We start from the raw sequence: 72089 nt of genomic DNA, 5'->3' as shown, positions 1-72089 counted from the left end.
CATTGACACCTGGTCAGGGAGGTTCAGGACATTTTTAGGACAACTGAGATTTTGAGGACCATAACTATTTAAGGAGGAGTCAGTTATTTGTTTTCTAATGGTGATGATCTTTTCATCAAAGTAGTTCATGTATTCATTACAACTAAAGTGAAGACCCACTTCACTTGCTAAGCTTTGCTTTTTTGTTAACTTTGCAACTGTATCAAAGAGAAATTTTGGATTGTTTTTGTTCACCTCAATCAGGTTGGAGAAATAAGCTGATCGAGCAGACGTGAGTGATTTTCGGTATTGTAGTGTACTGTCTATCCAGGCTAGTCTAAATATTTCCAACTTGGTGGAGCGCCACTTTCACTCCAATTTTCTGGAGGCTTGCTTAAGTGCTCTAGTATAGTCTGTGTACCAGGGAGTATTGTCTCTAGTATTGTCTGTGTATATTGATCAAATAAATATTTTGTATGAATATATGTATGAATGTATGAATATCTGGATGATTTGTCCTGCTTGTTGTTTTCATGTTATATCCAGGAATAGTAAAAATATCTAGCATAGAGGAACAACAAAAATACAAAACAAAATGTAAAACGTCCATATGAATATTCACATCAGAGGTTTAAAAGTGAAGTTGTTTTTATCCCAGTCTTCTATGGTAGAGATGGGCTTGTGGTTAGAGTTCTGATCCAGTGACATGAAGGTGCCGATGTTGTCTGGATGTGAATTTAGTGTAATTGTTCTTCTACCACAGCTAATGGATTCAGATGCTGCGAGATCCTGAGTTTGTTGGAGGTGGTGCACAGTAGATTTTTTCGTGTGAAAAGACAACTTTACAGAGAAGGAATAAAACTGGACAACTGATAAAAAAAATTACATAAATATGAAGATAAACTTTAACTTGCCTATTACATATTCACAAGACCAAAGTAATTAATTAATTGCCTTACCAAATAAATGATTGTATGAATAAACCAACAGATGGTTGTCACATTGTTAACCAATATATATATACCAATATACAACAAATATTCTAATTCACTTATACAACTTGGATACACATTCATATATAAATGAATAAGTAAATAGATTGTTCTATATGTTTCCTCAGAAATTAATTGATGAAGGCATAACTTAATTGCTATTTACAAATATGTAAATAATTTGTGTAGCTTTTTACCGATGTTGAGATTGCTGGATACGCACAGAGGGTGGTCCAGAGATTTCCTACCTTTCTGTCCCCACCCGTCCATATGAGGACAGAAACTACATCCACGCCAATATTATTACTTTGCAAATTTAATTCATTTAAATAATAATGGCATCATGAAACCTGTAGTATGTATGCACCACTTCAACACTGACATAATAACAATTTTTACATATACATGATCAAGATCAAGGACATGTGCAGTGTGTGGTGCCATTGGTGTACCAAAATTTCACTTTTTTACACTCATTTCTTCTGACCACAAACAGATAACCAGGCCTAAAAGACCAATCACAACACTTTGGCCAGTTGCCATGGCGCCTCTATGGTAGCCTAATTGCTCTACGAATTTAATAGTTTTAATAGATTTAAGTATTCTTATGTGCAATTTTCTTGAATAACTTTTTATTTATGAGTTGCTAATCACGTTCTGATCAGTTTTTCTTTCAACCTTAAAAATTGTATTGTAAGTGTTCTTTTCTGCAATCAGTTCAATTAAAGTTTCACCTTATCTGCAGCTCTACAATGGAAATGAAGGACAATGAGATCTATTCAAGATAATTTCTTCTTTGTTTTAAAAGGATTAACAATCCATTAGTAAGGAGCTTTTAAAAGGAATTCTGCAACTTGGAATCTTTTACAAAAAGCCAAACATTGTGGAAGACTGTGGTAGGACAATAATTCACGAAACATCATTGTCCACAAAGTTCTGTACATTGCCCTTTTTTTGTACTCTAACCAACTCTACGCAATGTAGAATGTGACTGTCTTGAGCAAGTTAAACACATGCATGTTCAATATCTAAATCAGGCCCCTTTTTAAGACTGGCACTGTTTAACATGATCAGAAAAAGTTGCCATGGTGACCTTGTCCTGCTGCACTGCTTCGCCTAGTTCATTGGCCAATGCCTCTAGCCTACAGGCCAAAGTTGTGATTTTCAAGTGTTCATAACATTTGCCCCCGATTGTCCTAGAGACATAAAACTGAGACATTTTGAAAAACCTACTTTTGAGATCTTGTCCTAGGCCGATCGTCCCATTTCTACGAAACTTCATATATAGCATCTGTTGATACTGCCAATCAATAATTATTAAACATTTTGATATTTCAAAACACAGCTTATTACATTATGTCAACAAATTCCTGCATCCTACAATTTCTCAGGAAGTGAAAGCATATCTGTACAACCGTATGTTATTCTCACCAAATTTGGTGTGCCTCATTGGTATGAAGAGGTAACAACATGTGTAGTGTGTGGCGCCAATTGGCCATTTGGGGGTGCTATTCCAGAAAATTAAACATTCATTCATTCTGAACACAAACAGGCCTATACAACCTGGCCTATTCTCGTAAGGCATTCTTATAGCTTGGAGCCCTTAATTGCTGCATGGAACTATATTTTATTTTGTTTCTTCAACCATAGTTTATAGTGAATTAACATCTAAATATGTTCTGTTTTAAAATGCAAGTTTTCTGAATAATTTCAAGACAGATTTAGCAATTATTCACCTCTGAATAAAGTAATTAAACATTAATGGATTATGCACATTACTGCAAATAGATTTCAAACTGCAGTTTTCTTTTTGAAAAGATTTGATTGTAAGTGTACCAGGCTACAGATGTCGCTCATGTAATTCAAGCTCCAAGGGGGAAGTCCGCGAAGGTGCATGCCTCATTATACTGCGGTATACCGTGGCACGTTACAATGCCATGCGTCATGGACTAAAAAATAAGAATGGCCACCAGGGGGCACCTGTGAGAATGTTGACCCCGCCTGAAACTGCTGTTATTGAAGTATTTAGTGCTTTTAAATCAAGCCTGTGTCTTTTTTTATATGGCCTCAATAAAAACATTTAATTAGGCAGAATATTGTCTACTATAATCCTATTTATGGATTGCTATGTCGCTCTGTTTGATTCCATAAATTCCCAATTGTCACACAACCTCTGACATTACTGAATTGCAATTTACAGGTTTTATTTTTTATAAAGTAGTTTAATACAATGCTTTTTCCCACCACAGTTCTTTTATGAAGTACAATATGCCACAGCAGACCCTAACAAAAACATAGTTCAAGTATATAACATAGCGCATTTACAAGAAGAACGTTTTGGTTGTTAAACGGCCAATAGGCTACACGTTCAATCCATCACTGTTTCATTAATATTTTCTATATATTAAGTTTCTAATAAAATTGTGTTTGAACAGAACATGTCATTTGTTTATTTACAATGGACTAAAGTCAATGAATTACTGTTAATTACTTTAAGGCCGGGTGTTTCTGTAAAGCACTTTGTGACAACTGCTGTTGTAAAAAGGGCTTTATAAATAAATTTGATTGATTGATTGATTGAATTACTCCACATTAACCGAAGAAGAGAGCCAGGTGAGATAAAGCGCATGTTACTAGATTTTTCACATGCCTAATCAGTTATTAACACCAGAACCGCCAGGGCTTTTAGATAAATTAAATGAAGAATTTAATTGTTTTTATCGGAGGTCCTATGAAAAAAAATGACTATTTCAAAGAACAACAGGTATTTTCATTTGTTTAATACAGCTCTAAACATCTATAGACATCTGAACTTCTATATAATAAATCCATTAAAATGATTTATTACCAGGCCCATGCAGGTAAAACGATTTGCATAAAGCTAACCTAATATAATTTTTATTTCACTAATACTTACTGTGATACCTTTGATGAATTGCATAGGAAGCTGCATCATCTTCAAGGTTCCATAAAATAATCAGCAAAATTTCATATGTGACTCTTCAGACAGATTCTTTGTTTCATATTTTGTTTCTCTCCTAATAACAAAAGGATTTCATGAATAAGATTGCAATACTAAGTTTAGAGGTAAAACGGATTTGTTCCCTCTGCATGTGATCAACATTGATCAATTATGTCATCAACATTACACTTAATTCTCTTTGTTAAGTTAATCCGCATTCAACCACAAGAAGCACAATTCTTTATCTGGGGGTATCGCCCATTAAGAGTGATTTGTATCTGCCTGGGGCCAGCATTTTTGGTGTACTTTAAGATGTGTGTGCTTCTACCATAATTAAAAACAGATGGTAAATACAGTAGTCAGATTTGTATATTTTTCTGTTAATGTGAAACAATTTAATTTCAAAAACACATCTTGGCAAACTAATCTCGTAGAACCCCCCCTATTATCGGCATATCCAACAGTACAGAGTAATCATTCGATCAAGTCATCAATGTTTATGATGATTATTAGCAGAGATGTTGCTAGGATCACAATACATTTGGGCCCCCCCACGTGAGACTTTCTCCTCCCTATGGGGCTGTCTCATGCGTTGAAATAAGTTTATTGTGATGCCGCATGTTGTTCTAACCATTACGCGTTTGTAATATTAGGCATACATTAGTTTGTGACATCTCTCTGAAACCTGTAATATCCCCTAAATAACATAATATTATTTTCCACCTTGAAATCATCCTTAGTCTTTATCTCATTGTCCTCTGGGTTCATTTTCTTAATCAGTCCCCTCCCTCTCCCTAACAGCAAGCCCAGCTCCACACTATTCTTTTGCAATGCACTCTACGCAGCATCTTCAATGTTTCTGACTGGTTAGAATTTGCTGTTCAGAGTGCCTGCACAGCTAATATTGTTTCCCCGATCCGCATGTGTTGTTACATTGGGTTGTGGCTATGGTTTTCGTTAGTTACAAAGCCAACATGGAATTGGGATATTTTAAGAATGCTCATTTTAACTCACTTTTAATACATTTGGACGAGTGAGTGGCATGATCAGAACAATGTATTGTATGGTTTGACTGAATGATTTGAGACAAACAGCTGGACATTTGAATTGTAAAGTTTTATTGTCTTGAATTATTTTTTAGAAATATCGATATCAATTATTTGATATCCGGGGCTATTCATAAAAGATCTGGGGCTTTAGCCCCGGACGCATAGGCCTAACGATACCCATGATTATTAGTGACATAAAAATGTTAGCTAGTATGTCATTAATGATTTTTGTGAAATTTCTGAGGAAATATTAATATTTTATGAACCCCTAATATCGGCCACCATCCCCAATAATTGGCCACCTTACTATTTTGTTGGATTACAATATAATTGCTTTTAATTTGTATTACAAATGACAGATCTTAGTCTTCTAAGAAGTGTCTACTAGAAAGTTGTAGATAGCTTTATTTTTTATTTTACCAATTGCAACTTGTTTAAAACAATTTTTGACATTTTCAAATTAAGCTTAATGGAGGTAAGCAAGCTGAAAGGGTATATTGATTAGCAAAAATATCCCGTTCCTTTCCAGTGCATTTACATTTTGAACTTGAAAGCATTTACTTCTTCGACCACTAGAAATGGACGATAATGGGGGTGGCTGATAGTAGGGAGATGTTAGCTACTATTTACAGAGGTATTTTCACTTGACAAAAGTGTGTTATCGTCACCTATATTGATAGATACTCAATGTAATTCATGAATGGCTAATTAGCTGTTGAAACAGCCAGTGGTAAAGGAGGATTTGTTCAGAATAGACAAAGACTTCGCTGGCTACAACCTTCTGTAGCTACCGGAAGCCTAAAATGAAACTGTTTACTGTAGCGATGGCCAAACGAGGCTTCATTAGCGTTATTTTTGCAGCAGGATATTATGCTGGCAGCACTCAGATTTTCATTATTGCAATAAAAGCCATTATTGAAATGTATGAGGCCATATAGTTCACAATCTAAAACAACAGACAAGTACAACATTGGAACGGACATTAAACATAAAATGACAGACTAGATTGTTAACTATATCGCCTTATATAATTAAATTATGGCTTTTATTTTTAAAAAGGAAATCTGAGTTAGCGCTGCTGGCATAATATCCTGCTGCTAGAAGAACGGCTATCACTAGTTTACTGTTATATTTAGACTATTTCTGGTGGATTTTCAAATAATGTATTAGGATTTCTTCAGGATAGTCTAACACTTTGCTGGCTACATGATTCTATCGTCTTTTCATTTGACGGAAAAGTCAGTTATCGTCACCTAGTAGTAGTTATTGTATCAATGTAATTCACAAATGGCTAATAAGCTGTTAAAACGGTGGCAAAAGACACAGTTAATAGATGCTATTTGTGGTGGTGGTAAAATGTATAAGAAATGTTACTCAGTTTAACACAATGGTTAATGGTGTCTAACGAAATATTCAAATCTGACGTGACAATATTATATAATGTCAATATGCTATACTGACACCTGGGAAATGGTTGGCTCTGTGGTGTAATGGTTATAGACACAGCATCTCATGTGGGTGTCTTGGGTTAGAATCTTGAGAGAGCATCCACAATCAATCATTACTATTGCAGGACGGCTGAACTATGCTTGCCTGGTTTCCTTTCTTGTTAATGGAAGACAGGTTTGCTCTTCAAAATGTTTGCGCCCACCTAAGGAACAGTAATGCTGCATTTCCACTGGTGCTTTACCCCGGTACCAGGGCTACACCAGTGATTTATGCTAATATTGGCTCTAGACTTTCCTGTTTCAACAATACATTTGGTACCAAGGACATAGGGAGGGGCTCAGATGGAGAGGGAGGAGTAAACTCTCAATGCAATTTGGTTTTCTGGTTACGAAAAATCAAAGGCGATATGTTTCTGGTAGTAAAATAAACATTACCGCCATACTACTTCTCAACCTACACTCATGACACTGCAACTGTAAGATGGTGTGTTCATTATTAAGTTTAAAACTGTCTACATTTAATACAAGGATTTGGAAGAATTTTGTGTTGTAATAGGTTCTGCAGGCTAGGTCTCGGCCTCAGCACTGTTTTTCTATTGAGTCATCGTACCATTTTCGGTCATTCCAAATCTTTCCGTTGTGAGTCACTTCCCTGTACTGTTGCTTTATTTTATTTATTTTATCAGGGATCTGTTTGTTAGATTTGATCCATTACGAGAAGCGTAAAGACTCAGCAAATGATAGGCTCCACATAGCTATTCGAATAGCACCACATGCGGTGTTCCCTTAATTATTTTGAGGAGTGTTAGGGTTATATACACCGTTAAGCCATAACATTATGACCACTGACAGGTGAAGTGAATAACACTGATAATCTCATTATCATGGCAACTGTCAGTGGGTGGGACATATTAGGCAGCAAGTGACCATTAGTTCCTCAAAATGGATCTGTTAGAAGCAGGAAAAGTGTAAAGATCTGAGCGACTTTGACAAAGGCGAAATTGTTATGGCTAGATGACTAGACCACGTTTCAGAGCATCTCCAAAACTGCAGCCCTTGTGGGGTGTTCCCAGTCTGCAGTGGTCAGTACCTATGAAAAGTGGTCAAAGGAAGGAAAATCAGTGAACCCAGCGACAGGGTCATGGGTGGCCAAGGGTCATTGATGCACGTGGGGAGTGAAGGCTGGCCCGTGTGGTTCGATCCAATAGATGAGCTACTGTAGCTCAAATTGCTGAAAAAGGTTAACGCTGGTACAGATGTCAGAACACTGTGCATCACAGTTTGTTGTATATAGGGCTGGCCAGGCAGGGTGCCGATGCTGACCCGTGTCCACTGCCGAAATTGTACAGTGGGCACGTGAGCATCAGAACGGGACCACGGAGCAATGGAAGAAGGTTTCTGTTTGGGTGCGTGTGCGTTGCTTACCTGGAGAACACATGGCACCAGGATCAATCAATCAATCAATCAAATTTATTTATAAAGCCCTTTTTACAACAGCAGTTGTCACAAAGTGCTTTACAGAGACACCCGGCCTTAAACCCCAAGGAGCAAACAACAGTTGTGTTGAATTTCAGTGGCTAGGAAAAACTCCCTAAGAAGGTCGAATTTTAGGAAGAAACCTAGAGAGGACCCAGGCTCAGAGGGGTGACCAGTCCTCTTCTGGCTGTGCCGGATTCCAATTGGAATAATAAATAAATTTCTCTGGGCTAAATCCAGAGTCTATTTGATTTTAGACTAGGTCAGAAGTATGATCAGGTGGACAAGGACAGGGACAGCAACGGGCCCCCCAAACCAGGTAATCCGCAGGTGTGGACCAGGACGTCATCTCCTTCTAAAATTTAAAACTGGAGGAAACTGAGAAAAGTTAGTAGTACATCCCTCATATCCCCCAGCACAATAATATAGCAGCGTAACACCTTGGAACTGAGACGGGGGGGTCCGGTGACACTGTGGCCCTACCCGGGGGAGGCACTATGCACTATGGGAAGGAGTCAAGCCGGCAGAGGCAGTGTGATGCCATTCATGTGGATGTTACTTTGACACGTACCACCTACCTAAGCATTGTTTCAGACCAATTTCATGGCAATGGAATTCCTTGACAGCATTGGTCTCTTTCAGCAGGATAGAAGTCCAAAGTCAGACTTATTTAAGGCAGGTAAGGTAGAGATCAAAATACTCTTTAACACAAATGCAGTTTATTAATATTTGCAAATAGAGACAGAAAGATACTAACACAAGATTAATGCCAGTCTGTCTGCCGTACAGTTCAGAAATACCTCCTTTTGTATGAGCAAGAAGGTAGGAGAACATCTCACAAAATAACTGACCTTTGAGCATCACATGACTATTGTCTCAAACAGCCAAGTCTTGTTGCTTTGATTAGTTCAGCCCTGTATTAACAGATTTTGCATTTTCCTACTGTCTAAATACATGGACTCAGTACTTTAAGGGGTATGCAGACTTTTGAACAGAGGTCAGTTCATTTGTTTCTTTGTTGCCATGTTTTGTTTTATAATTGTCTCATGCTGTTATGACCTACAATTGAATGTGAATCCCATAAGAAATAAAATACGTATTTTGCCTGCTCACTTATGTTTTCTTTGCAAATGGTATTTACATCTCTGGAAAAAATTAAGAGACAACTACAGAATGATCAGTTTATCTGGTTTTACTATTCATATGTATGTGATTGAGTAAAATAAACAATTTTGTTTTATTCTATAAACTACTGAGAACATTACTCCCAAATTCCAAATGAAAATATTGTTATTTAGAGTATTTATTAGTAGAAGATAACTGGAAAACCAAATAAGGCAAAGAAAACAAATTAATATAAATTTTTCGACAACAAAATGCTGATGTTTTAACTTAGGTTAGTTCAGATATCAACATTTGGTGGAATAACCCTCATTTTTATGCGTCTTGGCATGCTCTCCACCAGTCTGTCACATTGCTGTTGGGTGACTTTATGCCACTCCTGGCACAAAAATTCAAGTAGCTTGGCTTTGTTTAATGGCTTGTGACCATCCATCTTCCTCTTGATCAAATTCCAGAGGTTTTCAATGGGGTTCAGGTCTGGAGATTGGGCTGGCCATGACAAGGTCTTGATCTGGTGGTCCTCCATCCACACCTTGATTGACCTGGCTGTGTGGCATGGAGCATTGTCCTGCCAGAAAAAACTATTCTCAGAGTTGGGGAACATTGTCAGAGCAGAAGGAAGCAGGTGTTCTTCCAGGACAACCTTGTACTTGGCTTGATTCATGCGTGTGACATTTGAATGAGTTGACATAATCTCGGTCAGTGGACAGTCATTTTCGCCCTCTGCCAGTCTGTAGCTTTATTGTCCCCAATGTCTGTTGCTGTCTGTTCTTATGAACCGACGTAGTTGAAATTTTCAGGATGGAAGCAACCTGACACTCACTGTATCCCTCTGCCAGTAAACCCTTCTTGTCCTCACTCAAAGCTTTTCTTTTCAACTCTTTTGTCATGCTGAATAGTTATTTTTTTATTCTAATTACCTTTGCTTGCACTTGCATTGTTTCTGCCATCCAGCTGGTCCTATTGCAAGAGGATATTGATTATCACAGCTGTGTTTTTTATACTTTTCCTCGTTAAATTAGATTTGGTTCAGATAATCACCTAATCAGGACCTCATTGAGTAAAATGAGGTGTGCCTGTGTTGGAACTTAACAGGAATGGAATGGCTGCCATACATATGTACATATGTACACTCACCAAAAGGATTATTAGGAACACCAATACTAATACTGTGTTTGACCCCCTTTCGCCTTCAGAACTGCCTTAATTCTACGTGGCATTGATTCAACAAGGTTTTGAAAGCATTCTTTAGAAATGTTGGCCCATATTGATAGGATAGCATCTTGCAGTTGATGGAGATTTGTGGGATGCACATCCAGGGCACGAAGCTCCCGTTCCACCACATCCCAAAGATGCTCTATTGGGTTGAGATCTGGTGACTGTGGGGGCCATTTCAGTACAGTGAACTCATTGTCATGTTCAAGAAAACAGTTTGAAATGATTCGAGCTTTGTGACATGGTGCATTATCCTGCTGGAAGTAGCCATCAGAGGATGGGTACATGGTGGTCATAAAGGGATAGACATGGTCAGAAACAATGCTCAGGTAGGCTGTGGCATTTAAACAATGCCCAATTGGCACTAAGGGGCCTAAAGTGTGCCAAGAAAACATCCCCCACACCATTACACCACCACCACCAGCCTGCACAGTGGTAACAAGGCATGATGGATCCATGTTCTCATTCTGTTTATGTCAAATTCTGACTCTACCATCTAAATGTCTCAAAAGAAATCAAGACTCATCAGACCAGGCAACATTCTTCCAGTCTTCAACTGTCCAATTTTGGTGAGCTCGTGCAAATTGTAGGCTCTTTTTCCTATTTGTAGTGGAGATGAGTGGTACCCGGTGGGGTCTTCTGCTGTTGTAGCCCATCCGCCTCAAGGTTGTGGCTTCACAAATGCTTTGCTGCATACCTCGGTTGTAACAAGTGGTTATTTCAGTCAAAGTTGCTCTTCTATCAGCTTGAATCAGTTGGCCCATTCTCCTCTGACCTCTAGCATCAACAAGGCATTTTTGCCCACAGGACTGCCGCATACTGGATGTTTTTCCCTTTTTACACCATTCTTTGTAAACCCTAGAAATGGTTGTGCATGAAAATCCCAGTAACTGAGCAGATTGTGAAATACTCAGACCGGCCCGTCTGGCACCAACCACCATGCCACGCTCAAAATTGCTTAAATCACCTTTCTTTCCCATTCTGACATTCAGTTTGGAGTTCAGGAGATTGTCTTGACCAGGACCACACCCCTAAATGCATTGAAGCAACTGCCATGTGATTGGTTGATTAGATAATTGCATTAATGAGAAATTTAACAGGTGTTCCTAATAATCCTTTAGGTGAGTGTACATACAGTGGGGAGAACAAATATTTGGTACACTGCCGATTTTGCAGGTTTTCCCACTTACAAAACATGTAGAGGTCTGTAATTTTTAACATAGGTACTCTACAACTGTGAGTGACGGAATCTAAAACAAAAATCTAGAAAATTACATTGTATGATATTTAAGTAATTAATTTGCATTTTATTGCATGACGTAAGTATTTTATACATCAGAAAAGCAGAATTTAATATTTGGTACAGAAACCTTTGTTTGCAATTACAGAGATCATACGTTTCCTGTAGTTCTTGACCAGGTTTGCACACACTGCAGCAGGGATTTTGGCCCACTCCTCCATACAGACCTTCTCCAGATCCTTCAGGTTTCTGGCTGTCGCTGGGCAATATGGACTTTCAGCTCCCTCCAAAGATCTTCTATTGGGTTCAGGTCTGGAGACTGGCTAGGCCACTCCAGGACCTTGAGATGCTTCTTACGGAGCCACTCCTTAGTTGCCCTGGCTATTTGTTTTTTGGTCGTTGTCATGCTTGAAGACGCAGCCACGACCCATCTTCAGTGCTCTTACTGAGGGAAGGTGGTTGTTGGCCAAGATCTCGCGATACATGGCCCCATCCATCCTCCCCTCAATACGGTGCAGTCGTCCTGTCCCCTTTGCAGAAAAGCATCCCCAAAGAATGATGTTTCCACCTCCATGCTTCACGGTTGGGATGGTGTTCTTGGGGTTGTACTCATCCTTCTTCTTCCTCCAAAAACGCATAGTGGAACTATATTTTTGTCTCATCAGACCACATGACTTTCTCCCATTCCTCCTCTGGATCATTCAGATGGTCATTGGCAAACTTCAGACGAGCCTGGACTTGCGCTGGCTTGAGCAGGGGGACCATGCGTGCGCTGCAGGATTTTAATCCATGACGGCAAAGTGTGTTACTAATGGTTTTCTTTGAGACTGTGGTCCCAGCTCTCTTCAGGTCATTGACCAGGTCCTGCCGTGTAGTTCTGGGCTGATCCCTCACCTTCCTCATGATCATTGATGCCCCACAAGGTGAGATCTTGCATGGAGCCCCAGACCGAGGGAGATTGACCGTCATCTTGAACTTCTTCCATTTTCTAATAATTGCGCCAACAGTTGTTGTTTTCTCATCAAGCTGCTAGCCTATTGTCCTGTAGCCCAGCCCAGCCCTGTGCAGGTCTACAATTCTATCCCTGATGTCCTTACACAGCTCTCTGGTCTTGGCCATTGTGGAGAGGTTGGAGTCTGTATGATTGAGTGTGTGGACAGGTGTCTTTTATACAGGAAACAAGTTCAAACAGGTGCAGTTAATACAGGTGTCACGGTCGTGGGATGAAAAGGACACAGGCGCAGAGTAAAGGTAGGGAAGGTAATCCATATTTAATGAAAAAATAAAGAAGGACTCCAATAAAACAAAAGGCAGCAACCAGTGACATGGGTATTCCTTACACAGGATAAACAAAACCAAAATGAACCACGCCTTGGGGCCTACAAACTAAACTTAAATAGGGTCCCCAATTGGAGGCAATAACTAACACCTGCCTCCAATTGGGGAAACCAAAAAAAGGAGTAGAGGTGGCTAAAGGCCACCTCCTGTCCTGTCCTGGCTATGCCCCGAGCCCAGCGCAGAGATGGCTAGGGGCACAGCCAGGACGGGACAGGAGGTGGCCTTTAGCCACCTCTACTCCTTTTTTTTGTTTTAGATTCCGTCTCTCACAGTTGAAGTGTACCTATGATCAAAATTTCAGACCTCTACATGCTTTTTAAGTAGGAAAACCTGCAAAATCGGCAGTGTATCAAATACTTGTTCTCCCCACTACACTATACTGTTTTTATATGTCAGATTGAATATAATTATCATACATGATCATGTATTTTAAAATATATGTTAAGTATTTTAATGTATATGGCCATATTTTTAAACAACAAAACTAAATGGAGTGTCATTCTCTGTACACACTCAATAGATGTCTACAACAGAGCATAATAGACTCTGTACACCAGCGTGTGAGGAACTTCCGCTTTTGTCTAGAAGTCGGTATTGCAGTTTCCGGTTTACTTACTAATACTCATCCGCATTAGTAAACACCTTAACTCACAACAAGATGAGTGATGCTGTTGTACAGGGAAAAAAAAGAAAATAATGTACGTGACTCATTTAAGTTTCAAGGTACAAGTGGGGCAACATTTTGATCAGGAGAACGTCCTCTTTTTAAAAAAATATGGCTTGCGCCATTAAATGACTTTAAATGATAGACTAGAAATAGTCAGAAAAGGCGATTTTTTTATATACTTATATACTTGCGCCATTCAATGACTTCAAACGCTAGACTAGAAATAGTCAGAAAAGGCGTTTTTATCCACGTAACGCAGGTTTAAGCGCAATTAATACCATATAGGACCAGATGTTTACTTCCTATGCCAGTTGTTATTTTTCTGTTTCGTTGTGAAATGAGGTTACAGTAGTAAAATAAAAGAGGAGACCTGTTTTGGTGCTTTTTTGTGGCTATGGAATTTTAAGCTTCATTCAGGTTGAAGAGGCTGTTAGAAGGTTCGTTTCAGTTCACTTGCTATGGGGACGCGCTAGCGTTCCAGCTCAGCCAGTGTTCTTTTGCCGTTTTTGAATTTTTATGCGTTCTATTGTCCTGCCTAATACTACACTAAAAAGGAACACGTCGCTAACTAGCTTAGCCGATAGCCGGCCGGCACACCACAGTAAACTACTTACCCTCGTATTTGTGCAGATAACTCGATACGTAGAGTTTGAATCCCTTGTTCCGCTTGCTTGTTGGAGCAGGGGACCAGGCATCAACAATTCGATGGACATGACCCATCCTAATGTTAAAGCTAGCAAAAAACCCTACCCTGTTACACTAGTTAGCGTATCACTGTGTTGATAAGTCTGATTACAGCTAACAAGTCAAATAGAAAGCGTCAGAAACTGGGCTGGTCATACCCAGCTAATTACTAACAACTGTTAGCTTGCTATGCATCATTGGCTGGTGTGCTAGTTAACGTCTCACCATATGGAGAAATACGATTATAGTACATATGATAACTAGACCATTTCTGGTAGGGTAGCAACAGCTAATATTCAGCTCTGGAAAAAATCTAGAGAACACTGCACCTTTTTCTTTACTTTCCAAAAAAGTCGAAAAGAAAGGATTTGAGTGAGGAACAGAATGGTTAAAATTAAGAGACCACTGCAAATTGAATGCTTCTGTTCCTCACTCAAAACTTTTTTGGTAAGGAAAGAAAAAGGTTCTGTGGTCTATTTTTTCCGGAGCTGTATAGCAAACAGTAGCTATAGTGGTATGTATTATTTTCCCATAGTGCTAGTTAACTAACCACGTGGAGAAATCCAATTAAAAACAGAAACATTCCTGCAGAGACAAAATAATGTTTTTGTTTATTAATGTTAAACTTATACAAATACCAGGCGTACAGCCTTGTAACTTACCAATACCAAATTGTATTGTCTGCTCTTTAAACTATATCATCAGATCATGGCAAAACTTGTTATTTTGTTGTATGTGTTTTACCATTATTACAGGCCATTATTACCATTTTTGTATGCTAGTTAGTAATTTTTTAACTTTTGTCTTTCAGCCTTAACTGCACATCCTTTCCAGTAGCTATATTATCTGTGCCTCAATTCACAGACTTACACCCCATCTAGTGCCTAGAATGTATTGTAACACTCCTGGCCGGGATGCTAAATCAGGAATCGGAGTCAGAGGTAAAGAACATTTATTATCCCTAACAAAGACAGCTTTTTGGCCACTGTCTGCACCCAACAATATCTGTTAACACTATAGACTCTTGACAAACTCTCTCCTAGATCTGTAGCTAGCTCAAACAAGTATTACATGGTTCTCTGTCACACACAGGAGTGGAACCACAAGAGAGAGAGAGACCGCCGAATCTCCACCTTATATAAGCTATGGTCAGAGACCCCTGGACACACCCCTGCTGTCCCCGAGCTCCCAGAGACAACCTCTTCGCTGCGGGATGTCCCACCCGGTAAAGCAGCCCCACCTAACTGTCAGGCCCTGCCCCCTAATGAAACATAACTGTACAACTTAGAACAGCACTTTAAATGAACACAGGGTCGCCACAGTATTAATATTTACTACATTCATTTGATAAGTTATTGTTCATGTTTATTTCTGTTGAAGTAAACATCTATACATACATTTAATAATGACAGTATTTTACCTAGCTTTTTTCGGACTAATCTTACTTGTTCATCCTCCAGTGTCACATCTTCCTCATGTTGAGAACAGAGGACAAACTCGTTGTCTACTCAGCTTTGAGGTACTACTATACCTTATAACGTTAATTCAGCCATGCATTCAAGATGAACTATTTCTCAATAAAAAATTTAACTCCATGAATGCAAATTATAATTAATGACACATTAGTATTGCATTAACCTGCCAAGTGTTGAAGTCTAACACTTCCCTGAGTTGGTTTGATGGAAAGGAGAATAACACACCAGGAGTCAGGTCAATACCAATTCCGTATCATCCATTTATTACAGAAGCTTCTGGAGACAGAGTGTCGCCGCACAATGTCTCAAGAGCAATCAGTCATATCAGCATTATTTATACCTCAAACACGCCTAAAAGTTTATGTTCTATACCTTATATGTGTAAATGCAGTACAAGCGTCATCTTTGCACTTTGTGGTTTCTGTCTTGTGTCTATTCTTAATGCAGCCCTGTCCAGAATATGTGTGTGCGTTATTAATCCTGTTCTTCTGAGACACACAAGCTAAATCGGCTCTCTCCCCAGCAACAGCCTAAATAAGATTTCCTGTTCTTCTACTTGCAACTTTCAGTTTGAGCATATGCTACAGACATTTAATATTTCGCTTCATTGCTCACAACAGTTTGACAGCTCATACACTAAATGTATCCACACATGCTAAGCACTATTCATCTTCTGTCGGCTACAAAGCGATTTCTCTTTAAATGGTGATACATTACAGTCCATGAGAGTTCTGCACGGCAAATTTGTCCTGCGTTTGCAACAAACTGTTTTCGTTGAATTCTTAAACATAAAGTGGTACGATAGTTTTTGGTCTTCCCTCCGATGTAGCCTCATTAAGGTCTGGAGCCTTTCTTTAGTAGATTTTCTTGAATGTTGTCTTGTTGGAAAACCTATTTTTGTCCCAGCTTTAGCTTCTTGACTGATGGCCTGACATAATGTTCAAGAATCTCCTGGTATACCTCAGAATTAATGGTTCCCTTGATGAGCAATCAACCATGTCTAGAGGAAAAGCAGCCTGTTAACCACAACCTTGCTTGACGGTTGGGATAAGGTTCTTTTGATGGTAGGCAATGTTGTGTTTTGCCAAACAGTTGTTTTGACCGTGGCTAAAGCGGTCAATTTTGGACTCATCACTAACCATACCCAACCTTTGTACTACTGGAATCTGTCACTGCCTTACAAAGTCTGATAAGGAAGTTTTCAGTTGTCTTCAGGTATGTGTAATTGCTGCTGTTCATGTATTTCATTTGCACATGCAGACTTGCACCTTAAAGCACATTCAGAACTGCCACTGTACTAGCATTTTCAATTGTTACATAAACATGTTTACATCGGGAACCTCATTGCTGCTATCCCTGCATTTCAGTTGCACATGCTACCCTACTCCTTCAATTTACCTTGAGTTTTGTCCAGGTGGCCTCTAGCAAAGGTTGGTATTTTTTTGACAACAGAGGTTTTCTCTGAACCCTGCAATAAATGTAATTTTGATTCAGTGTTACCTGAGATGCAGCAATTTAGGTTTGCGTTTACCTGATTTATACGTTTTCTTGTGGGTCTTGGGGATATTTTGGAAGGGCATCCACTTCTAGGCTGAGTTGCTGTCATGTTAAATGTCTTCTACTTTTGTAAATGATTGGCCTCACAGTGGACGGATGGACCTCAAATAATTTTGAGATGGTTGAATAGCCTTCCCCAGACTGATGTCCTCTGAGATCTCCTTTCCTCTCGGCATGGTGTGTTTTGTAAGGGACAATACATTTACCAGGTTTCTTGTCTCTATTTATCAGTCCCAAACTCTTTCCTAAAGTTCCCTCATTTGATTGGTTCATTTGGTACCCAGTTATTTTCCCAAAAAGTGCCTTAAATACCTTATTTAAATTCGGCCTCACTTATTTTTGCACCTACAATAATTCCTTTTTAATTTTGTTTTAGAAAAACTGACATAAGGAGCTGGTACCTATAAAGCTGTTATGTCTAATAAAAAATCTGGTTCGGAATAAATTTCATGCTGAACACTTTGATGGTGAACATTTTCAGGGTGATATATATATATATAATTGCAAAAAGGGGTTCACAAACTTAGTCACCCATTTGTTTGAACAGGAGTGTGACTTCCCTGAAGACACAACTGTTCCTCCAAAACACAGGATGCTATTCTACCTGACACAGAGAAACTGATGAGTTAACCCAAAAGCCTGGATAGAGGGGCTCAGTGAAGGTCGAGTGGAATGTGTATATGTGGGTAACTGTGTCAGAGGAGATGTTGTAGAAGGACAGAGTGCCGGCAGGCCAGTCCAGATATACTCCCACTTTGTTGGACCAGGAGAGGACAGGTATCATTGTGAAATTAACATTGTGCCTGGCAGTATAACTGTTACTACAGTAGTCTAGACACCAGGACTTGTTATTATATCCAAACCTACTCCCCTCCCCATTTTCTTTCCTGTTGATTCCCTTATAGGTCACTGCTATACCAGCCTCTCCAGTCCTCATTACCTCCCAGTAACAGCGTCCTGTCAGACCCTCTCTACACAACACCTGGTAACAATACTCAAATCTCTCTGGGTGATCAGGATATGGCTTCTTTTCTCCCTCTGTCACGGTCCTGTTCCCCTCAGACAAAGAGAGGTTTCTGTGTGCTGTGTTTGGATCCAGTTTGAGAACACAGGCATCTAATGAGAAAGATTAGGACAAAGTATTAAAAAATATAGAATCTCTGCCCTCCCCCTGACTCCCTCATCTATAGTGCCTTGTGAAATTATTCACGCCCCTTGGCATTTTTCTTATTTTGGAACCTGGATTTTTTATTTTTTTTGGAGAATGTTTGTATAATTTTATTTACACAACTTGCCTACCACTTTAAAGATGGTTTTATTTTAAACCAAACAAGAAATAAGGCAAAAAAACTGAAAACGTGAGTGCGCGTTACTATGCGCCAGACAACCTTTTCCTTGATGGCTAAAAAGCTAAATTTTAGTCTCATCTGACCAGAGTACCTTCTTCCATATGTTTGGGGAGTCTCCCACATGCCTTATGGCAAACACCAAATGTGTTTGCATATTCTTTTTTCTTTAAGCAATTGCTTTTTCTGTCTACTCTTCCGTAAAGTCCAGCAGTGTGGAGTGTACAGCTTAAAATGGTCCTACGGACAGTGTTGTGGAAATTCTTGAACTGATGTATTCTTGGTCCTATGCATGTATGAATGAGTTACTAGTTAAAGTACTGAGTACCCATGTTTAGATAGGTAGAGGAGAGAGGGGTTCTGGTATTTGTCCTAGAGGGGCATCCTTGACCGGCACCAGTAGATTATAGGGTTAATCGTAAATCTGCCTATCATGTTGTTTGTCCAGATGCTGTGAGTCTTCTCTTACAGTTGAAAAGGTTACCCATGTGGGGGAGGATAGCTTGCCCCTTTAGGTAAACACAACAGTAAACATTATGGCAGGAAGGATAAAGTGGGGGGACAGCCCGCCCTTTGGGTAAAACCTATGTGACACAAGACAGATGGCTAACAACTTACCACACCCCTTATTGTATGTGATATATACCGTTGAATGAGCTATGTTGAGTTAGAGACTCCTCGGACGATTATGTTGGTAAGCGTTTGACGCGTCTCTCTCATTTGCAAATGATTAATAAACTGTTAATTTGTGCCGAGAGTATTTCGTCTCTGTACTTCCTTCTTAAAGAGTTCTGATCGATAAAATTACCATCACAACAGATACTCCAATTTCCGCTGTGGAGCTTCACAGCTCTTCATTGCCTCTCTGATTAATGCCCTCCTTGCCTGGTCCGTGAGTTTTGGTAGGTCGTTACTCTCTTGGCAGGTATGTTGTGGTGCCATATTCTTTCCATTTGTTAATAATGTATTTAATGATACTTCATGGGATGTTCAATATTTTGGATATTTTTCTATAACTCAACCCAACCCTGATTTGTACTTTGTACTCCATAACTTTGTCCCTGACCTGTTTGGAGAGCTTCTTGTTCTTCATGGTGCAGCTTTCTTGGTGGTGCCCCTTGCTTAGATATATATACAGAGAAAATGTCACACTTAAATAAAGTCCACATGTGTGCAATTTAACTAATTATGTGTCTTCTGAAGGTAAATGTTTGCACCAGATCTTATTTAGGGGATTCATAGCAAAGGGGGGAGGGATTCATATGCATGCACCCCTTTTCCATTTCTGTTTTTTAGAAATAAGTAATATTTTTCATTTCACTTCACCAATTTGGACAATTTGTGTATGTCCATTACATGAAATCCAAATAATAATCAATTTAAATTACAAATTGTACAGCAACAAAATAGGAAAAATGCCAAGAGGAAGAAATATATTTGCAAGGCATTGTATCTCACACAGTATAAACATTAAAATTTATTTAAAAGAAACTCACATTTTCTCAGCCCTGATTTCAACCTGAACTCTCCACCATGATCTGTACTGTAGAAAAAGCAGGAAGATGTAATAAGCATACTGTATACAGTAGTGGATATAGAAAGTCACCACCCCCTTTCACAATGTCTTACAACATTATGTTGCGTTACAGCCTGAAATGAAAACACATACAATCTGACTTTTCCTGGCTTAATTTACATGAGCTATCCACAACATCCAAATGAAAAAGAAAATCTAAACATCTTCAAAGAGACTAACTTCTTGCAGAATTTTTCAGACTCAGTGACCACTTATGGACTGCACTCTTCAAGTCATTCCACGTATTCTCAGTGGGATTAAGGTCGGGGCACTGACTAGGCCTCTGAAGGACATTCACCTTCCTGTCCTCCAAGCCACTGTATGGTTGCTTTGGCAGTGTACTTTGAGTCATTTTCCACTTCCTGGCAGAGGGCTGAGGGTTCTCCTCAAGAATTTGACGTATCTTGTACTTTCCATTTTCCCTTCTATCCTGTTCTCCAGTCCCTGCTGAAGAGAAATACCCCCACAACAGGATTCTGCCACTCTGTGCTTTACCGTGGGCATGGTGTTGCATGGTGTTCTTTGAGTGGAAAGATGTATTGTGTTTTTCCAGACATATCATTTTGTGGTCAGGCCACAACATTTTGTTGTGTGTTTTTTCTTGCCATCCTACCATAGAAGCCAGATTTGTGGAGCGCTTGTGATATGGTGGTCACATGCACACATTGACCAGTCTTTGCCATAGAAGCCTGAAACCACTTCCAATTTGCTATTGGCTCCTTGGTAGCCTCTTTGATCAGTCTCCCGGGCATCCAGTTTTGAGGGACAACCTGATCTATGCAAGTTCTGGATTGTACCATACGCCTTCCACTTAATAATGGTCTTGTCTGTGCTCCAAGGGATAGACAAAGCATTTGAAATATTTTTATACCCATTCCCTGACTTGTGGCTTTCCACAACTTTATCTTGTAGATCTGGTGTACACATTCTCTCTTGTTCATACAGACAAACTAACCAATGTTTAAAAAAACAGAGTGCATAGTATGTCGAAAAGAAAGACCAAGGACATAATTTGTAGTAGAGACAGGTTACTCGCTTTAGACTCTTACTCGCTTTAAGTCTCTAACCCTGAACTAGCTAGTACTATACCGGTCTAGTTCAGTAAGTGAAGACAAGGGGGAGACAATTCAGGTTATTGTTTGGAGGTAGGATTTTACACAGTGCCCCTTAAAGTTTCTGTCTAAAAAGATTGACCTATTGCTTGTAAAAATAGGACTTGCTTGTAAAAAAAGAAACATCTCTCACTGTTGCTATGTGCTGTATTCTTCCATCTGTCTGTGTTCCGACTGCCCCTTACCTCTCCACCTTGTGTTTGTAAATCTTTACATTTCCAGATGCACACCCAAACTATCAGTACAGTCTCCCACCCATTTCAACCACAAGCACTTGGATAATGCTCATCTCCTATCATTGTAATCAATATACCTGACAAAATAAACTTGCAGTTTTCTGGCAAAACCTTCCTTCACAACCTGTTGGTCCTGTCTGGGGTGCCTCTTGGCACCTCTGTAATCATTGCTGTTTAATAATCCCCAATCAGAGGCAATAGGGAGCAGCTATAGGGATCCTATTTAAGTTCCCCTTTGTGTCCCTTAGATGTCCAATATTGTTTTGAGTTTGCGGTTTGTGTTGCTGCTCTTCAGTTCCGGTTTGTTCTCCCTTTTCTTGGGTTTCAGTTTGTGTTCTTTGGAATAAGAAACATTAAAAGGATGTACCTCAGCTCTGTGCCTCCTGTCCTACCTCTTAACCGTGACACCCGTCAGCTTTACCCTGGCCCAGACTCAGTTTGTTCCCATCAGTTGAGGATTCCTGGTCCTACTTTCAGAAAAGTACATTCCAAAAACTGCTACAAAGGACATCTGGCCTGGTTTAACACTAGAATCGCCAAACCGTTTAGACCAAGAGTATCCACCAGAGCCAACGCTATTTGGCTTCATTAGCAGTGGAGCTGCACCAACCCAACAGGAGGAATGTCTAGATGAACTCTGCCAGCTACTCCGTCAAGCTTCTCCTACGCCTCCCGTTCCAAGCCCTGGAGGAGCAAGTGCTCACTCCTTTGTCTGCCTGCCTAATAAATAGGATGGCACCCCCGGGAGGAGCATAGGATTCTTAATGCAATGCAACAACGACATCGACCACCCCCCTGGGAGTTTCACCTCGGATAAGGACAGGGTGGACTTTATAATTTCCCTGAACATGTAAAGCACTGGACTGGGCCACTGCGTTAAAAGCAGCCCAAAGCCACAGGCTCTCCTCGGTGACTCTGTTTAACACTGTGTTCAAAGAGGTCTTTGATCACTCGCCCAGTGGACGTCATACGACCAACTGAGCCGCTGCCCTGTTCAGCCTCCTCTGAGAGACGATAACCACCCCGATGCTTCATATCAGTTAAGCGTCTCAGTTATTAAACCTTACGCAAAGACAACTTGTTCTTCCTATTTTGCTGTCTGTGAATGGGATGAACAAATTGGTTGAAGGGCTCAGACTCTGGCACGGCTGGTAATTTTATTGACTAACATTTAACCAAAGAACTCAACCTTGAATTGATTCCTGTTGCTCCGCGCCAACGAGTCAATGCCCTCAACGGACAACCCCTCGACAGGCTTCATCACACAACTGACCCTGAAAATCTACCTCCAGGTGGGTGTTTTGCACAGTAAATCTATATCACTATTAGTAATTGCTTCTCCCAAAGAACCCCTCATATCCTAGGCCACTCTTGGCTGTGTTTACATGACCCGACAATCTTGTGGAGAGAGGATGAGCTCCGTTGCTGGTCCCCCACCTGTTTCCAATATTGTATCAACACCCCATGTAGAGCCACCCTGGTCGAGGACCCCACCTCGGCCATCCTAACAGAGTATGTCGAATTGTGTTGGTAAGTAACTATGTTTTGTATTGTAACTTTATTACATGTTTGGAATGCTCGTTCATCTTCACACTCAAGCTTGTAGGGCTACAGGTAATTACACACACATACGTAAGTGTAAGCAACCAGACTTGGTATCCCTGGGTTCTCAAAGCAGTCTGGTTAGACCTGGGAACATATGACATTGACTAGTCATGCCTGAGTCGTGAGCATCATAACATTGTGTAGCCCCATCGAAGTGACCAGACTGATCATCCCTGAGTTCCAAGTTGCTGCACGATCCCTTGTTTTCTGTACTTGACTGATGAGGAGCATAGAGAATAAAGTAGGCCGTGAAACACATGATCTTTTAAATGTTTGGTTTGTGACGAAATATTAGCTACCTTTTCTAAGAACTTCCAGCATATCATGGTCATTTATGATTGTGTATGTTTACAAGCAATATGGAGTCAGATTATATATTTATATTTATCACTAACGTTATGTTCCTTTGCACTCATTTACCTAGCTGTCCCCTGGTAAACTTTTAGTGGTAAACCTTTCCAACCACTCTCCAATACCCCTCATTACAATATCTTTGATATTTCAATTATAGCCCATTGAATTCATTGAATGGTTAAGGAATTTGTTTGTATAATGTTTCAATAATAGCCTTATTAATATGTTGAATGGTCAAAGAAACTGGGCGGGGCTTCCATTTTGATTTGACAGGTGGGCGGGATATCCAGTTTGGTAGGTGGGACTTCCTGTGTGACGTGTGTTCGGGGGGAACTTCCGGAATGACGTATACATGTCAGGTGAATTTGTAATTTATGATTGCATTGTTGTTTTAATGTTTGATGTTTTACAACGATTGATAAACACACCAGATGAGTTATAACAGTAGTGAGATGTTTGATGTTCAACAAATGGGTCTTAGCGTTCTGGAATGTTAAATTCCCAGGCAATTAATAGGTGTTATATCAGCGGCAAGATGTCTGATGTTTAACAAAAGGGTGCCAGGGTTCAGTAATGCTAAATTCCCCAGCATTTTATGGTAAGTGCTACAACAGATGTCCTACAAACAATGGGTGTTAACTTTCATGTTTTACAATGCATGTGTGCCACAAGCACTGAATTTCATGTGTGAGAGCAATTACTAAATCTTGCTTTTTTGTGTAAGATATAAAGAAGGGGTCAGGACTTACGATTTTGGAGAGTTTTTGCCCATTTTTCTTTTTTAACATGAGATGGGCCTTGAGATCAGATCTGCCCATTGTAATGGTCTGTAAAATAACCATAAGTACAAACTGTAGTATGTGCAGTTTGATAAACACCCCGTGTTTCACACCACCATAGCACCACGGTAAACACGCATCACATGCTGTTATTCTGAAGGAACAAAAAACTCCTGGGGTCGGCGTTTATGCGGCTAGAGAGGGTTTGAAAAGAGCATACTTGGAGAAAACTGGGGAGATCCTCAAAAATGGCAAGGCATATGACTGGCTACTGGCCCAGGATACATACATGCTAGGATACAATGATATAAATTCACAATTTCAGCTTGATTTGGTTGACATGAGTGTTTATAGTGTGTAAAACATGCATAGATGTATTAAGCAAATACGTTTGCTGAGAAAAGCGCTATTGAGGTAAAGCGAGCATTTCAAGACATTAAAAAAAGCAAGGACACCCCAGAAAGTCCAAATGGACAAGGGGAAGGAGTTTATTAATTAACATTTTGAATTGTTAATGAAGATGTTCAACATAAAACATTTTGCTACAGGAAATGATGTCAAAGCACGTATCAGTGAGATTTTATAAAACAATTCAATCACGAATGTTGCGGTATCTCACAGCACTCAACACTCAGCCATGTTGAGGTTATTCAAGATTTAGTTACCATAGGTCGATTAAGATGAAGCCTGTTGACGTTTGAAAATAAAATGTTAGACTAGTTCTCATGAACCTGTATGGTACAACAATGATGAAAAATGGTAATCAAAGTTACAAGTTCTGAGTTGGTGATACTGTGAGACTCTGAAAGTTGAAAGGGGCGTTAACCAAAGGCTACGAAAAAGGTTACCATATTCCAATGGTGATGTGATCGTTGGGAATTAATCATGGCTAAGAATAAAACTTTTAGTTCCTAAGTGGAAGCAGTTCTGGATGTGAAAGTACAGAAAGAAGTACAGAAATGGCCTGAGAAATTCAACAGTTGGATAGCATCAGAACAAGTCCTTTACCTACAAACTGGATAAAACACTAGGATTTTCTGGAAACACGTCATTTACATCAAATGCGATCAGCATGGATGACGGCGGTTTCTACACAACGCTGCCCAGTAACTCGTCAAGACATGTCTATCCAAACAATTCGAGTTTGAGCTATACCTCAGAGTTTTACCACAAAACTCATTTCAACTACATGACTTGAAACACAACTAAACTTGGAAATATGAACTCAACACTGGTTATTACAATGGTATAGGAAAACTAATGGCAGAGATCAACATTCAGGGGCAGACTGGGACAACAAATCAGCCCTGGCACTGTGGCCACACCAGCCCATATTACCATGCCTGCCCATCCCCACCCATTCACTACTTACATTTGTGTGCAGATGGTAGTGCTACTAAAATAATATATAAGCATTACAGTTATTTAAATCTTTAATCTATATGTGACTGGTAGAAGATGTTCACTATTTAAAAACACGTTTATAACAAATGCACACATACAGTACAATATGTAAAAAAACTATGGATATTCATCTGAGTCTGTTATACAGCTGTTATGTGCTGTCTTTCTATGCATTTTCTCTGCTGTCATTGTCTTGACTGTCCTTCAACAGTATGTTTTTCTTTGTTGTCATTTGTCTATTTGTTTCGTTCTACTTGATCATCTCTGTTGTCACTCTATGAACTTTGCCTGTCTGATTCTCCTTGTTATAATGTACAGGTAAGTTTAAATGTATCTACATGTAGATATCATTAGGATTATTGTCATATGTGTTCCCCACTTCTCTAGAGTTAATTACAAATCCAAAGTACATTTGTGTATCACTGTTTTCTCCCTGCCGCTACCACACTCCTCCCTGTCTCAGCTATGCCTACATAAGCATCCTTTCTCATAGCAACTGGTACTAGAAGACCAGGGGACTCTGGCTGTACTGATTCCAGCAACATACTAGTTAATGAACATACAACACTTTTTTTTTAATACATGCATGCTATGTTCCTATTTGACCCACAACACTTAAGTAATTTAGCAACATGTGCTGTCAAAGCCTATTTGTCTCACTATAGTGTAGAATGTAAACGTTGCAGTGAAAAACTTTCTCACAAACTGCTTTCCACACTGGAATACACGTGAATACAAACAAGTAATCATAACTGTATAAAATGGCTATAGGAACATATACAATGTGTAAAATAATATAGAAAATAAATACTACAAAAGATGCAAAAACTATAAATACTAGCTGCAGTAATGTGTGTGTGTGTTTGTACCAACAGTCTTTAATATGTTTAAATACTTTATGCTATACAGTTAATTGTGAATTAAAGTATGTTGAAGAGTTTGTGTGATAGTGTGAGTTGCAAGTTCATGCATGCGTGTGTTATAAGGGAAAGTGCGTGAGTGTGATCTGTGTGTGTGACACACATGCACAGGTACCTCACCTTCTAAGGGTTAATTAAGAGTTAGTTAGAAACTGGCAGCATATGTGTCAATATGTCTCTCAATTTTGTCGTTCTACCTCCACTGCACATGACTCTTGGCTGTCTGCACTGGGCCCAGCACCATTCTAATAGTGAATGGATGAGCACACAATTCAGACAAAGAATAACATAAGTAAGCCAATGGCTTATAATACTGTAACTAACAGGTTTTACAACAACTATTGCAAATGAGTGCTGTTAATGGAAGTCTACCTTACTGAAGGATTAATTAAATACTGTATGTGTACATTTATTCAATGTTTTATTTGAATACATGATTAGCTACTTGTGTTCAATGTAATGTTCTGTACAGATGTTTAGTAGATGGCAATTGTCATAGGTGAAGTATTCAACAGGTTGGACTACAGGTGTATCTAAAAAGTTAGAATGTCATGGGAAAATTATTTCTTTTTCGGAATTCAAATCAAAAAGTGACACTTTCATATATTGCATTTTTATTAACCTTTCCAAACTTTTCCAACACTTTTCCCTTCGTCAACTTTTCATGAAATAGCCAGCCCTTTCAGCAATGACCTTCTGTGGATTACCCTCCTCGTGGAGGGTGTCGATGAGTGTCTTCTGGACTGTCAAGTGAGCAGTCTTCCCCATGATTGTGGTTGTGTGTACTGAAAGCTCAGGGAGATTATTAGCTGATTAGAACTCTGCTCAGGTTACATAACTGTATTATAAATGTTTTATTCTAATATTTTGAGATACTGGATTTTTTATTATTATTTCCATGAGCTGTATGTCGTAATCATCAAGATTGAAATAAAAAAGTCTTGAAGTATTTCACTTTATGTATAATGAATCTAGAATATATGAAGGTGTCACTTTCTGATTTGAATTACAAAAAAGAACAAACTTTTCCATGATATTCAAATTATTTGCACCTGTTTATTGCATATTGCAAGCAAATGCTGCCTATATCAGTCATGCGATTCAGTAACACGCTAGCTAACACTAGTAACTACGTAACCAATAATCGCGAAACAATGAAATATTGATACATGGGAGTTCTAGACTAATTAGCCTACAATAAACCTTCAAACAAACACTGGAGCTAAATGGCAGAAGAACTGACTGAATATGACATGAGCTAGCTGTCTTTTCTCAGTTTTCTTCCTATCTCCCCTGCACGGCTGTCCCTTCTGCAGCTTCAGCAGTAACTGATCTTAAATCTGTCGCAAAACATTTCAAAAATTGTTCAATTAATTTTACACATGGCAGTGTCGGATGTAGCTCTTTTTTTGCCTTCTCAAACTTTTTCAGCCCCACCTTTCCTTTTTTGTGGTCAATTATCTAGCTATAATTTTCTGTTCTTACAATACTAACCTAGCTTTACTGACAAGCAGCTCGCATTGCAGTCTCTGGTGACACGTTTGACTTTGACTGAAAGTCCCAGTTTGAGCAACCTCTGATCGGTCCGGCCCATCTTGGGACCAGTCAGGCCGATACGCCCACTGGGACAAATGCTTATATGGATGATTTCAACACCAGTGAAATTGTGCAAGTCAAGAAAACCAGTCCTACGCGTCACCAGCCTGTAAAAAATATATATATTTAAGCCCACCCCAAAAAAGATGGTATTTCCCAGAATTGCCAGATGGCCAATCCACTCCTGTCAACATTTATATAAAACCACAAGGCGTATGGGCATGGTATGATAATTTTTAAATAGAATGTTTCTAAAAGGCGAGACCCATTTCAGTTAAACATTTTGTGCAAAGTTGGAACAGATATTACCCTCAAAACCAGGTAAGCGTTGGTACGCCCTATGGTATGGCCCATTCCCCACAGATATTCTGGCAGGGTTTAACACCCTATACATCTACACAGATATAATTGATTATCAAAGAGTTGGGAATAGCCAGGTCCCACTGTTGAGAACTGTACATACAGTGGATAGAAAAAGTCTACACACCCCTGTTAAAATGCCAGGTTCTTGTGATGGAAAAGAATGAGACAAAGATCAATCATGTCAGAACTTTTTCCTGAAGGTTTTGTGCCAACATTGCCTGGTATTTGGAACTGTTCATAATTCCCTCCACCCTGATTAAGGTCTCTGTTGTGCCATATTTCTTCATCTCCACTTGATGATGTTGCTGTAGGCCTCTTGGAAGCCTCCCTGACAAGTTTTTTCCTTGTCTTTTCATCAACTTTGGAGGGACGTCCAGTTCTTGGTAATGTCTCTGTTGTGCCATATTTTCACTGTGTTTTCACTTCACTGTGTTCCATGGTATATGCTTTGGAAATTCTTATGTACTCTTCTCCTGACTGATATCTTTCAACAATGAGATCCCTCATCCCACATTATTGGTCACATTAAAAGTGGAAAGAGTTCTAACATTATTTCTTTGTCTCATTCTTTTCCATCAAACCTGGCATTTTTACAGGGGTGTGTAGACTTTTTATATCCACTGTATTGCAGGGAAAAAGAACGAAGTTGTCACAGTGACATACAACAAGCTACACTACGTACCTCTTAGAGTCATTTTGATGAGATATGTATTGAAGTAAAATCTGACCAGAATCAGTTGGTTTCATTTCGTAGTGGGAAAGGTGATTGAAAAATTAGGCCAGTAACAGTTTACTGGTGTATCATGGTAGCGCTGCAGTGTATGGGGCTGGTCAAGCAGGCTTTTTCCGAGGGCTTTTCCGGATGGCAATACCTTTGTTGAAGCATGGGTTCTCAATAGCAAAACCACATTTGAAAAACGCAGCAAGGAATATAGTTGGCACGGTTGTCAGCAATGCTATGGCATGCCAAACAAAACAGCAGGATGGATCAGGATTGATGGTTAGTACTCGAGGTGTTAGAAAGAGACCACCTGGTAGGAGGAGCCTACCAAAGAGTAAAAAACACAAGAATGAGACAAAAAAAAAAAGAGCCATGGTTAAAAGAAAACAAACAGCTGAGGACACTCAAAGCTTGATTAAGAACATATTTTAGGAAGATGGCACTCCTACACCGTATGTCTAGTGAATGTAAGAAAACGGTTGGATTTTAGTTCTGTCACTAAACCGACAGAACCGGACAGAACTAATATTGATGCCAGAGCCAGTGTTGGGGTTATCAATTACCCAAAAGGGCTGTCTATTCAGCGGATAGTACAACATTTTAAATTATCGGCCGTGTACATCTTTTAAGAGAAACTTATGTTAAACGGCATTGACAAAAGTTAGGATGGTACGCTGTAAAGATGAGTTCTGCCTTATCGAGGGCAGGGGATATGCGTTATCATTTGCATATATTATCTGCGTCACTCTGTCAAGAAAGTGACTATCACCAGCCGTGAAAATCTGACACGTTCATGCGCTACTCTCAACCACTGCCAAGTACCCAATTGAAAAAGTGTGTATGAAGACATTAATTTGAGATCAAGTTACCAGCGAAGGGGTCACATTTGCAATCAGGAAAACCTATTTTTAGGACCCCTGCCAAAAGGTATTGTCATTGGATTGGTGGACAATGACAGTTTTATAGGAAGTTACACAAAAAAATCTATTTAATGTCAAACATTATAATTGAGTTAATGGTTATGTATGTAGATGTTCAGCAATTTCCTTGCAAACCATTCCAACCAGATTACACATCGGGGTCAGCAGTGTGTGAATTTTATCAAAAGCCTCGGCTATTGACAAGTCTGTCTTTTTACACGGCAATGCTCTTTATGCATTCAATTGCGCACCAGATGAGGAATGTGGTCAGCACCTATCCCTGATCAAGTCAGGGAATGTACGACTTGAGATGAGGTTCAGACAACCACTGTCCCACACAATAAATATGGTTGTTTTTTATACAATTTGACTCCATTAACGAAGTGTCCAACCGGAGTCATGGTTGACTACTATTTGGAAACATTACCCAAACAGATGAGATTAGAATACCGCAGAGTTGATCGTATATACCGCAGAGTCTTCAACAGTATATTGTGAGTCAATGAGTCCAAATAATTTAACAGATTGTCTTACATCAGTGTTAGTCGTTTTGGATTATCACAGTTTTTCTAACTGACGTTGCGGCACCAGAAAAAATGTGTGAGCATGATCCATGTTGTTTAACCATGTAAACAACATTCAATTAGACTGGTTAGGAACGGAACTGCAACGCTCAGTAACGGTCGTAGAAAACCTCCAGATTGGTTGATGTTTTTTATTTTCTTTGTGACTAAAGTGTTCTTTCTAGACGTATATAATTTTGGCTTTTTGTCTCTTTACTTTTCGGCGCTACGATTCTGTTAAGGGTATATTACTGCGCCTAAAGTTAAGAGCTACTTAGCAGAGTGATATAATGAAGTCGGTTGTAGCTGTTGAGAATTATGCCTTTTGCTTTGTGGCATTTCAAGCTTTTAACAGTTTTGTAACTGTACGTCTTTGGCCCACCACTAACAAATTGTGCGATGCTGTCACCATCTGGTAACTCATGGGTCAAGTCACCCAAGAATGGCCCGAGAGAGGGCACCCAATCCCAGTGGCGTGTGACAAAGATCACTGAATTATTGTCTGTGTAGACAACACATCTATTCAACTTCTCCAAGAGTGAATACAACTAGAGTCTAGCATAAGATGCTGTGAACACAGCAATAAAAATGTTGCCGTTACGTGGTTTGATTGGTGACTGTTTTGTGTAACGCCACTGTACCATCACAACTTTTCTGAGATGAAAGAGAAATGTTCACTTTGACTGGAAAAAAGGTAGTGGCTAAAGTCCTCCGGCTCTGTAATTAACATTGTGTTCATGAGGTTAGACCACTCACCCATCTTACCCCAAATACTATTCATTGCCAATTTAGCCAAAGATCGCCTAGCCCTGTTTACAACAATATATTCCTTGTCAAGCTGCACACCCTCCTTTTCATGACATTCACAAATATACTGTTCTTTAGCATCATCATCAACCACTGATTGTGAGAAGCCGCTAGCTTCCTGCTTATGCTTCAGGAATGTTCTCATGTAATCTTCAAAAAGATTCTGATGTACTGGTGAAATCCCAGACTTCAAATATAACTTTTCTCAACAGCCTTAACCCGCTCAATAGAAACCCACATGCCAGTTAAAGCTCTTTCTGTATATGAACAATCAGTTACCTGGTTTTCAGACTCTGCACATAATCTACACAAGGGAAAGAACAGCTTACCACAGACCATGTGTGGTAAAACAGGGTGGTAAAGGCCTTTCGGCAGACACACGGTAGCCCTAACAATACCAAAGTACTTGTCTAGTGGTCTCGAAAGCCTATGTTTGGGTGCCAAATCGGTTAGGTCAGAATGGGTAAAGACTACAGACATCGTTATACTGAATAGTCTCTCCTCTTTGAGCCGTAAACTTCAAATGAATTGTGTTGGTACAACCACCGAAAAGAGCATCTGGAGCATCAAAGGTCTTCAAGAAAGCTTGGAAATCTGCGGATGTGTTTTTAAGCTGATTCCACTCAAACTCCCATATATATAAAAACATTACATTGTGTTGTTCTTTTAAAGCCTCAAGTTTTGCCAGCCATTGTTGGTGTATCAACCCGTACTGAATCTTTGTCACCGGGTTGGTGCTTGTTGAACAATGACTCTTTGGGTGACCCAGAAAACCCTTCAGATTCATGATACCATAGAAATGGTTTTCGTGTAAGTACATTCTAGGGTGGGGACGGTTCTAGGGATGGGGGTCCTCGCTGTTTGAAACTTGGTAAAGTGACCATCCCGTGTTAGATGAAAGACAACAATTTTAAACCCTGTAATTTCTTCAAACCGACAACATCTGTGAATGTCACACAATCATAATGCTAAACTAACTCCCACATGTAGCTCGCGACAACTAACCAGGGCCTCAGCATGTGTACTGTTCAACATACCCATCAAACTAACAGAAAAACATGTAGAATCATTATTCAACACCACATATAAATGCCTTCTTTTTTATTGATAATCTGATCTATCAATAACAATCCACTTACATGTTAAAATAATATTCTCTCTCATACACATTTACATACATCAGTTTGGATGAGTTGACTGTAAAATATGTATTACCTTGAGATTTCAAGCATTGTGTAATGGGGGAAACAATGAAACAAAAATCCCCTGACGCTACGCAGGCACAAGGTGGGGGGTCCATAAATGAAGCCATCATCACCTGGTCCTTAGTCTATGGGTTGATATATAGAGTACAGTTGTATGCATATTGTGGTAATTGTTAATATTTTAGTACAAGACTACACATTTCTGTAAATAATTAGACTTACACAAAAAGTATCTGTTCAGGACGTGTAAAATCACAACCGTGCAGTCCAATCAACACCGCGGATGGTTACTTGGTCTGAAATAAAACAAACAGGGGTAACAGAAGACCAAGCGTATACAGGTATTTAAAGCTCATGATTAATCATTTTAAAATACTGCTTACTGAGGTTTGAATGTCCGAAAATTTGTTTTCCAAACAAGGTTGGTTTTAATTCCACTCAACCTAAACCAGAGATATAAAACAGACATAAAAGCTAATCGTTTAGATTGCTCCTTCATGTAATCGTTTTATACATTCTTAAAAACTTAAAATGTTTTATAAATGTTAAAATGTTTATAATTGCAACACAATTGAAATCAATTATTTCAAAGAAAATAACTTGTACTTACTATGTAAACACCCTACTTGGTGCTGGAAAGATGATTTTTCTTCTGTGGCACCTCCAAAAAGTTTACGCCACTTAACTTTGTCATTGGTTATACATCATCGTTCTTCACGTTAGAACTATACCGGTTACATTGATTACAATTGTGGATAAAGCTTAACTAGTTAGTTCAGATAGTTGTTCATGTTTGACAACCAAATATATTGATACTTCCCGTCTGGTAGAAACACTGTTCTCATTAGTTATTACGGCTCAGCCGTGATATTACGTCATTTAATTATATCTATTAACGACAAACCCATCCGCATACATAAAAAATGACGGCTATTGTCTTAATATCGCCATTAATCTCTTCAAACAACATTTAACAAAAGTACATAATACAGCAATAAAAATTCGGATTTCACGACTTGTTTCACATCATAACAAGAACGCAACACATTTTACCCGGAAGCCCTGCATCCACACACACTAACACTCACAAACACTAGTTTGTAAGCATCGTTGCATGTTAAACAATTCTAGCAATTTGTAGACAATATTCTCGCGTTAATCCCCGTTGTACACTTTGATAATACAGATTTACAAACGTTTTGTTTACCAGAAATAACATATCTTATGCTGTCAACGAATCAGCGTTGTTCATGCAAATTTAAACTCAACCTTCTGGGTACGTTTGTAACTTTTTGCCACATAATGGAACTCAGAGGTTAATGCAGATTTTAAATACCCATTCTAATTTCACAAATCATCATTGCTCATTCATACCCATGTACCAAAGTTTTATTTTTAACTATATTTTAAACCCAACCACGATACAGTCAACCTAGTCATAATGTCTGGTCGATCCCAGGAGTTTATTGTGCCTTTAGAGTAACAGCATTGCTCATGTGATGCGTGTTTACAGTAGTGCTATGGTGGTGTGAAACATGGAGTGTTTATAAACCTGCACCTACTACAGTTTGTACTTATGGTAATTTTACAGTCCATTACAATGGGCAGATCTGATCTTAAGGCCCATCTCATGTTAAAAAGAAAAATGGGCAGAAACACTCCAAAATCGTAAGTCCTTACCCCTTCTTTATATCTTACACAAAAAAGCAAGATTTAGTATTTGCTCTCACACATGAAATTCAGTGCTTGTGGCACACATGCATTGTAAAACATGAAAGGTTAACACCCATTGTTTGTAGGACATCTGTTGTAGCACTTACCATAAAATGCTGAGGAATTTAGCATTGCTGAACCCTGGCACCCTTTTGTTAAACATCAAACATAATTGCCTGGGAATTTGACATTCCGGAACCCAAAGACCCATTTGTTAAAAACCATCTCACTACTGTTATAACACTAGTTTGGGGTGTTTATCAATTATTATAAAGCATCAAACATGAACACAACAATGCAATCATAAATTACAAAGTCACCGGACATACGTCTTTCCGGAAGTTCCGCCCTAACACACGTCATACAGGAAGTCCATACGTCACACAGGAAGCCCAACTTAGCAAATCAGAAGTCCCACCTACCAAACCGGAAGTCCTGCCCACCTGTCAAATCAATCTGGAAGCCCCATAAATCACCAAAGTGACAAAATATACCTTACATTAACCACTAACATAAGTCTGCTTTAGGCAAATCCCTTCTCTTTCTCAGTTAAATACAATTCCAATAGTACCTTACGCTCTGGTTGATATCTTACCCTGTTCACACCTAAAACCCACAAGTTTAAGTTTCTTTTTTGTCCTTTATTTTGTTACTATATTTTGAGCATGATTTACCTTCTTAGCCTGTTGTGCTGTCATCTTGAAACAATCTGCCTTTTACCAGGTCATAAACGAAATTGACAACTTCAAAATCTAATTTGCTTTGAATAACGCCGCCTGCTAAATAACTAAAATGTAATTCTAAGTAGTGATGAAATAAAACATATTGACCCAAACCCCCTACATACATAATGTTTGTTGGTCTCCGGTACATTTTCACTTCAGAGTGACCTGGGTGATTGTATCTCAAGTCCAGTTCCCTCAGATGGGAAGGGTTTGACTGCAGAGCTGAAGCCAGAGATGCACAGCCTTCCTCTGTGACCAGACAACCAGACAACCTGCAGAGAAACATACAACAGGTGTCTAGGTTGGTAAACTGGGCTGAATGACCAACCATGCTGTTACCAAAGCATTTGCATTGTCACACACATTACAATGACATTTTTTAATTCAACAGGTGCACAAAAAATGCTATTTGAATAGTTGACAGCAAACTATAGTTGAGATCATGTGATTGTGCTTTTTAGTCACCTTTTAGGACCTTCAAAGTACATATTTCAGGGTTTCAAACATGAAGCTGAATTTTATTTTGCTAAACTACAACCTACAAATCTGTCTGAAACACCTGTACTTACCCCAGTGTGTGTAGTTTACAGTTTGGATCCTCCAGTCCAGCAGAGAGCAGTGTAACTCCGGAGTCTTTTAGGTCATTGTTTTTCAGGTCCAGTTGTTCCAGTTGTGAGTTGGGTGAACGCAGGACTGAGGCAATATCTGAACAACAACCCTCTGTCAGTCCACAATGACCTAGACTAGAGGGCAGAAGAGCACATGGTTAACAGGTTGTCCAAAGACACATACTAACTTAAACCCCAAATATTTCACTCACACAATTTTCTGTATGTTACACAATGAACTAGTTAGTCCAGCACAAAGCAGCTTCACCCCTCTGTCTTCAAGGTGATTGTAGCTAAGGTCAAGATCTCTCACTGGGCAGTTTGATGTCTGCAGAGCTGAGGCCAGCATCTCACAGGATTTGAGATCACAGCCAGCCAGTCTGGAGAGAGATTTCATTAGTTTTTTTGACAATACCAAACACAATAAATGGAAAATGCATTTGTTACAAACCCTGTGGCTCTAGCAGTCTAGGGTGGATGGTACAGAGACCCGTAACATAACTCATGCAAATCAGAGTAGAGTTAACGAACAGTGAGAACAAACAACACAGACAACCAAAGCTACCGTCAAACCTAAAACTTTTATTATAAACACACGCAAAGGGGTTAAGGAAAATGGGCTGCGCTGGACCCACAAAATGAAATAATATAGTCCAAACACCCCTAAATTTAATGGTCCACTGGGTGGTCCACTCAGGTCTAACTAGTTTTTAGACAAAGTTTTCCTAGGGACACAGGAACAAACAAAAACACAGGTTAAACAAGGACTAAACAGCAAACAATAGACTAGACAACACCAAACCAACACCAAATACTGCAGCAATACATCCTCACATGAAACAAGACAAAGTGAGATGTATGTGCTAAACTAAGTGATGTATGAATGAACAAAGTGTCTGTCTATCAAAAAGGTTTTTGCCAATGATTAACACAAAAAGTCCATATGTCAAAGTGAAAAATAAAATGTACAAATTGTTGGCATCATTGGCAGCAGTTACAACCATGACTCTATGTGGATAAGTCTCTACCTGCTTTAGATACAGCTATAGCTGGTTTTCTTCCAGGATTTCTTTGTACTTTGACGCATCCATTTGCCATCTACCTTTTCAGTTGTTGATGCAAAGAAGCACTCCCATAGCATGATGTGTCCTCCCCCAATCTTTACAGTACAGACGGTGTTCTCAGCATGATGTGAGGTGTTGGTCTTTCACCAAACACCCTGCACACAGGAGTACTCCATACAAAAAATTGCATGACTCAAAGACACTTAATTGCTCATTCAGGTGTGTCTTAGCAAAGGGGGTTAAAACAATAAATTATTTTCTGTTTTCAGTTTGTAATTAATTTGAACAATTTTTCACTTTAACAAAATTGACTTTTTGTTTTGATCAGTGTCAAATTAAATTCATAATAATCATATGTTATTTTGATTTCATGTTGTCACACAACAAGTGTAGGAAAGTCCAAAGGGGGTACATTTCAGATAATACACATATCTTTTTTCATGAATACATATTTTTTTATATTTGTATTTCTGTCATGGTGCTGTTTGAGCAATTAAAACAAAGAATATATGAACAAACAACACACATAACGACCAATGTTCAAGATAACTGACTCACACAAGTGTGTGTATTTTGCAGAGTGGACTGGTTAGTCCAGCACAGAGCACCTCTACTCCTCTATCTCCCAGGTGATTGTAGCTGACATCCAGTTCTCTCAGGGGGCTGTTTGCTGTCTGCAGAGCCGAGGCTAGAGTCTCACAGGATTTATATGTGAGGTTACAGCCATACAGACTGGAGAGAGTAGATATTCTGTTAGATATACCAAAGCCTTCAGAATAATCATACTATATAAATTAACAGAACTTACAGTGCTTTCTTGCAGGTTTTCACTACCGGCAACAACCTCTGATAACCTTCCTCTGATGTGTTGTACATCTTTAGGTCAAAGTCCACCAACACTTCCTCAGATATCAGTAACAGGTAGGCCAGGGCTGAACATTGGTGAGGTTGTAGCCATGTTCCTGAAATAGTTCCTGATCGCAGGGAGGTTTGCATCTTATTAACTAGAGAGTTGGCGTTAAGTTCATTCAGACAGTGAAACAAGTTGATTATTCTTTCTGGAGAGGATTCCTTCTTGATCTTGTCTGTAAGATACTCAATTGTTCTTTTGACTGATTCCTCATTGCTCTGTTTTGTTCTTCCTGTCTGTGTCAGAAGGGTTTGTAAGAGATTCTGATTGGACTCCAGTGAGAGGCCAAGAAGGAAGCAAAGGAACAGGTCCAGGTGTCCATTTTCACTCTTCAAGGCCTGGTTTACTGCACTTTCATGTAGGTCAGACAACTTGAATAACTCCCTAACTTTGTTATCATCATCACTAGTGGTGGAGAAAACATTTTCCTTCTCACCCAGAAAGGATTCTAGAGCATGTACTGCTGCTAGAAACTCCTGAATGCTCAGATGTACAAAGCTGAATACCTTGTCCTGGTAAAGCCCAGATACTTCTTTAAAGATCTCTGTACATATTGCTGAGTATTCAGATGCTTCTGTGACATTAATACCACACTCTCTCAAGTCCTCCTCATAGAAAATCAGGTTGCCCTTCAGCAGCTGTTGGAATGCAAGCTCTGCCAGTTTCAGGATCATCTGTTTGTCTGACTGTGACAATTCGTTTGGGTTTGTCTTGGTGGGTTTGTTGTACTCTTTGTTCTTCATACAGGTTTGGATGAGCAGGAAGTGTTCATACATCTGGGTTAGAGTTTTCGGGATTTCATTATTTTCTGCTTCTTTCAGCATTTCCTCAAGGACAATGGCAGATATCCAACAGAAAACTGGTATGTGACACATAATGTGGAGGCTTCTGGATGATTTTATGTGTTTAATGATTTCATTGGCAAGAATATCATCTATGACTTTCTTCCTGAAGTATTCCTCCTTCTGTCGCTCATTGAACCCTTGTATCTCTGTCAGCCGGTCAACACACTCAGGAGGGACTTGATTGGCTGCTGCAGGTCGTGTGGTTATCCAGACGAGAGCAGAGGGAAGCAGATTCCCCTTAATGAGGTTTGTCAGAAGCACATCCACTGAGGTTGATTGTGTGACATCATAACACTTCTTATTGTTTTTAAAGTCTAGTGGAAGTCGACACTCATCCAGACCATCAAAAATGAAAACGGTTTTGGTTTCACCATCTTCAAAGCTGTCAATCTCTTTCAACCCTGGGTAGTAATAGGTAAGAAGTTGCATCAGACTATATTGGTCCTTTTTCAAGTTCAGATCACGGAAAGGAAGAAGGAACATTAAATTAACGTCCTGGTTGGCTGTTCCCTCTGCCCAGTCAAGGATGACCTTCTGCACAGAGACTGTTTTTCCAATGCCAGCGATTCCTTTTGTCAGCACAGTTCTGATTGGTTTGTTTTGTCCAGGTAAAGGCTTGAAGATATTATTGCATTTGATTGATGTCTCTTGTGTGGTTTGTCTCTTGAATTCAGTCTGTCTCAACTCATGTTCATTATTGACCCATCCACTTCCACCCTCTGTGATATACAGCTCTGTGTAGATGCCCTTAAACAAAGTTTGAAAGTTTCCGTGGTGTCCAATTCCTTCACACATTAGTTGAAACTTCTGTTTCAGTTCAGTCTTCATTTCTTGATGGACTCTCAAAATAGTTTGACCTGTAGGAAAATAATGACATTGATATAGTAGCATACAGTGCCTATAAAGCATTCAGACCCCTTTACTTTCTTAACATTTAGTTGTGTTACAGAAATAATGTATTATTATTATATTGTTTTCACAATATATGCTGCCTCTGGGTGATGTCATCCGGAACCGCAATGTCAATTTTCATTGTTATGCTGATGAAACACAGTTGTATATTTCGATGAAACATGGAAAAGCCGCAAAATTAGCTACTTTGGAAGCATGCGTTAGAGATATTAGGAAGTGGATGATGGAGAACTTTTTGCTTTTAAACTCAGAAATGCAAATTTATCTATGAAACTTAGAAACAGAAATGCTCATTTTAGGACTAAAGGAACAGAAAGTTTTGTTGGCAGAGCTCATAGTGAACTTCAAGGGTTTGTTAACTAAGGTACATTTGAGAAATGTCTGTCTTTCCATTGGCTGGTATGTAAATCTTTACTTTGATTGTGACAAACATGTCTGTATGATATCAGAGGATTATTAGGTATTTGGGCCAGGTCCTCCTGCCTAGACAAAGAAGGGTGTCAGTCCTCTCTGTTCCTTAGGAATGTGGTCCTTGGGGGGAAGTAAGGTCAGTTGGCCCCTTTAGGTAAACACAACAGTAAACATTATGGCAGGAAGGATAAGATGGGGGGACAGTCCGCCCTTTGAGTAATAACCTATGTGACACGTGACAGATGGGCAACAACTTACCAAACCCCTTTTAAATGTAATAAATACGGACTGTTCATGTATTAAGTAGTTACTCCTCGGACGATTATGTTTGACGCGTCTCTCTTATTTGCAAATAATTAATAAAACTGTTAAATTGTGCCAAGAGAATTTTGTTCTTACTCCTTTAAGAGTGTCGATCGATGGAATTGCCATCACAGGTTATATGGTGTTATTCCACAAAACCTTGGCATTACCCTCAACCCTGACCTCTCTTTTGATGAACATAATTTTCATCATAAAACATAAAATGTAACCTTCATACGCCTACCAGTGATATACTGCAGCAAATGTAACCATAGGAGGACACTTTTTTCATATTGGCAGTGTTGCCAGATGGGTAGGTTTCCTGCACAAAGCGGGTCAATTTACAGGTGCATCTCAAAAAAAATTTAATATTGTGGAAATGTTTTTCTGAAATTTATTCACCTTCATATATTCTAGATTCATTACACACAAAGTGAAACATTTCAATACTTTTTTTATGGTTTACAGCTCATGGAAATCAAATATCCAGTATCTCACAATATTAGGATAAAAATGTATAATTAATGTCGAAATGTCGAACTAAGAAAAGCTATAATCAGCTAATTAACTGAAAAAAAATGTTTCCTTAGGGTGGGTTGCACCAACATGTTTTAAATGAATCTAGGAAAACAGCTAATCTACATTTCGTAAATCTAAGTTAAAAATTAATCAGAGCTGTGTTGCACCATTTAGTTTTAAACCTGGACCAGTAAATCCATGATTAACGGTATTAAACTATGATTAGTAACAAATACAGTAGCCTACCGGATGCATTATAAGGCCACAAATTTACTGTACCATGAAAGAAAAGTAGCAAACTAGCATTGTTGCAGTTAACTTGAACATGACATTTGTTGTGGCTTGTGGGTAGTTTATAAAATGTAAATCTGTTATTTCTAATGTAGACCACACAACATGTTCTTAAAATAACATGAGCTATTATTCGCTAAACATATCATGGCTCGTCAAAGAAGTTAAAATGTCTCCTCTTATGAAATAAATCTATTATCTGAACTGTTGGAGGAATTCAGTACTGGAGGATGAAAAAGACGAACATGAATATCAAAAACAAAGAGAAGAGCTTGGCAATTTTATGCGAGCAATTAAATGGATCAACGGGGATTAAAGCAAAAAGGGACACCAACCAAATTAAGTACTGCTGGAAAAACTTGAAATAAGAAGACGGCTATTTCAGAGCGAAGTGAGGCCCCCGTCCAAAGAAATGTATCCTCTCTTCCAGAAGATATCGGAATTGATTCCCCAGCAGACTGCCACTCTACCTAACCCCTACGATGACGATGGACAATTAGACCAACCAGTATTGTGTAAGGAGATACATTTTCTAAATGTTACAGTGGGGAGAACAAGTATTTGATCCACAGCCGATTTTGTAGGTTTTCCCACTTACTAAGCATGTAGAAGTCTAGATCTAGATCCTTCAGGTTTCGGGGCTGTCGCTGGGCAATACAGACTTTCAGCTCCCTCCAAAGATTTTCTGTTGGGTTCAGGTCTGGAGACTGGCTAGGCCACTCCAGGACCTAGAGATGCTTCTTACAGAGCCACTCCTTAGTTGCCTGGCTGTGTGTTCCCGGGTTGTTGTCATGCTGGAAGACCCAGCCACAACCCATCTTCAATGCACTTACTGAGGGAAGGAGGTTGTTTGTCACAAGTTGTGTAGTGGTGGTGAGGAAAGGTACCAGGTGCAGGCAGAGTGGCAGTCGATGTCGTATTTTTTATATAAATGAACACCGAAACACTGAACAAAACCAAATGTATAAATCAAAACAGAACACTAACCACGTACCAAAACAAACGTAGACATGTGAGGGGAGCAGAGGAGAAACATTTAAACACATACTAATGACTTGATTGGGACCTTTGAAGGAGTCTTGGGTGAGTTCATGTGTGACGGGAATCCAGGAAGAGCGGGAGATGACGGAGCTATCAGTCACCTCACCAAGATCTCGCGATACATGGCCCCATCCATCCTCTCCTCAATACGATGCAGTTGTCCTGTCCATTTTGCAGAAAAGCATCCCCAAATAATGATGTTTCCACCTCCATGCTTCACGGTTGGGATGGTGTTCTTGGGGTTGTACTCCTCCTTCTTCTTCCTTCTTCTTCACACGGTAGAGCTCTATTTTTGTCTCATCAGACCACATGACCTTCTCCCATTCCTCCTCTGGATCATCCAGATGGTCATTGGCTAACTTCAGACAGGCCTGGACATGTGCTGGCTTGAGCAGGGGGACCTTGCGTGTGCTGCAGGATTTTAATCCATGACGGCGTAGTGTGTTACTAATGGTTTTCTTTGAGACTGTGGTCCCAGCTCTCTTCAGGTCATTGTCCAGGTCTTGCCATGTAGTTCTGTGCTGATCCCTCACCTTCCTCATGATCACTGATGCCCCACGAGGTGAGATCTTGCAACAGTTGTTGCCTTCTCACCAAGCTGCTTGCCTATTGTCCTGTACAATTTTATCCCTGATATCCTTACACAGCTCTCTGGTCTTGGCCATTCTGGAGGGGTTGGAGTCAGTTTGATTGAGTGTGTGGACAGGTGTCTTTTATACAATTAACGAGTTCAAACAGGTGCAGTTAATACAGGTAATGAGTGGAGAACAGGTCTGTGAGAGCCAGAATTCTTACTGGTTGGTAGGTGATCAAATACTTATGTCATGCAATAAAATGCAATAGAATTATTTAAAAATCATACAATGAGATTTTCTGGATTTTTGTTTTAGATTCCATCTCTCACAGTTGAAGTGTACCTATGATAAAAATTACAGACCTCTACATGTTTTGTAAGTAGGAAAACCTGCTAAATCGGCAGTGTATCAAATACTTGTTTTCCCTGCTGTATAAGCTAGCTTCACTGTAGGTACTATACAATAACAATTTTTCCACACTCCAAAAACTCTTTCTACAAGACCTCTTGTCAGGATGTGAGAGGAGTTGTATGCTCTCTCTTCAGGTGTCTGGGGGTTTAAAAGGGTATTCATAAGGTATCTGTGACAGGCATACTCATTGTCCCCTAGTAGGTGGCCGTCATAGCACTGCACACAGATGACTGTTATTCCTTATTCTGCTGTCATGGGTGGATCCTGGCCATCTAGCTACAACGTTACTAAGATGGCCATTTTCATCACAGACAGCCTGCACATTGATGGAGCAGTAGCCTTTACCATTATGGAAGATCTCTATCCTCACCACCAGAGTTGGAAATTGGAATATGAGAACAGTAGATTATCCCTAGAACACCTGGGAATCAAGCTTTTCTATGAAATCCAGCTGCTGTTTCTGCTGTTGGATGAAATTTGATGTAATTACTCTTTAGACCGGCAATAGCACCTGACATTCTGGCCACAATCCTGCTGACAGTTGACTTGTGGAATCCCAAAAGGGTTCCATTCCACCATTTGGAAGCATTCAGTTGCATAAAACTGCTGGGCCACCAGGGGCTGAAGTATTGGAGGGACAGCTGCATTAAATGTGAATCTATGTTGGTGCAACTCACCCTTAGTATGTTAATGTACGCACTCAATAATTGGCTGGGACTCCTTTTGCACAAATTACTGCATGCATGCGGAGTGGCATGGAGGCAATCAGCCTGTGGTACTGCTGAAATGTAATGGAAGCCCAGGTTGCTTTGATAGTGACCTTCAGCTCGTCTGTGTTGTTGGTTCTGATGTATCTCATTTTCCTCTTGATTATACCCCATAGATTCTCTATGGGGTTCAAGTCAGGCGAGTGGGCTGGCCAATCAAGCACAGTAATACCATGGGCAGTAAACCAGTTACCAGTCATTTTGGCACTGTGGGCAGGTGCCAAGTCCTGATGGAAAAGGAAATCTGCATCTCCATAAAGTTTGTCAGCAGATGAAAGTGGTCTAACATCTCCTGGTAGATGACTGCATTGACTCTGGACTTATTAAAACACAGTGGACCAACAACAGCAGATTACATGGCACCCCAAATCCTCACTGACTGATGAAACTTCCCCCTGGACTTCAAGCAACTAAGATTCTGTGCCTCTCTGCTCTTTTTCAAGACTATGGGACCTTGATTTCCAAATGAAATGCATAATTCACTTTCATCTGAAGAGAGGACTTTGGATCACTGAGCAAGGATCCAGTAACTTTTCTCCTTCGCCCAGATTCTGACGTTGTCTCTGGTTCAGGAGTGGGACACTAGGAATGCAACACTTGTAGTCCATTTCCTGGACATGTCTGGGCTTCTTGATTCACTGATTCCAGCCTCAGTCCACTACTTGTGAAGCTCCACGAAGTGGAGATGACAATCTGCTCAAGTCTGCGGCCATCTGTTTCTTGTGCACCTTTTCCTACCACCATGTATATGCTTTGATACAGCACTCTGTGAACAGCCAGCCCTTTCAGCAATTACCTTCTGTGGCTTACCTTCCTCGTGGAGGTTGTCGATGAGTGTCTTCTGGACAACTGTCAAGTGGAATGATCGGCCAATTAAGGTGAGAAATCCAGTCTCCAGGTGAGTTGGATCCGATGGCGGGGGAAGAAACTGGACAGACTCGGCAGGCCCAAACGTACTGTAAGGGTCTGCTGGGAACGTCTGGCCGAGTCTCCTGTCAGAGAGTTCTTTAACTTCCACCTCCGGCAGAGCTTCGACTGGATCCAGAGGGAGGTTGGAGATATTGAGTCCGAGTGGACCATGTTCTCCACCGCCATTGTCGAAGCAGCCGCTCGGAGCTGTGGCCGTAAGGTCTCTGGTGCCTGTCGAGGCAGCCATCCCCGAACCTGGTGGTGGACACCGGAAGTAAGGGATGCCATCAAGCTGAAGAAGGAGTCCTACCAGGCCTGGTTGGCTTGTGGGACTCCTGAGGCAGCTGACGGGTACCGACAGGCCAAGCGGACTGCAGCCCGGGTGGTTGTGGAGGCAAAAACTCGGGCCTGGGAGGAGTTCGGTGAGGCCAAGGAGAAGGACTATCAGCTGGCCTCGAAGAGATTCTGGCAAACCGTCCGGCGCCTCAGGAGAGGGAAACAGTGCCCTACCAACGCTGTTTACAGTAGAGGTGGGCAGCTGTTGACCTCAACTGGGGATGTCGTCAGGCGGTGGAAGGAGTACTTCGAGGATCTCCTCAATCCCGCTGTCACGTCTTCCATTGAGGAAGCAGAGGATGAGGGCTCAGAGGTGGACTCGTCCATCACCCTGGCTGAAGTCACACAGGTGGTCAAGAAACTCCTCGGTGGCAAGGCACCAGGGGTGGATGAGATCCGCCCTGAGTACCTCAAGTCTCTGGATGTTGTGGGGCAGTCTTGGTTGACACGCCTATGCAACATCGCGTGGCGGTCGGGGACAGTGCCTTTGGGATGGCAGACCGGGGTGGTGGTCCCTCTTTTTAAGAAGGGGGACCGGAGGGTGTGTTCCAACTATAGGGGGATCACACTTCTCAGCCTCCCCGGGAAAGTCTATGCCAGGGTTCTGGAGAGGAGAATACTGCCGATAGTAGAACCTTGGATTCAGGAGGAACAGTGTGGTTTTCGTCCGGGCCGTGGAACACTGGACCAGCTCTATACCCTCTACGGGGTGTTGGAGGGTTCATGGGAGTTTGCCCAACCAGTCCACATGTGTTTTGTGGATTTGGAGAAGGCATTCGACTGTGTCCCTCGCGGCATCCTGTGGAGAGTGCTTCGGGAATATGGGGTCCTGGGTCCTTTGCTAAGGGCTGTCAGGTCCCTGTACGACCGAAGCAGGAGCTTGGTCCGCATTGCCGGCAGTAAGTCAGACTTGTTCCCAGTGCATGTTGGACTCCGGCAGGGCTGCCCTTTGTCGCCGGTTCTGTTCATAATTTTTATGGACAGAATTTCTAGGCGCAGCCAGGGGCCGAAGGGTGTCAGGTTTGGGGACCACACGATTTCGTCTTTGCTCTTTGCGGATGATGTTGTCGTGTTGACCCCTTCAAACCAGGACCTTCAGCAGGCGCTGGGTCGGTTTGCAGCCAAGTGTGAAGCGGTGGGGATGAGAATCAGTACCTCCAAATCCGAGGCCATGGTCCTCAGTCGGAAAAGGGTGGCTTGCCCACTTCAGGTTGGTGGAGAGTGCCTGGCTCAAGTGGAGGAGTTTAAGTATCTAGGGGTCTTGTTCACGAGTGAGGCAAGGATGGAACGGGAGATTGACAGACGGATCGGTGTAGCTTCTGCAGTAATGCGGTCGATGTATTGGTCTGTCGTGGTGAAGAAAGAGCTGAGCCGCAACGCGAAGCTCTCGATTTACCGGTCAATCTACGTTCCTACTCTCACCTATGGTCATGAGCTTTGGGTCATGACCGAAAGGACAAGATCCCGGATTCAGGTGGCCGAAATGAGCTTTCTCCGCAGCGTGGCTGGGCGATCCCTTAGAGATAGGGTGAGATGCTCGGTCACCCGGGAGGAGCTAAGAGTAGAGCCGCTGCTCCTCCACATCGAGAGGGGTCAGCTGAGGTGGCTTGGGCATCTGTTTCGCATGCCTCCGGAACGCCTTCCTGGGAAGGTGTTCCGGTCCCGTCCCACCGGGAGGAGACCCCGGGGAAGACGTAGGACACGCTGGAGGGACTATGTCTCCCGGCTGGCCTGGGAACGCCTCGGTGTTGTTGTGGAAATTTCTTTATACAATGTATTCTCACTGAGTAAAGGACTGAGTCCAACTGTTTAGATAGGTAGAGGAATGTGGGGGATCTGGTATTTGCATAGGGGGCATCTATTGTCTGTCCAGATGCAGATCAATGGGTTTTAGGACAGGATAGGAGAAGATATACAACAAGGGGAGTAAGGTCAGTTTGCCCCTTTGGGTAAACACTACAGTAAACCTTATGGCAGGAAGGATAAGGTGGGGGAAGATAGCATTTGACTTGTGTGATAGAACAAAGGGAAAGGTGTTTGATTGACATAAGACAGATGGCAGCATCTTACCACACCCATTTTTCCTATGTAAAAAATAATGTCGAAATGATGTTTTTATTTAGAAACTATTCACTGTTACCTTGTAACCTGCATACTTTCTCCTTGCAAGCAAGATTAAAACCGTTTATTGCGCAATTGATTTCTCCTGTCTTACCTACCATTTTCATAGAACTATTTGGATTTTAGAAATTTCCATCACATTTTGGGGGCACGTCCGGGATCCTAATCCTGATCGGTTCGAGTTCCTTTCCTAACAGGTTAACCGTGCACGGCCAGAGAAAGCTCTGGAATTCTAGTATCGTCCAGAAAAGGCTTATCCTTTGACGGGCTGAGAAAGACTGCCTGACGGGAGCTGTGACTCGTGCTTGATCGGTACAGGTTTCCTGCGGATATTGAATTTGAAGGCAAGAACGCAATACGGTTAACGGTTAAACCGCGGTTTAAAAACTTAAAGTTGGACTTTATAGTTTAAAATCTGCAGTAAAAGGTTGGACCTTTTATAAAATCTCATTTGTGGGCTGACGAGCTTGACTTCGCTTTCTGGTTGGTTGAGATAAACTAGATTTACTGGGTAAATCTGGAACATGGGTAAGTGTGACAGTAAATCTTTGCCGGTCTCTCGTGTTTACGCTGGACCGGCAAAAATTATCACTGACGTTTATGGTGTTTGGACATGTGAACAATGTTTCTTTGAGTGTTATTAGGTTTTCCGGCGACTGGCGTTTTCATTCGGTGATGAATGCGCGGCCTGTCGGGCTGATTGGAGGTAGATGGACGTGGTAACGTATGTGAAGTTGTTTGGAAGGCGTAGACTATGGTGTGTAGACAGTGTGGAGTATATTGATCTGTGTTGTAGTTTTTTTTTTGCTCAGGTTCGATGGCTCGGTCCCCTCTGATCGCCCGTCAACCCCCCGCTAGGCCTCCTTGGAGGTTTGCGTAGTCCCGACGTTTCCCTGCAATCGTAGCCAACCCCGCTGGAGGCTATGCTCTATGGTCCTTTTCGTTGTTTGAGTCAAGAAAAGTTCCATAAGTGGGGAGTTGTACACACCAGGTGTACACACCCGTAATCTCCAGTGTTTGCGAGACCAAAGACCAAAGAAGACTACAGACCCGGGGTTGAGGAAGAAACTTTGCTAACCGCTACGTTTAAAGTTATGACGCTACCACTGGACATTGGATTTGGGAAGATGCCTGTGCGAATCAAGACAACGGCTCTACAGACGTATTGTTCCCGCAAGAATAGAGACAGTTTCGGCTTCTCTTTGGCCTTGCCGCGAGTGATTCAACGGGAACACGCAGGAACCGCCTGAGGGAGGGGTGCGGACGGTCAGACAGTGGACCAGAGGAGCATCAACCGGTGAGATTGTTCCTTAAATACAGTTTTCATATGCTTTAGTAAACAATGTGGTTGGTTTTTGTAAATTGGTCAGATTTGATGGTTTTGTTGAAATTGATAGATAGATTTGAGTAAGTATGGTGACTAGAAGTTTTTTTGAGTATGGCAGTCAGGGCGGCTGTAGTTAAAAACATGTCGTTTTTGTTCCGTGTCCTGACACCAAATCCCGTGCAGCAGTTGGACTGCGTGATGGAGTATAGCGTGCTCCTGTATATAATGTTTGGATGTTGAAGTGTGGTGTTTTGGTTAATAGCGACTGTAGTTAGGCCTGACAACCATTCCTATGCTGCTAACCTATTGCGTTGCGATTAGTACTGGATTATAAGCGGTTGGACTGCTTGAACATCTGCAATTTAGGTTGGACTTAAATATGCAATTGAGATTGGATCTCATACTTTCAGTGCCTGTAGAAGGCTCCTGTAAATTGCCGCGATTGTTGGTCAGCTTATGGTTTGGATCAGTAGTTATGCTACAGAAGTTGTATATGCACACGCCACTTGTGTTTGTTCTGTATGTGGTTATGGCCCGTGTCACGGGCATTTGTCATTGTCTGGTTGTGGTCGGTCTAGTAAATGCATTTGTCCATTTTGGTATTCCCTGTGCACGAGGGATCCGATTGGCTGCATTGTATATTCCTTGATAGAATATTGGATCTCGTTTACCGAGGTTGGTGTTAACTTGGAAGTTTTGTAATCGCAATGGTTCGTCTTGTTTGGTGTGCGTTTGGGCGAACGCTTACATTGCGTTGTTAATATGGTTATTATGCGAGGCCTACTCTTTTGGCTTTTGCCTTATTTGTGCTGAAATTGTGAAATTGAATTTGCCTTATGGTGTTGTGCTGATGGCTGGCACACGTGGGAGTGTTAGCCTGCTAACTTAGGAGTTTAAGGAAATAATGGCATAAATATAATTAGAGGGATAGCTTAGAAATTGGTATAATGATGATTCTGTGATTTGGTAAAATATGGTCTTGTGGTTTCGTAATGAGGGGTTAAAATAGTGTTTTCTCTCTCCTTGTATGGAGTGGGATGCAGACGATAGCGAAAGTTTTTAGTATTAAGATAACATGCTGTTTCCAATGAAGACTGGATTCAGCCAATATAGTCATAGCCTGCAAAAGAGTGCCATTCTTAAGAGTTTCTTAATTTCCACCATAATGTTGAGTTTTTGTATAGATAATGATAAGCACATTTTTACAAACTGCAAAAATATTAGATAGGTTGGACACTAAATCTAAAATCTTCAGTTAACGAACGATGTAGGCTAAATTGATAGGATAGTCTGAGGACCATAAACGAACATTTGGCCTTGTTAAATGGCTCACCATATATGTGTGGAGCTCAGAGCTTCAGGAAGGGTGGGCAAGTCCACTGGGATGGCTTCCGCCACCCTTAACATTATATCAAGGTAGCATATTACTAAGGGTTGAATTCGAGTGTTCAGCCTGTTCTCACCCGTGGTAATTTTACCAACACAAGCATGTTCAGTTTTGGGATGATAAAACATTAAGTGAAAGCTGCATAAGTTTTCCTTTTGGTTGCTTTAATGTTTACATTTATGATTTTGAATCAAATTGTTGTAAGGGTGGAGACCTTAAGTCATCCAACATTGTTCATTGCTGAGAACAAATTTGATGTTTTTGCATGACTTATACATGGAAGCTGCAATTTTGGCAGTCCGCCCCTATTTTGAATGACATAGACTTACATCTAAAATTGAGAAAATTCCCTAGACTTTAGGAGGTAAATTGAGTCATGATGTTTGTTGGTCTCAACTTAGTTTGGCCATTGCCTGTGGAAATGCTAATTTTGATATGCTAATTTGGGAGATGTTTCAATATGCTTCCTTCACACGAGCGACCGTGTGTGTGGTACAGTTTTTATTTCCGTTGAGGATGTTTTTCTTATTTTCGGTTGTTTTGGTTGGATATTCAGTTTGCGACGTTTACTGGATGTATGTTAGATTCCTCCCAACTATCGATTTTCTTTTTAATTTCGGTTCTGTAATGGTTCTGTTTTCACTTTGAGTCATTTTCGTTGTCTCTGTCGTGAAAGCAGGGGGGGATTGTATGAAATTATTATCTATAGTGGAAAAGTTAAACTTAGAGTTCAAATGAAAAAGAGTTGAACTTAGAGTTCAAAGCAAATTAAATAGGTACTTAAAGAAGTTACGTGAATAATCTAGTTTGTCAAATTGGGTTTTTGAAAAGTATGTTTTATGCGAAATCTAACATGGTTATGGTTGAGTAGAATACATCTTAGCATTTTGAAATGGTTTAGCTAAGCAATAACTAATTTGATTAGTGTGTTACTGTTCAGGTATTTGATTAGAAGTAATCTTATGCATTATGGAATAAGTGGGTAAAAACGTGCAGGGAGCACATGTTGTTATTTCTTAATGTTTACTAAATTTTGCCATGTTTTAATTGATATTGAGAAAATAATTCTGCATCAAGTTATATTTCTGGAAAACCAAGTTGAGAAGTCTTACATGGTCTAAATTGCATAAAGAGATGTACAGACACCCTGTAGCACTCCGCTCACTGACAGGAAAAAAAACAGTTTGAGATGGATTTTAACTTGTTTGGACTCTTTAGAAGAGAAACAGACATTATCAAAATTGGGTATTCTAATTCTAATTTAAGTTCTGTCCTAGTAGGCAATCATTGGAAAGTTAATGGTTAACAGAGGTTTCTTTGAGGTGAATGAAGAGAAAAAAGGTTGTTTTACTATTGTCAATGCCTGGGTTGTTTCTCAAGATAACACCAGTGTCCCTTATTGATAAGACCAGGGTTTGTTCTTAGGTCAGTAGACCACCCCCCACTCCAGGGAGAGCCCTGTGGTGATAAAGGAGTAAAAAGGGGGGGTCATGATTTATGACAGGATTTCAGAGTGTCTTTGATGTGCTAGGATAATAAGAAGAGACTTGGAGAATTCACACAAGTTTCATCTTGTAGAGAAATTAGGCTAAATAACAGTTATGTTAGCTGACCTTCAAGATGGTGTGAAATGTTTGATTTGAAATAAGGTATTTGATCCTTTATCTGAAACAATGGGTGAATTTGATTGTAGTTCCGATACAACACAATCAGATGTAAATCATATAGGTGAACTGAGAATTGTTCATGAACTACTATTAGAGAATGGTACTTCAATGTAAGTAAACTATCTTAACTGATGAGTTTTTGGAACAGTAATGAGATATGTGAAATTGTGTTCTTCTGTTCTTTGTGTTGGTTGTTACACCAACTATAGAAAAGAGTGGAATTGTTATTTTGCTACACTAGCAGAACAAAAGCACCAGAGATGTTAATGTTTTAACGATACTGTTATTGATTTCAACTGTTCTACTCTATTTGGAGAGAAGAAGTAGAGAGATATTGGAAATATAAGGTTTGAGTGTTTGATAGTGTGTGGTTCTAATGTATCAGCGAGATGCAACAAGCTAACGTAATGGACATATGTGATGATGTACTGTGCAGTTGCAACACATTTTCTCAAGGAGAATTCAATGACAGGTACAGGACACTTGAAAGTGATTCAGTGAAAGAGGACTGGTTGGTGCCCAGAGAGACTGAGTTTGGCTTAAAGGACAACTGTGAGGTGGGCTGAGATGAGATGGATCTCACACACACACACACACACACACAGACTGTCCTACAGCTACAAGCAGACTCTACCCTGGGATTCTACATGGATGATCAAAGGACACAGGGTGCATCATAGCTCAATTTGTAGTGTCATGCCAAAGGGCCTGAATGTTTATGTACATGAGATTTCAGTTTTTTCTTTTTAATAATTTGCACAGAATATAAAAAACCTGTTTATGCGTAGGAGTATTATGGAGTATTATGCGTAGGTTAAAGGAAAAAACATGTAATCAATTAAAATATACATCCATAACACAATAAAAAATTCAACGAAAGTGAAGACTATGAAGATTTCCGAAGGGACTGAAAATCTTGAAAGTTAAAAATCTTGAAAGTTAAAGTTGATTAGCATGATCCAATATTTTAAAAAGTCATTTGATTAAAATATTTTTTATTTTAGGTGTGTGTGTGTGCGTCTGTGTGTGTCTCTGTCTGGGAGAAGGGACCAATGTTTCTAAACTCATTCTAACTGTCATCCATAATCATGCTAACTGTGGGGTGGTTAGGGAGGGGAACAATGTCTCTAAAATCATTCAAATTTTGTTTCCCTCCCTAACCACCCCAAAGTTTTGGAAAAAATTTTCCCCGCACTAACTGAATTATTTGAGATAGTGTTCCCCTCCCAAACCACCCCAATGTCTCAAATCATTGTAACTGTTGTGCGGTTAGGGAGGGGAACAATGTTTGAAATAACTGTAACTGTTGGGCAATTAGAAAGGGAAACTACAGTATGTAGTTCAAACCATTCTAACTGTGGGGTGGTTATGAGGGGAACAAAACTTAAAATGTTTCCAAAAATAAATACATAAATACTCACATTTTGTAGGCATTGATTTCATTGTGAACTCCCCACCATTGTCCATACTGTAGAAAAAGCAAAGAAACAGACAGATTGCAGGTAACAGATACATATTACTCATTTGCTCAGTCGCACACACAACTACATAGTATTTTTAGGATTTGTATGGTAAAAGGAAAGATGTAGAAACTGATGTTTGCAGGAACAACCTGAGGCTATAGTGAAGCATTTATAAAATCGTTTGTTCCTTGTTTCTGAAAAACATGTATGAAGAAACCGCCAAATATATGAGGATTTTAAAAACAATACAGCTGAGGTGAAAGTATTGAGTAAAGGAATGGAATATAAGTTTGACAATACAATAGACTGGCAAAGATATTGGAAATTGAGAAAACTAGTAACTACCGAAACATAAAACATTTATAAAGAATATATAATTTCAACTACTTTAATATCCTGCTCATTTTCTGGAACAGACGCCTCTCTCTGGAAGTGCCTTCTTAAAACACTTGGCTACTTAGCCAACTGGATACAACGCTGAAGGGCATTTCGAAATCTGCCAGATATCTAGGGCTTAGTTTTTACTGGTCCGTGTAAGCGGAGCTGGCCAAGAAGAGCGAATGTCTCCTACTGAATGAGTGAGTGCCTGACTGACAAGGAACATTTTGATTTATCACATAGCATAGTGGTTGACTATTAAACTGTCACAAGAAACGAACCAGCCATGGAGAGATTGGAGTAGTTTTAATTATATGTCCTGTATAGCTAATAGCTAGCCATCTTCAGTAATTTCTTTCTAATTCAACGCGTTGAATGTAGTGTTGCAATCCTGTTAAACCTGTTATTGGTTTGGCTATTATAGGTAATATAGGGAACTAGTTTAAAGAAACGTGGAGTTTCAACTAATTGGTTTAACAATGCAGGAAGTAAACAGAAATAACATCTCTAAACATGTATAACATGCAACAACACCCAGTGTTTAAATAGCGTAGTGGTTAAAGACAGTTTGTCGCATAGGACACCACAGATCGAATCAGGCCAGGGCAATAACATTAATTCCTTCGAATCACAGGCCTCCTGACCTAAGCTAGCCTGGTTTCTTGTTCTAAATGTAGAGATGATGGTCAAGAATGCATGTCATGCTAGTTTAGGGTGACCGGTGTTGTGGAAATTTCTTATACAATGTATTCTGATTGTATAAAGGAGTGAGTCCCACTGTTAAGATAGGTACAGGAATGTGTGGGACCTGGTATTTGCATTGGGGGCATCTATTGTCTGTCCAGATACTGTAAGAACTCTTTAAGTTGAAGAAGGTATTTATTGCAGGAAGGATAAGGTGGGGGAAGATAGCATTTGACGTGTGTGATAGAACAAAGGGAAAGGTGTTTGATTGACATGAAACAGATGGCAGCATCTTACCACACCCCTTCTTCCTATGTAATAAATACTGTCGAAATGATGTTTTTATTTAGAAACTATCCACCGTTACTTTGTAACCTGTATACTTTCTCCTTGCAAGCAAGATTAAAACCGTTTATTGCGCAATTGATTTCTCCTGTCTTACCTACCATTTTCATAGAACTTTGGAATTTTAGAAATTGCCATCACAATTTGGGGGCTCGTCCGGGATCCTAATCCTGATCGGTTTGAGTCCCTTTCCTAACAGGTTAACCGTGCACGGCCAGAGAAAGCTCTGGAATTCTAGTATCGTCCAGAAAAGGCTTATCCTTTGACGGGCTGAGAAAGAGTGCCTGACGGGAGCTGTGACTCGTGCTTGATCAGTACAGGTTTCCTGCGGAAATTGAATTTGGAGGCAAGAACGCAATACGGTCTAAAAACTTAAAGTTGGACTTTATAGTTTAAAATCTGCAGTAAAAGGTTGGACCTTTTAAAATCTCATTTGTGGGCTGACGAGCTTGACTTCGCTTTCTGGTTGGTTGAGTATAAATTAGATTTACTGGGTAAATCTGAAACATGGGGACGTGCGACAGTAAATCTTTGCCGGTCTCTCGTGTTTACGCTGGACCGGCAAAAATTATCACTGACGTATATGGTGTTTGGACATGTGAACAATGTTTCTTTGAGTGTTATTAGGTTTTCCGGCGACTGGCGTTTTCATTCGGTGATGGATGCGCGGCCTGTCGGGCTGATTGGAGGTAGATGGCCGTGGTAACGTATGAAAAGTTGTTTGGAAAGCGTAGGCTACGGTGTGTAGACAGTGTGGAGTATATTGATCTGTGTTGTAGTTTTTTTTTGCTCAGGTTAGATGGCTCGTTCTCCTCTGATCGCCCGTCACCCCACCCCTCGGAGTTCAGTTGGACCGATAGGTGGGTCTCCTTGGAGGCCCGCTCGGGACACTGCATCGTTGGAGTCATAACGTGGCCAAGCTCTGTGGACTTTTTCGTTGTGAACGTGGAAATGCTGTGGGCCGCTGGAGGCCGTTTTCTGCTCCGCTTTGGAAGTGTTGAGCATGTCTACGAGTTTCAAGAAAAGTTCCAAAAGTGGGGAGTTGTACACACCAGGTGTACACACCCGTAATCTCTTTGGCCTTGCCGCGAGTGATTCAACGGGAACACGCAGGAACGCTGAACCGCCTGAGGGAGGGGTGCGGACGGTCAGACAGGGGACCAGAGGGAGCATCAACCGGTGAGATTGTTCCTTAATACAGTTTTCATATGCTTTAGTAAACAATGTGGTTGTTTTTGTAAGTCAGATTTGATGGTTTTGTAGAAATTGATAGATGGATTTGAGTAAGTATGGTGACTAGAAGTTTTTTTTGAGTATTGCAGTCAGGGCGGCTGTAGTTAGAAACATGTCGTTTTTGTTCCATGTCCTGACACCAATTCCCGTGCAGCAGTTGGACTGCGTGATGGAGTATAGCGTGCTCCTGTATGTGTGTTTGTAAGTGTGGTGTTTTGGTTAATAGCGACTGTAGTTAGGCCTGACAACCATTCCTATGCTGCTAACCTATTGCGTTGCGATTAGTGCTGGATTATAAGCGGTTGGACTGCTTGAACATCTGCAATTTAGGTTGGACTTAAATATGCAATTGAGATTGGATCTCATACTTTCAGTGCCTGTAGAAGGCTCCTGTAAATTGCCGCAATTGTTGGTCAGCTTATGGTTTGGATCAGTATGCTACAGAAGTTGTATATGCACGCGCCACTTGTGTTTGTACTGAATGTGGTTATGGCCCGAGTCAAGGGCATTTGTCATTGTCTGGTTGTGGTCGGTCTAGTAAATGCATTTGTCCATTTTGGTATTCCCTGTGCACGAGGGATCCGATTGGCTGCATTGTATATTCCTTGATAGAATATTGGATCTCGTTTACCGAGGTTGGTGTTAACTTGGAAGTATTTGTAATCGCAATGTTTCTTCTTGTTTGGAGTGCGTTTGGGCGAACGCTTACATTGCGTTGTTAACATGGTTATTATGCGAGGCCTACTCTTTTGGCCTTTGCCTTTGTGTTGAAATTGAATTTGCCTGATGGCTTGCACACGTGGGATGTTAGCCTGCTAACTTAGGAGTTTAAGAAAATAATGGCATAAATATAATTAGAGGGATAGCTTAGAAATTGGTATAATGATTATTCTGTGATTTGGTAAAATATGGTCTCGTGGTTTCGTAATGAGGGGTTAAAATAGTGTTTTCTCTCTCCTTGTATGGAGTGGGATGCAGACCATAGCGAAAGTTTTAGTATTAAGATAACATGCTGTTTTCCATGAAGACTGGATTCAGCCAATATAGTCATAGCTTGCAAAAGAGGGTAAAATGACTACGGCCTGTTTATTCCCCAAATAGTCAAAGCCAGTTTATTCCCCGTTTAAATTAACCTAAAATTAGACGTCCTATTTTAAATGCTAAATTGAGTTTGGTTAAATAATGGAGTTCTCTTAAGTATTTTCCAACGATAACTGGGATAATACTCGTGTTTTTAAAACCAACGCATGATACTCGTTCATGGAATTTGAATTCTGGAATGGTACATTAGTGAACAAATAGGGTATTGATGTAAAGGTGTTTAAGGCTACATTGAATTTCCTTTGGATTTCTCATTGTACCTTGATTATAGTGACGTCATAAATCTGTTTTCTGCCTGGATTGCCATTCTTAAGAGTTTCTTAATTTCCACCATAATGTTGAGTTGTTGTATAGATACTGATAAGCACATTTTTACAAACTGCGAAAATATTAGATAGGTTGGACACTAAATCTAGAATCTTCAGTTAACGAATGATGTAGGCTAAATTGAGAGGATGGTCTGGGGACCATAAACGAACATTTGGCCTTGCTAATGGCTTACCATATATGTGTGGAGCTCAGAGCTTCAGGAAGGGTGGGCAGGTCCACTGGGATGGCTTCCGCCACCCTTAACATTATATCAAGGTAGCATATTACTAAGGGTTAAATTCGAGTGTTCAGCCTGTTCTCACACGTGGTAATTTTACCAACACATGTTCAGTTTTGGGATGATAAAACATTAAGTGAAAGCAGAATAAGTTTTCCTTTTGGTTGCTTTAATGTTTACATTTATGATTTCGAATCAAATTGTAGTAAGGGTGGAGACCTTGAGTCATCCAACATTGTTAATTGCTAGAACAAATTCGATGTCTTTGCATGAGATATGCATGGAAGTAGCGATTTTGGCTGACCGCCACTATTTTGAATGACGTTGACTTACATCTAAAATTGAGAAAATTCACTAGAGTTTAGGAGGTAAATTGAGTCATGATGTTTGTTGGTCTCAAATTAGTTTGGCCATTGCCTGTGTAGATGCACATTTTGATATGCTAATTTGGGAGTTCCTTCACACGAGCGACCGTGTGTGTGGTACAGTTTTTATTTCCTTTGTTTTTCTTTTCGGTTGTTTTGGTTGGATATTCAGTTTGCGACGTTTACTGGATGTATGTTAGATTCCTCCCAACTATCGATTTTCTTTTTAATTTCGGTCCTGTAATGTTTCTGCTTTCAAGCTTGAAGTCATTTTCTGTCTTGAAAGCAGGGGGGGGATTGTATGAAATGATTATCTATAGTGGAAAAGAGTTGAACTTAGAGTTCAAATGAAAAAGAGTTGAACTTAGAGTTCAAAGCAAATTAAATAGGTACTTAAAGAAGTTACGTGAATAATCTAGTTTGTCAAATTGGGTTTTTGAAATGTATGTTTTATGTGAAATCTAACATGGTTATGGTTGAGTGGAATACATCTTGCCATTTTTTAAATGGTTTGGCTAAGCAATAACTAATTTGATGGGTGTGTTACTGTTCAGTTAGTTTAATATTTGATTAGAAGTAATCATATTCATCTCATGCATTATGGAATAAGTGGGTAAAAACGTGCAGGGAGCACATTTAGTTATTTCTTACATGTTTACAAAATGTTACCATGTTTTAATTGATATTGAGAAAATAATTCTGCATGAAGTTATATTTCTGGAAAACCAAGTTGAGAATTCTTACATAGTCTAAATTGCATAAAGAGAGGTACAGACCCACTGTAGCACTCCACTCACTGACAGTTTGAGATGGATTTTAACTTGTTTGGACTCTTTAGAAGAGAAACAGACATTATCAGTAAATATAAACTTACTCTCAAACATATCACAGAGTTTCATTCTTTCAAAGTTTTACTCATGAAAGTTAACCAGGCCGATAAATCATTTTACATAGCTACTATTTATAGGCCCCCCGGGCCATACACATTGTTCCTCAATGAGTTTCTAGAATTCTTGTCTAACCTTGTAGTCATGGCAGATAGTATTCTAATTTTTGGCGATTTCAATATCCATATGGAAAACCCCAATGATCCTCTTCAAAAAGCCTTTCAAGCCATAATTGACTCAATGGGTTTCATCCAACATGTCTCAGGTCCAACACACTGCCATACCTTAGATTTAGTCCTGTCACGAGAAATAGATATTGTAGATCTAATAATTTACCCCCAAAATCCTGGATTATCAGATCACTGTCTTATTACATTTACCGTTAAAACAAGAAATCCACTTGCCCCCCAAACAATGAGTTTCAAAAGCCGTACTATAAATTCTCGGATTACAAATAAATTCCTTGATATTCTTACTAGTTCGCTCATTAATGACAGAGTTAATAAATCTGTAAACGATCAAATCGAGGATCTAAACTCAATACTGCGAAATATATTAGACATAGTTGCACCACTAAAAACTAAAGAAATACGCAACAAGAAACTTGCTCCTTGGTACACCGACAATACTAGAGCACTTAAGCAAGCCAGAAAATTGGAGCGAAAGTGGCGCTCCACCAAGTTGGAAGTATTTAGACTAGCCTGGATAGACAGTACAGTACAATACCGAAAATCACTCACGTCTGCTCGATCAGCTTATTTCTCCAACCTGATTGAGGCGAACAAAAACAATCCAAAATTTCTCTTTGATACAGTTGCAAAGTTAACAAAAAAGCAACGCTTAGCAAGTGAAGTGGGTCTTCACTTTAGTTGTAATGAATACATGAACTACTTTGATGAAAAGATCGTCACCATTAGAAAACAAATAACTGAATCCTTAAATAGTTATGGTCCTAAAAATCTCAGTTGTCCAAAAAATTTCCGGAACCTCCCTGATCAGGTGTCAATGGGGACACTTGAATTTTTTGATACCGTATCGCTCGACACATTTACAAAATTTGTAATGAGTTCTAAACCCACAAACTCTCAGCTAGACCCGATTCCTACAAAATGACTTAAGGAGTTTTTTCCTGTGCTAGGTCAGCCAATGCTGAACATAATAAATTGCTCCCTTTCCTCCGGATGCGTACCAAACTCACTAAAAATTGCGGAAATTAAGCCTCTTCTAAAAAAATCTAATCTAGATCCCGACAATTATAGGCCAATATCAAACCTCCCGTTTCTCTTAAAAATCTTAGAAAAATGTGTTTCCCAACAACTGAATGCCTTCCTAAAGACAAAAACATTTATGAAATATTCCAGTCCGGTTTTAGATCCCATCATAGTACTGAGACTGCACTCGTGAAGGTAACAAATGACCTTCTAATGGCCTCAGACAAAGGTTCCGCATCCGTCCTGTTGCTTCTTGATCTTAGTGCTGCTTTTGACACTATTGATCACTCCCTTCTCTTAGAGAGACTGGAAACCAATATTGGGCTACGTGTACATGTTCTAGCCTGGTTTAAATCTTATTTATCTGAAAGATATCAGTTCGTTAGTGTGGATGGCATATCCTCTGACAAGTCAAAGGTATGCTTTGGAGTTCCTCAAGGCTCGGTTCTGGGCCCATTACTTTTCTCACTATACATGCTCCCTCTGGGCGATGTAATCCGAAATCACAATATTAACTTTCACTGCTATGCTGATGACACACAGTTATATATTTCAATGAAGCATGGAGAAGCCCCTAAATTAGCTATTTTGGAAGCATGCGTTTCAGATATTAGGAAGTGGATGACAGAGAATTTCTTGCTCTTAAACTCAAATAAAACAGAAATGCTCCTTTTAGGACCCAAAAAACAAAGAGCGTTGTTAGCAGATCTCACTGTGAACCTCGACGGCTGCATGGTCGTATCCCAAAAAACTGTAAGAAACCTTGGCGTTACCCTTGACCCTGACCTCTCCTTTGAAGAACATATAAAATATGTCTCAAGAGTTGCTTATTTTCATCTTCTTAACATCGCAAAAATTAGAAACTTTCTATCAAAAACTGATGCAGAAAAATTAATCCATGCTTTCGTTACTTCTAGATTAGATTACTGCAATGCTCTTCTCTCTGGTTATCCAGACAAATTAATAAATAAACTTCAATTAGTGCTGCACACAGCTGCTAGAATCCTAACTAGAACAAAAAAATTGAACACATTACTCCTGTCCTGGCATCCTTACATTGGCTGCCTGTTAGGGTTAGGGCTGATTTTAAGGTTTTACTCTTAACCTATAAATCAATACATGGACTTGCTCCTATTTACCTTGCTGAAATGATCCAGCCATACATACCTACACGTAACCTTAGATCGCAAGATGCAGGCCTTTTAATTGTACCTACAATTTCTAAACAAACAGTTGGCGGCAGGGCCTTTTCTCAGAGAGCTCCACTCCTGTGGAATGATCTGCCAATTAAGGTTAGAAATGCAAACTCAGTGCAAACTTTCAAGTGTCTACTAAAAACTCATCTCTACAGCACGGTTTATAATTAGGTGTAGCCTGACCAGGTGGACTAGGACAGGGACAGCAACGGGCCCCCCAAACCAGGTAATCCGCAGGTGTGGACCAGGACCTCATCTCCTCCTAAAATGTAAAACTGGAGGAGACTGAGAAAAGTTAGTAGTGCATTCCTCATATCCCCCAGCACAATAATATAGCAGCGTAACACCTTGGAACTGAGAGGGGGGGTCCGGTGACACTGTGGCCCTACCCGGGGGAGGCCCCGGACAGGGAACCAACAGGCAGGAAATCAATACACCCACATTGCCAGGCATCAACCAAAGGGACACACACCAACCGCAACCCCCCTGAATGAGGGCCGAGTATTGCTAGCAACGTACAGCCCAATTGCACAAGTGCGCAACAGAGAGTCAACAACAAGCCAGTGACTCTTCCCCCGAAAGGCATTGGAGGGAGGGCATCCCAGTAGCGACGAGAGCACTCACTGGATGTGTTGGGATGACAATTAGCACCTCTAAATCTGAGGCTATGATTCTCAGCAGGAAACCGATTGAGTGCCTTCTCCGGGTAGGGAATGAAGCGTTACCCAAGTAAAGGAGTTCAAGTATCTCAGGGTCTTGTTCGCGAGTGAGGGGACAATGGAGCGGGAGATTGGGCGAAGAATCGGTGCAGCGAGGGCGGTATTGCATTTGCTTTACCACACCATTGTGACGAAAAGAGAGCTAAGCCGGAAGACCGAAAGAACTACATCGCGAGTACAAGCGGCTGAAATGGGTTTTCTCAGAAGGGTGGCTGTCATCCGTGAGGAATTCGGAGTAGAGCCGCAGCTCCTTTGCATCGAAACACGTCTCCCTAGGGAGGTGTTCCAGGCACGTCCAGCTGGGAGGACACCTCGAGGTAGACCCAGGACTAGTTGGAGAGATTATATTTTGACACTGGCCTGGGATGCCCTGGGATCCCCCAGTCAGAGCCGGCAAATGGGCTCGGGAAAGGGAAGTTTGGGGTCCCCTGCTGGAGCTGCAGTCCCCGACTAGGTTGACCGCAGTGAACAAATCCTCTTGCCACTGGCCGTTTTAACCGCTAATTAGCCATTCATGAATGACATTGATGAATTAACTATCATTATAGGTGACAATAACTGACTTTTTTTGTCAAGTGAAAAGACCAGAGAATCGTGTAGCCAGCAAAGTGTTTGTCTATCCTGAACAAATCCTAAAAGAACTCCACCTATTTGTTGTTTTCTTTTCATTGGGGGGATAGGTACTGCATACCTTGCTCATTGCCTGTGGGGATTGCATGGTGTTGATGTTGTTATTAGTAGTAATGTAGTGTAATAAAATATGTGTTTTGGAAGGTTTGTGAAGGTGTCGTATTGTCTGGCGTCTCAGCTCAGTGGGACATCCTAATCTCACACCAATGGGCCTATTTTCTTCCTGAAAGGAACAGACGTACACGTTGGGGGCCAAGGTAGCCCCATCTGCTTGCACAAACCAGGTGTGAGGATGAACAAATCAACTGCACTGATGTTTGGTCTTTTAATGTGTGTCCCACAGAGGGATAAACTCTCCAATAGGTTTCAATGCTGTACATGTTATGCATTGCTTGTTACAGGTAAATGTTTACTGGATGAAGAATCCTGTAAGACCAAGTGTCTAGCTTCGGATGGTTCTAATTGAATATATGTAAATGTGTGAATGCTGGTTCATTTGTTTTCATTGTTTTCCTATTATAGATGCAATGGGAGAGTTTGGAATCGGTCTGTCTGGTGGGGATAAATAATGAAGCTTGACTTAGTTCCTGGAGTCTATCATTAACAGAAGCTCCTAGCACACCTTTGTGTTATAGTGTCTTAAATAGTGTTGATATACTTGATAGACTTTTAGACTAATTGGAAGGATGTATGTAACTATGTTTTGTATTGTAACTTTATTACTTGATTGGAATAAGCTGTATTACTTTGGAATATAGATTACTACGGCATTTCTCATTCATCTCCATACTCAAGCTTGTAGGGCTAATGATAATTACACACACATAAGTGCATCTAAGCAACCAGACTTGGCATCTCTGATTCCTGGATATCGAAGCAGTCTACTTAGGCCCAGGAATGCATGCCACTGACATGTCACCCTGAGTCATGGGTTTTGCAACATTCTGTGTAGCCTCAGGAACACACGCCATTTTACTGTATGGTTTGTGTTAAATGACATACACCTTATGGGCACTTAAGATAACTTATATAGGCACACACGCATACGTAAATCAGTGTGACCAGACTGGTCATCCTTGAGTTCCGGGTTGCTACACAAATACCTTGTTTTCTGTACTTGACTGATCAGGAACATTGAGGATAACGTAGGCTGTGAAACATATGATCTTTAAATGTTTGGCTTGTGACGAAAGATTAGCTTCCGTTTTCCAAGAACTTCCAGAATATGTGACAGAATTCCAGAAACTGGACTTAAGTTGCATGTCACTACTTTTCAGGAGAGACGTTTGTAATATGAAAGACGTGTTCTGGGACATTTAGTCTTTTTTGAAGAAATGCCTTCTTGAAGTTGTGAACTTGAATGTGACTTAATAACTAACTAGTATGCAAAGTGTAAATATGAATAAAACGTAAAACTCAAACCTTTGTTTAACCAGCGGAAAATACAAAACTTTTCCTTTACTGGCTGAGATAATGAAGGGGCTGGACATGCTGATATACTAAGTTCTGATTGGTCTATCAAGTCACCGGCTTAGAGCGCAACTACTTGGTCAGTATCATTGCGATCCTGGACATTTCAAACATGGACAAGTGCCAACCCAGTCCTTCAGTACAGTAAGACTGCGAAACGACTTAGTGGCTGTTCACCTGCACTCTCAAACTTACATTGCTGTTGCTATTTATTATGAATCCTGATGCTAAGCCACTTTACCTTTCACTGTACTGTTTATACCTGATGTATCAAGTGTATGTGAAAAAACTTGAATTTAATAGTATTTGGTTTGATATAGCACAAGGTCAGAGTGTCCCCATTTGAATACTTAAAGAGCTGGGTGGGATTAAAGCCTAAGAGGGTGTGAACTATGCTGAATGGGCATCAACAAAGACCAGCTCTCTGGCAAGTGTGAATCTTTCAAATACTATTAAATTCAGGTTTCTTGTTACCAATCAAGAATGCCCCCTAGGACAAATACCAGATCCCTCTCTAACACATTCATCTTCACATCCAAACAATGGGACTCAGTCCTTTAAACAGTAAGAATGCATCAGGTTTCAGAAGTCTGTATTGCCAGCTCTCGCTGGGCAATACAGACTTTCAGCTCCCTCCAAAGATTTCAATTGGGTTCAGGTCTGGAGACTGGCTAGGCCACTCCAGGACCTTGAGTTGCCCTGGCTGTGTGTTTCGGGTCGTTGTCATGCTGGAAGACCCAGCCACGACCCATCTTCAATGCTCTTACTGAGGGAAGGAGGATGTTGGCCAAGATCTCGCAATACATGGCCCCATCCATCCTCCCCTCAATACGGAGCAGTTGTCCTGTCCCCTTTGCAGAAAAGCATCCCCAAAGAATGATGTTTCCAACTCCATGCTTCACGGTTGGGATGGTGTTCTTGGGGTTGTACTCATCCTTCTTCTTCCTCCAAACACGGCGAGTGGAGTTTAGACCAAAAAGCTCTATTTTTGTCTCATCAGACCACATGACCTTCTCCCATTCCTCCTCTGGATCATCCAGATGGTCATTGGCAAACTTCAGATGGGCCTAGACATGCGCTGGCTTGAGCAGGGGGACAGGACCTTAATCCATGACGGCGTAGTGTGTTACTAATGGTTTTCTTTGAGACTGCGGTTCCAGCTCTCTTCAGGACATACACCAGGTCCTGCCGTGTAATTCTGGGCTGATCCCTCACCTTCCTCATGATCATTGATGCCCCACGAAGTGAGATTTTGCAAGGAGCCCCAGACCGAGGGAGATTGACCATCATTTTGAACTTCTTCCATTTTCTAATAATTGCGCCAACAGTTGTTGCCTTCTCGCCAAGCTGCTTGACTATTGTCCTGTAGCCCATCCCAGCCTTGTGCATGTCTACAATTTTATCCCTGATGTCCTTACACTGCTCTCTGGTCTTGGCCAATGTAGAGAGGTTGGAGTCTGTTTGACTGAGTGTGTGGACAGGTGTAACCAGTTCAAACAGGTGCAGTTAATACAGGTAATGAGTGGAGAACAGGAGGGCTTCTTAAAGAAAAACTAACAGGTCTGTGAGGGCCGGAATTCTTACTGGTTGGTAGGTGATCAAATACTTATGTCATGCAATAAAATGCAAATTAATTATTTAAAAATAATACAATGTGATTTTCTGGAGTACAGACCTCTACATGCTTTGTAAGTGGGAACACTTACTTGTTCCCCCCACTGTAGCTAGCTAGTTAGCTGCCATTTACATTTTTGTTATTTGGTCTTACCTATCTTTCTACGGAGACGTGCTACATTGTGATACGTGCAGAATGTGGTTTGGCATTGTCCTGCTGAAATAAGCAAGGCCTTCCCTGTAAAAAGCGTTGTCTAGATGGCATCATATGTTGCTCCAAAACCTGCATATAGTGTTCAGCATTTGCAGTGCCTTCACAGAAGTGCATGTCCCTCATGCCATTTGCAGTAATGCAGCCCGATACCATCACAGATGCTTTTGCACTGTGTGCTGATAACAAGCCGTATGGTCTCTCTCCTCTCTAGCCCGGAGGACATGGCGTCAGATCATTCCCAAAAAGAATGTCAATTTGGATTTGTCAGACCAAAGGACAGTTTTCCATTTCGCTGGAGTCCATCTTAAATGAGTTTGGGCCCTTTGTATGTGAGAGTTTTAACTAGCATTTGTGGATGCGACATGCCGTGTTCATAGACAATGGTATTGGGAAGTGTTCCAGATCCATGCAGCCCATTACAGAATTGTTTCAGTTTTTCATGCAGTGAAATCCATCAAATCAAATCACATCCATCAAAATTTTGGTTTTTGCCTGTGTCTCTTGTGTATAGAAATTCCTCCGGATTCTCTGAATATTTTAATGCTATTGTGTACCATGCACGATGAGATCCCCAAACTCTTTGCAATAGGCTGTGCTATGTTATTCTTGATTGTGTCACTACAGTATTTGCCTGTGAAGTCTTTCACAGAGTGGTAACTGAAGAACTGTTGCTGTGACCTCAATCATAATGAAGATGAAGGTTTGTAAACATTAGTCAGACTAAACTTTTTTTTATTTGTATAGTGCACCTTATCTTATAACATCCACATGGAGAACCCAGAAGCCTATGCTCAAGTGTAGTACATGGATTGTAGTTCATCCTCCTCATACTCCTTAGTTAGAGCAGATGTCAGTCAAATACAGACAGAGTTTTGTGCAGTGATGAGATGTTTACTTCACAGTATCAAGAAAACTGAGTAAATGTTTTTTGGCTCACCATCTTTTGGAGACTACTCCATAATGTAGACATTACTCAGGTCTACTCTTAGAAATGCTCCTTATCATAAAATATAATTACACTTCAATAATCTTAAAGCATATACTTGAAATTTGATACTTCAAGATATGATAAACTTAAAAAATATATATATATATTTACATTCATATTGAACACAGCTCTAGGTCTTTTTAGATGATGCTATGTGAAAACTGAATTTTAGGTATATTAGTTTGAAGTTAGGATATCCTAAACATGTAAACGTGGGTTTGGTGTGTCCAACTTAAACTGTTCAACTGTTTATAAACATCCACAAATTCTGCAGAGAGATGCACTACGCCAGATATACATTCAACATGAGAGGTGTGACCAGTTCATGGTCTAGTAATGTTCTGACAAAGGACTGTTCTGAGAATGGACTGTTTCTGAGAGAGACGGTTGCAACTGTATACTTGTATTTTGTTCATGGGATTGCAGGTGTGTCTTTTTCCCCAGAACCTAATCCTTCAGTTCCTACCATTGTGTAGTAGGGAAGTCTGTTTTTCTGAAGTATTCAGGTAGACTCATTGACCGGTCACTCTTCATGGACAGACAGCTGGGTGCAAGGGATTCTGCTCTCTCTTTACAAACCCTGAGCAAAACATATTTATAGTCAGAACACATGTAAATACCTAGAGGAGTCTCTTGTTTAGTAGAAATGTAATGTCTCTCTTAATGGAATTCACTTCAATATGCCTTGTTTCTCACTGGGAACATTTTATTTGTGTCCATTTTAAAAGGATACATTTAATAACAACACCTAATCAATTTAAATCTCTTACCTCGCAACCTCACTCTTTATGTTTTTCTCCCCAGATATACTCCTTATCGAGGCAGTGGTTGCCTCCTCTGTCCCAGAGTACCTCCTTTTAGAGGCTGTACCCCGCTCTCTCTCCCCAGAGAAACTCATTTTAGATTAGATCGCCTCATTAGTTTTAAGCCTGCACATAGAAAAAATTCAAAATATTTTAAAAACATAAATGAAGGAAATTAAATTGTTGGACTTGCCTACCACTAGATGGCAACTAAAGACCATTGATTAATATCAACAGTCGTATGTTTGAGATAACAGAGCTACTTAGTGAGTGTGTACATACACGCCGAGACTGTTCTGCACAGAGCCGTATTCTAAATATATATTCTACATGATACTGGACAGTCTTTTACTCAGAGCCCTCTAGATGCTCTGAATATATGATCCTGGACAGAGACACTTTTACTCAGAGACGTATTGTGATCTTGGATACAGCTACTTTTACTCACTGACATATTAGGTATTTGTAGGTATGTTTAACCTTCTTTAACTGGGTAAGTCTGCTAAAACAGATTCTTATTTACAGCAACGACCTGGGAGAAATTAGCATGAGTGTAATAGCTAACCTCTGGCAGCTGCAGCCCAGACCAGCTCAGAATTTGTTTAAATAGTCGTACCCAACCGTTTAATCTTAGAAAATGCTGGATTTTCAGTAACTAAACCAGCTCTCTGTTGTGTAATACAATTAGTAACTTCAGCTGTTCTCTCTTCTGTACTTTGGGATCTGTTTCTGAAATACTCACGTTATTTCGTTTCCTCCTTTGACTGTTCTTTTTGTAGAATTATGTCTTCTCAGAATGGATTCTGAACAGTAACACTTTCACTTTCGGTACTTAAGTTCCCTTTTCAAAATGCAGACGACGGAAATTGATTGATATCAACTTTTATTTAAGTAAGTGTCATGAGTACAACCTAAAAAAAATGTATATACATTTTTTTTGTTTAATACTATAAATAAAAGTAGATGACAAACACCTAACAAGTTATACAGAGCATATACAAAAAATGTAAAAGGATAAAATAACAAAGCTGATAGTACAATGCTATTACACTAATAAGGACACAGTAAGAATGAAACAATTAAATATCTCAAAATAATTATTGAAATAATAAAATGCAACCCTATTTCTGAGCAGGTACAAGAGTCTTTTATTTTGTAAGCATACAGTTGTGCTCATAAGTTTGCATACCCTGGCAGATATTGTGAAATGTTGGTATTAACTTTGAAAATATGACTGATCATGCAAAAAAATGCCTTTTATTTAAGGATAGTGATCATATGAAGCCATGTTTTATCACATAGTTGTTTGGATTCTTTTTAAATCATAATGATAACAGAAATCACCCAAATGGCCCTGATCAAAAGTTGACATACCCTTGAATGTTTGGCCTTGTTACAGACACACAAGGTGACACACACAGGTTAAAATGGCAATTAAAGGTGCAGCTTTTTAAACTGCAGTTAGTGTCTATATATAAATAGTCAATGAGTTTGTTAGCTCTCATGTGGATGCACTGAGCAGGCTAAATACTGAGCCATAGGGAGTAGAAAAGAACTGTCAAAAGACCTGGGTAGCAAGGTAATGGAACTATATTAAGATGGAAAAGAATATAAAAAGATTTCCAAAGCCAGTCAGTACTGTGGAAAATTCAAGGATCTCAAGCCAAGCCAAGGTCAGGTAGACCAAGAAAGATTTCAGCCAAAACAGCCAGAAGAATTGTTCGAGATACAAAGAAAAACCCACTGGTAACCTCAAGAGAAATACAGGCTGCTCTGGAAAGAGACGGTGTGGTTGTTTCAAGGAGCACAATACGATGATACTTGAACAAAAAGTTGCTGCATGGTCGAGTTGCTAGAAAGAAACCTTTACTGCGCCAATGCTATAAAAAAAGCCTGGTTACAATATGCCCACCAACACCTTTATGGTCACAACCATAAGCGCTATGTTTATGGTTGTCAACATGGCCTATAGTGAACAGAATACCATCCCCACTGTGAAGCATGGTGGAGACTCACTGATGTTTTGGGGGTGTGTGAGCTCTAAAGGCACAGGGAATCTTGTGAAAACTGATGGCAAGATGAATGCAGCATGTTATCAGAAACTACTGGCAGACAATTTGTATTCTTTCCAGCATGACAATGACAAAATAAACGGGTAAAAACTTTTAAAGCGTTTCAAAATCCATTAAATTAATTGTACCTTAAAGTAGACTTACTTTACTCCTTATTAGTCATAATTAAGGTGGTGTTTAATGGATTTTCAAGTGGGTAATTAATGGGTATTAACTGCAATTAAGGTGTTAATAGTATTAAATGGATTACGTGTTAAGGGGTAAAATCCATTACTGTGCTAAAATCCATTTGTTATACCTTACTTTGAAGTATACTTGATTTGTAAATTAAGGTGTAATATTTATTTGTTTTCTACAGTACCAACACCCCTTAATATACACCTAAATCAATACAGGTGTTATGTGCATGGATTAATGAGTAATTCCTGGAAAAGTAGTATTTCTGAAGTACCAATGGATTTTAAAGTACTACAAAATCATTTCAGTTACTCCTGAATACTGTGAAATATTCTGAACGTGTACCACTAACTATCAATAAAGCTATAAAACAATAGTTAAGAAAGATTCTAAATGTATTTATTAATTCAATTGCACATAGTCATCAAAAGCACATCTGCTGGTATCTTACAACCATAGCAAACATTTGATATATTTTATCGTTTTTTTTTGTATCAGTAATAATGAAAGTATTTACAAAACTGGTTGTGACACATATATTTGTTTTTCAAGTCTTTTCTTTTTTGGGCTGGACTCCTTTTTTCTTCTGTAACCCTCTCTTCTTTAGATATCGCTTCCTGTCTCACTCTTTTTTCTTTGTCTCTTGTACACTTCTTTTCATTACCGTTTCCATCTTCATCTCATTCTTTCTTGTCCCTTTGATGTCATCTTTCATTTCTAAAATGGATTTTAAAACAATCATCAAATTTGATAGGCAATACACAGTCACTCTCACAATGTAACCTAAGGCAGTTTCGTTCATTGATATTTGAAATAATAGATCTGGTGTGATGACCACACAACATATACAGTGGATATAAGAAGTCTAAACACCCCTTTTAAAATGCTAGGTTCTTGTGATGTAAGAGAACGAGATAAATTATGTCAGAACTTTTTCCACCTTTAATGTGACTTATAACGTAAACAATTCAAATAAAAAACAAACAAAAGTTTTTGAGGGGAAAAATAAAAAACTCACAATAACCTGGTTGCATAAGTGTGCACACCCTTAAACTAATACTTTGTTGAAGCACCTTTTGATTTTATTACAGCACTCAGTCTTTTTGGGTAGGAGTCAATTAGCATGGCACACCTGGATGTGGCAATATTTGACCACTCTTCCTTGCAAAAGCGCTCCAAATCTGTCAGATTGTGAGGACATCTCCTGTGCACAGCCCTCTTCAGATCACCCCACAGATGTTCCATGTGATTCAGGTCTTGTCTCTGGCTTGGCCATTCCAAAATGTTAATCTTCTTCTGGTGAAGCCATGCTTTTGTGGATTTGGATGTGTGCTTTGGGTCATTGTCGTGCTGAAAGGTGAACTTCATCTTCAGCGTTCTAATGGACGCCTGAAGGTTTTGTGCCAAAATTGCCTGGTATTTGGTTTCATCAAACCATAACACATTTTCCCACGTACTTTTGGGGGACTTGATGTTTGTTTTTGCAAACTTCAGCTGGGCTTGGATGTTTTTCTTTGTTAGAAAAGGCTTCCATCTTGCCACCTTACCCCGTAGCCCAATCATATGAAGAATACAGGAGAATGTATCACACAGCCAGTACATCCCAGAAATTCCTGCAGTTCCTTTAATGTTGCTGTAGGCCTCTTGAAAGCCTCCCTGACCAGTATTCTTCTTGTCTTTTCATCAATTTTGGAGGGACTTCCTGTTCTTGGTAATGTCTCTGTTGTGCCATATTTTCTCCACTTGATGATGACTGTCTTCACTGTGTTCCATCTAATGCTTTGGAAATTCTTTTGTACCCTTTTCCTGACTGATATCTTTCAACAATGAGATCCTTCTGATGCTTTGGATGCTCTCAGCGGACCATGTCTTTTGCTCTGAGATGCAACTAAGGAAATGTCAGGTAAATCCTACTAGAACAGCTGAACTTTATTTGTGATTAATCAAATGAGTTTGAATGTGATTGGTTAATATTGAACACAGCCACATCCCCAGTTATAAGAGGTGTGCACAATTATGCAACCAGGTTATTGTACTTTTATTTTTTTCCATTTATTTTAATTTAATTGTTCACATTATAGGTCACATTAAAACTGGAAAAATGTCAGACATGATTTAACTTTGTCTCATACTTTTACATCACAAAAACCTGGCATTTTCACAAGGGTGTGTAGACTTTTTGTATCCACTGTAGGTTCATAAATGGTTTTACCTTTGTTAATGTTTTATTCAGTTCCCTATGTCATGAGGTTTCCTGTAATGACACGACAACTGTTTTTTCCCTTTAATACTTTTTTGTACTGGTTCCTTGATAGAAGCAAATCCACAATGCAACTGTTACAGGTGCCTCGCACTACCAAATGAGCAAAACCTGTTCTAAACATTTGTGGGAACACTATCTTTAGAAGAGACAGACAGGGAAGACCCTAACCCTAATTG

At 40.1% G+C, this 72089-nt stretch overlaps 1 protein-coding gene and 1 long non-coding RNA gene across 4 annotated transcripts; both read right to left on the bottom strand.

Moving 5' to 3' along the window:
- Positions 1-16202: 16202 nt before the first annotated feature.
- Positions 16203-68271, bottom strand: LOC105007761 (NACHT, LRR and PYD domains-containing protein 12-like). Of its 3 annotated transcripts, XM_013132808.3 has the most exons (12): positions 68144-68271; positions 67369-67527; positions 67065-67178; positions 52975-53021; positions 37630-39433; positions 37380-37553; positions 35970-36137; positions 35719-35892; positions 35272-35421; positions 20047-20093; positions 19617-19671; positions 18236-18320 (listed from the first exon to the last, which is right to left on the bottom strand). In XM_013132808.3, exons 2-11 carry the CDS (start codon positions 67494-67496, stop codon positions 19640-19642), a joined length of 2838 nt encoding a protein of 945 aa, XP_012988262.1. In that variant the 5' UTR covers positions 67497-67527; positions 68144-68271; the 3' UTR covers positions 18236-18320; positions 19617-19639. The 3 variants fall into 3 exon arrangements, 2 of the variants coding, with proteins under 2 accessions (XP_012988261.1, XP_012988262.1); XM_013132807.4 differs by lacking the exon at positions 19617-19671 and having other exon boundaries at positions 16203-18320; XR_002196559.2 differs by lacking the exons at positions 18236-18320; positions 19617-19671; positions 20047-20093 and having other exon boundaries at positions 35333-35421; positions 36026-36137.
- LOC105007762 lies at positions 32686-33223 on the bottom strand. Its single transcript, XR_827578.4, has 3 exons — positions 33095-33223; positions 32934-33007; positions 32686-32836 (listed from the first exon to the last, which is right to left on the bottom strand). It is a non-coding gene; the product is annotated as an uncharacterized LOC105007762 (long non-coding RNA).
- Positions 68272-72089: the final 3818 nt, after the last annotated feature.

This window comes from Esox lucius, chromosome 11 (genome assembly GCF_011004845.1).
Source record: "Esox lucius isolate fEsoLuc1 chromosome 11, fEsoLuc1.pri, whole genome shotgun sequence".
In the NCBI taxonomy this organism is placed as follows: Eukaryota; Metazoa; Chordata; class Actinopteri; order Esociformes; family Esocidae; genus Esox; species Esox lucius.
The sequence above is the reverse complement of the archived record's forward strand: the minus strand, read 5'-3'. Positions and strand labels throughout refer to the sequence as shown.

Excerpts from the sequence above, each read along its gene's own strand:
- LOC105007761 (XM_013132807.4), bottom strand. The coding sequence starts at position 67,496 with ATGAGTTTCTCTGGGGAGAGAGAGCGGGGTACAGCCTCTAAAAGGAGG. Across the intron at positions 53,022-67,064 it reads GACTTCCCTACTACACAATG|TATGGACAATGGTGGGGAGT; the intron begins GTAGGAACTGAA and ends CTTTTTCTACAG. Across the intron at positions 20,094-35,271 it reads CGGAGACCAACAAACATTAT|TACAGATCATGGTGGAGAGT; the intron begins GTATGTAGGGGG and ends CTTTTTCTACAG.